General features: G+C 37.5%; 1 protein-coding gene across 6 annotated transcripts; it reads left to right on the top strand.

The window, feature by feature from the left end:
• Positions 1–28,536: 28,536 nt before the first annotated feature.
• On the top strand, positions 28,537–51,146 carry LOC131073104 (3-methyl-2-oxobutanoate hydroxymethyltransferase 1, mitochondrial). 6 transcript variants are annotated; one of them, XM_058009476.2, is made up of 8 exons: positions 28,686–28,840; positions 35,528–35,963; positions 36,073–36,218; positions 36,436–36,642; positions 36,744–36,890; positions 37,360–37,413; positions 37,584–37,838; positions 50,701–51,146. In XM_058009476.2, exons 2-7 carry the CDS (start codon positions 35,561–35,563, stop codon positions 37,812–37,814), a joined length of 1,188 nt encoding a protein of 395 aa, XP_057865459.1. In that variant the 5' UTR covers positions 28,686–28,840; positions 35,528–35,560; the 3' UTR covers positions 37,815–37,838; positions 50,701–51,146. The 6 variants fall into 6 exon arrangements, with proteins under 6 accessions (XP_057865461.1, XP_057865459.1, XP_059065402.1 ...); XM_059209419.1 differs by lacking the exon at positions 50,701–51,146 and adding an exon at positions 30,795–31,051 and having other exon boundaries at positions 37,584–38,099; XM_058009478.2 differs by lacking the exons at positions 28,686–28,840; positions 50,701–51,146 and adding an exon at positions 28,537–28,638 and having other exon boundaries at positions 37,584–38,099.
• Positions 51,147–72,089: the final 20,943 nt, after the last annotated feature.

The following is a 72,089-nucleotide window of genomic DNA, read 5'->3' as shown; positions in this document are numbered from 1 at the left end:
TTGTGACTCTCATCAATTTACATAAATTAAGAGGTTTATTTATAAAACCCTAATTTATTTTGATTAATTTGATTCAATCTAAATTTAAATATTCATCATGGCAATTAATGGATTTGATTTATTTGTCATTTCACATATGATTACATTGATTTTTACCTATATTTATTATAATCATGTGTCAGATAATGACTTCTTTCACTTCATGTTACTTCTTTTCATTAATATCACTTAGACATATTGCATTTTTTAGGATTTCCAAATTGCTTCCTTTTCACTAATTAGATCTCAAAGCTTACATCTATCATATATGTTGTGTTATGGTGACATTTTTGGGAAAATGATTTTCATACGTAAATCACTTCAAAGCTTTTGTAGATCCTAATCCTAGAGATGTTAATGGAAAACCTAACACTTGTACCTCTTTGAGGGTATCTAATGTGAATGAAGAAAGAGTTAATAGTCATATCAATTATCTCTCTAATGGAGAGCAAGCATTGAAGAGCAACATGGCCACATCTTCTTCTCGTACACATACCCTTGCGCAAGAGGGGTAAAATCAAAATAATGGTGTTTCCATCTCTCTAGATCCTCCTTATTCTCCTAGAGCCTATTTTAATCACCAAAAGATTTGTAGAGAATATTATTTAGTGCATTTCATTCATGACCTCTCTTGCCACATAACATTAAGAAATGATGAGGCCTTGGATGTGGTGCAGGAGCACCTAGTTGAGTACAACTCCCATTTTGGAGTATTTAATGCTTTCATGTTTGTAATGTCTTGTGTTAGGTTGATAATGTTCTTTTAGGTTTTTATGTGTCATTTTTAGTGGTTTTGATATTATTTTGGGCTCAAGAGATCAAGTTTTGCCTTTCAGGCTTTGAGTTGACAATTTTTGGCAAAAATGTGCAAAATTGCCAAAAAGGTCTTCTAATGCTTTCCAAAGCACTGAAACATGTTTGATAGTGTTTTTAGGTATATCAAAGTTTTTTAGACAAGTTGACAAGGTTGGATTGTCAAAAATGCCTCATTGAGCAAGAAAAGTTATCATTTGGCTTGAAAAGTTGTCAAAGTTGTCATTTTTGGGGGTTTTCTTGCAAAATGTAGTTGTGAAAGCCTCCTATCCATATAGGGCTTGATAACTAATTCGATGGACTATAAAAAAACCTCCCTTTTCCTTGAATAGGGTTGGTTATTGTACAAGCAAGAGCTTTTTAATAAAATCATGAAATTTGGCTTTTATGACTGGTTTTTCCTTCCTTTGTGAAACAGTTTGTACTGTAGCTCCATAGTTTGTACTGTACCTTTGGGAAGTGTGCATAACAGTTGTATAATTCTCTCTAGTTGATTGTTGTATTGGTTTCTCTTGTAAATTGGAGTGTACAAAATTATTTGCAATCTGTGTGCTCGCTGCCCTGTCAAGGGTTTGAAGTTCTAAAATGTCACCACTTGACTAATCCAAGTCTGGGATCCCACATAATGGATTTAGTCAAGTTGGAATTCATGTATATACTATACATATGCTCTATTTTATTCCAAGAGTGTGATTGGAAGAAGGACTTGAGTGAATACTAGGCAAGTATTGGTTATTTGGCTAGTAGCATGAACAAAAACTCAAGATTTGCACCCAAAAACAATTTGGAGTGAACAAATGAATGAGGCAGAGGTTTGGACATGTGACCAAGGATTTTTAGCATCATCTTGATGAATTAGAGTAGCTTTCTCCATTTAAGCGTTCTCATTTTGTAAACAAAACAGTGAGTTCACTGTTTTTGTGTATGTGTTTGGTAAAATGCTCATGGAATGCTTCAAAAGCATAATCCAAGCCTTGGAACTATGAAGGCTATGTAATAGGAAGGTTATTCAATGTTTTTCAGACCTCATTGAGGTCTATTTTCCAATTCAACTCTTCAAGTGCAGGTCCAAAGGAGTAATAGCTGCTGACTAGTAAAAGGGCAGCATTCCAGACTGTGACAGTGATAATTTTATTGTTTTCTCAATGGCTTGCCAAGTGTTTGGCATAATGCCAGTCAAACAAAGGTAGGGGAAGCTTCAATTTGATGTGGTAGAGGTATCCTAGTAGTGAGGGAGCTTGAAACAAGTTTGATGGAGAGTGTCTATGGTGGAAGCACCCAAACCCTCATGAAACCCTATGTTTAAGCCTAATTTAGTGGACAGTCATTAAACCAGGTTGAGGGAGTCCAAAACCTAAAAAGTATCTTTTTTTAGACCTAATCCACACTAACCAAATCAATTCCCATGGACAAGAAGCCCATCGGTGGGCAGTATGAGCAAAATTTGGCCAATTAGGCCTCCACAGGCTAGTAGCCTTTTGACTGCATAACACACAGTTTTCATAACCCGATTGCTAGGAGGTGTTTGGGGCTCATGAGACATTGTGTGGGAATTATAAAACAACAAACCAAATGACAAACAAGACCTTAGACAGTGCATTGCCTCAGTTGGAGTTTTTGACCCTTTGCTGGTGTTTTGAGTAAGCTAAGGGTTATGAGCCTAAGACTAAGTTTGATCATCAAACCTTGAACAAAAATTTGCTGCCCCTACATGTCCATGTTGGAGTCTCCTAATGCACTCTGAAACAGTGTGTTGAATGCCAAAAGAGCATGGTTTGAGAATGGGTGGAGTGAGCAATTGAAGTAAGTTGAGCATGGGTGTGAGCCATCATCAAAAAGGGAGGTTGTTAGTGAGGACTTGTTGAGAGACCTATCAAGTGTAACTAAACTTGTTATTGCAAACATCAGGAGCAGATACAAACAATACCTCTTGCTCCCTTCTATGGCCTTTTGACTCAAATTGGCCTTTTTGAGCACTTACCTAGCAATCTCCCTATCATAGTGGTATCAGAGCCAACAAAAGATTCAGGAGGAAAGGAACATTAGGGAAAACAAGGTGACTAATGCAGAGTTAGCCAAGAAGGTTGAGGACCAAGAAGAGGAAAATAGGGCACTCAGAGAAAGATTAGATCAACTAGCAATGAAACTAGCTGAAGTAGAAGTCAGAACTGAAGAAGTCCATGATAAGGTTGGAGATTAGGGTAAAATGATGGCAATAGAGGATGAGGTCCCCATGCCTGACCCTTTCATTGAGCAAGAACCATTCTTGAAAGCCTTGAGAGCTATGAGTGGTAAAACCTTAGAGGGGGTGGCTCTTTTCAGTGGGAAGATGGGTCCAGATGCTCTTATAGAGTGGATTGAAGGGCTAGAAAACCATTTTGAATGTGATGGAGTAACTAAAGCACAAAAGGTTAAGGTGGCAAAATCAAGGCTGAGAGGGGCAACCTTAACTTGGTGGAAGTTCATCCAAGAGGAAAGGGTGAAAGAAGGTAAGCAACCACTAGCCACCTGGAAAGCAATGGTAGCCAAAATCAAAGAAATCTACCTTCCTGAAGACTATGAAATACAACTTCATAGGAAAAGACAAAATTTGAGACAAAAAGACCTAGATGTCAGTAGCTACACTGAGGAGTTTCAAAAATTGTGCATGAGATCCAGAGTAGTAGAGGATGAGAGTATAAAAGTGGCAAGGTACTTGAATGGGTTAAGATGGAACATCCAGGAAGAGATGAGCTTGTTATGCCCACAAACAATACATAAGTGTTATCAATTAGCACTTAAGGTGGAAGAGAAAGGTAGGAGAAAGCAAGAACAAAACAACAGAGGCAAAGGTAGGGGAAGAGATGGAAGAAGCCATAGAGGCAGTTTTGGGGGAAGGAGAATAGATCAACGATCCCAGGGAGAGTCTAAACTTCTAGAGCAAAGTGGGGATTCTCAGAGCAAACCCAACTATAGGGGTAGGGGATCAAGCAACCCGAGTAGAGGTAGATCTAATGGACCAGGGAGAGGGTCCTACTTCTCAACCATAAAGTGTTGTAACTACCAAAAGTTGGGCCACCCTACCTATAGATGCCCAGAGAAGCCTAGTTCATCCTATGGTGGTGAAAAGAGGGTAAACTATGTTTAGGAAGATGGAGGTAATACCAGAACTTCAACATTGAACCACCTAGCTTCAGAAGATGGTGATAGTTTAATGATCAAGAGATTGTTAATGAAGAAGCCACATAGTAAAGAGGTCTCACAGAGAACAGAATTGTTCAGGATTAAGTGTAAAATCATGGGAAAGGTATGTAAGGTTGTCATAGACTTAGGGTCCATAGATAACATCATATCAAAGGAAGCAGTGAGTAAATTAAAACTACCTAGGATACAACACAAGGAGCCATACAAAGTCACATGGTTAAATAAGGGACAACATGTGTTAGTAAATGAGCAAGCCTGGGTAGATTTCCACATAGGTGGATATATAGATAGGATCCTATGTGACATCCTTCCTATGGATGCTTGCCACCTATTGTTGGGTAGACCATGGTAGTTTGACCGAAAAGCACACCATGATGGGGAAAGAAACTCCTACTCATTTCATAAAGATGGAGTAACCTATTAGATTCAATCCCTCATTGAAGAAGGAGAGAGCAACAACAAAGTACCTAACATCTTGTTAGTGAATGAGAAAGAGTTCATAAAAACACTAGAAGAAGGTGAAGGAGTGGGATTTGCACTCATAGTGAAACCCAAAGAAGAAAAGGTAGAAAATAAAGTTGAGATACCATATGAAGTGCAAAAAATCCTTGATAACTTCAAACAAATAATCAATGATGGTACACCTACAGCCTTACCACCTCCTAGTGCCATTAGCCATCAGATTGACTTCATACCTGGAGCCTCTTTGCCAAATAAGGCAACCTATAAGATGATCCCTAAACAAAATAAAGAGGTAGCAAGACAAACACAAGAGCTCTTAGACCAAGGGTTGATTAGGAAGAGCATTAGTCCTTGTGCAGTACCTAAAGTGTTGGCACCTAAGAAGGGTGGAACATGGAGACTTTGCACAGATTCCAGAGCCATAAACAAGATCACCATCAGATACAGATTTCCCATACCCAGGATAGAGGACTTGATGGATTGTTTGGGGGGTGCACAGTATTTCAGTAAGATTGACTTGAAGAGTGGTTACCATCAGATAAAAATCAAAGAGGGGGATGAATGGAAGACAACTTTCAAAACAAATGAGGGTCTCTATGAGTGGCTTATCATGCCATTTGGACACTCTAATGCTCCCAGCACATTCATGAGACTCATGAATGAAGTTTTACATGATTTTATTGGCAAGTTTGTTGTTGTGTATTTAGACGATATTCTTATTTTCAGTAAGACTAATGAAGAGCATTTGAAGCATTTACCTATTGTTTTGAGATGGTTATCTGATGAAGCTAACCATTAATCTAGAAAAATGGGATTTCTTGAAGGAATAATTGGTCTATCTTGGTTTTGTTGTATCAGGAGACAATCTAAAAATGGATCAAACTAAAGTTGCAGCAATAACCAGTTGGCCAACTCCTAAGATAGTCGGTGATGTCAGAAGCTTCCATGGTTTGGCACAATTTTACGAAAAGTTCATCAGGGGATTCAGTGAGATTTGTGCTCCAATGTTAAGACACCATCAAAGGGGGTGTAATGGTAAAATTTCAGTGGACAAGTGCAGCCAATAAGGGGTTTGAGTTATTGAAAACTAAAGTAGCTACTCAACCAGTGCTCATTTTACCTAGTTTTGATAAACTTTTTACTATTGAATGTGATGCTAGTAAAATTGCTATAGGAGCCGTTTTAAGTTAGGAAAATAGACCAGTTGCATTCTTTAGTGAGAAGTTGAATGATGCAAAGAAAAAGTACTCTTCCTATGATTTAGAGCTTTGTGAATTAGTACAAGCACTTAGGAAATGGAGACATTGTCTTCTTCCTAAAGAGTTTGTTGTATACATAGACAATCAGGCACTAAGTTTCTTGAACTCACAGGATAAACTGAATCATAGGCATGTTAAATGGGTAGAATACTTGAAAGCTTACACTTTTACTCTTAAGCATAAGAAGGGTCAGTTGAATAAAGTAGTAGATGCTTTGAGTAGAAGGTTGTTAACTATTCATGAGATTCAAGTTCAGAGCATTGGCATTGATAGTTTCAAAGACATGTATCCTACTGATGATGATTTTGTTGAAGCTTATAAAGTTTGTCAAGATTTTGAGAATAATTTCCATGGTGCATATGCTGATTTCACTTTGCAGGATGGTCTGTTATTCAGGGGTGGATAGTTGTGTGTTCCAAACGGTTCTATGAGAGAGAACCTCATTCAAGAGAAGCATAATGGGTGCTTAAGTGGACATTTCGGTCTCAACAAGACCTTAGAGTTGGTTCAAAGGTTCTATTATTGGCATAAGATGCAGAGAGACATCAGGAGGTATGTTGAGCAGTGCTTGGTATGTCAGAAAGCAAAAGGGAATTCCTCTAATGCTGGTTTATATCAGCCTCTTCCCATTCCACATAGGCCTTGGGATTGCATTAGTATGGATTTTGTGGTAGGATTACCTATAACTCAAGCAGAATTTGATAGCATCTTTGTAGTAGTTGACAGATTTAGCAAAATGGATCACTTTATTCCTTGTAAGACAACACATGATGCAAGTCATATTGCTTTTTTTTTTTCAAAGAAGTTGTTAGAAAAAATGGTTTGCCTACTAGCATTGTTTCAGATAGGGATGTTAAGTTTCTTGGTCATTTCTGGAAAACATTGTGGAAGAGATTGGGTACTAATCTCTCTTTTGGTTCAACTTATCATCCACAAACTGATGGCCAAACTAAAGTTTTGAATAGGTCTCTTGGAAACATGCTTAGGTGCTTGACAAAGGAATATGGGCAGAGTTGGGATCAGCTCATTCATCAAGCAAAATATGCCTACAATGACAGTGTTAACCAGTCTACAGGTAAAATCCCTTTTGAAATTGTTTATGGTATGCATCCAAGGGGTATAATGGAGTTGAGGGATATCACTAATTTGCAGCATAAGAGTGGAACAACAGATGACATGGCACAATCCATGAAGGAGGTTCATGAGCAAGTGAGGAAGGCTCTCCAAGATACCTCCCAAAAAGTCAAGGCAAGAGTGGATGATACAAAGTGAGATGTTCAGTTTTCCATAGGTGATTATGTGATGGTTCATTTGAACAAGGCAAGGTTACAAAAGGGAGTTCCAAGCAAACTTCAGATGAGGAGAATAGGCCCTTGTAAAATCTTGGCTAAGTATGGGTCTAATGCTTACAAAGTTGATTTGCCTACTGATGTTTCTTTGTCTCCCATTTTTAATGTTGCAGATCTGATTGCTTTCAAGGGGTAGCCACCTGAGGAGATTCAAAGAGTTTCAGATGTTGCAGAATCCCTTTCTAATCTATCTCTCCCTTCTCTTTCTTTTCCCCAAGCAGAACAGGTTCTAGACTCCGGGATTCTCAAAAAGACAAGGAATCACACACACATGGAGCATCTAATCAAATGGAAGGACAAGCCTATCTCAGAGGCCACATGGATACCTGAAGCTAACTTTTAGAAAGTTAGAATACCTTCTTCTTTGCTGCCTAAAGGAGTCACATGACTTCTTTATTTTTGGGGGAGTATGGTGCAGGAGCACTCAATTGAACTACCTTGGGACTTCGGAACCCCGAAGTCCCAAAGTCATCTTTTTTCGTCCATTCTGGACCCTCAGAGTTCCAAACCCCATTTTTTTAATCTACTTGGAACCCTGGAGCCCTGGAGTTCTGGACTTAGTTTTTTAAACCTATGCTAACCTTAGAATCCCAAAACCCCGAAGTTTCGAAGTCAGTTGTTTGTTTTAAAGGAAGTTATCCACCCCGAAACCTCGGAGTCTCGAGGTGGATGATGTTACTGATATTTTTGAGTATGCAATGAACTAATTTTTTATTCTTTCTTGCAGATCAGAGCATTTAGATGGACCCAACCTCCATCAAGAGAGGCAAGGAGTTGGACAAGCTTCCTATAACCATGAAATATCAGTATCAAGGGCAAGTCTATGTTTCAAAGTTGGATGACCAAATCAAATGGGTGACGGATACAAAGGTGGGGCATATCGAGTTAGAAGATATCAAAACACAATTGGACAGACCAAGGCCTGAGGCCCCTCTGAGGAGAATTAAGAGATCAGGTCTGGTGGAAGCAACCATTTTCCCGCAATCAGTCCAAGCCCCTGAATTTATCATGACTGTTGCACAATTCTACATTGCAAACACTAGAAAGTGCACACATGATCAAGGTAGAACTATGATTGATTTATCAGTGGATATGCTGGGATTTGTGTTTGACATCCCTATGAGGGATGAAGTACTCCTGACTACAGAGGAAGCTGTCGGAGTATGGAATAAGAATATTGCTTTAAACAAAAGACATATGAATGAGAATTGGTTGGAAGAGGAGAGGAAGACAGGGCTAAAGGCCACAAACATTTTGAGGGCAGATTTCAAGGAGCCACAATGAGACTTAATCATCATTCTGAGCAAGGACTTCGACAAGCCAGATTGTTGATACTTCCATCCTTCGATGTTCCATTTTATGACAACTATACTAATAGGGAAATAATAATTTGACTGGGCCCAAATTCTTTTTGACAACATACATAAGCAGATGAAGGAGGTGCATCAAATGAAGAAATTCTTCTTTACCTCCTATGTTATCTGGGTAGCTGCCCGAGCAAGCAAATTCTCGGGCTTGCAAATAGAGGGCCAGCTAGGCGATGAGGAAGGGCAAAAGAAGGTGTGGGAGTATTACTCACAACTCCATCTAAACAACACAAAGGCACATTTTAAAAGAATAAATGATGCCTTCCTTCCCCTATCATCATCAAACTCACAGGTGATACAGGTTATAGAATAAGCCCAAAAGCAATGGCAATTATCAGGGAATGGGCATGTTGGTTCATTCAGAACCAACACTCTACATATATCAGGGTTAGTGGATTCACAAGGAACCCTATGATGTTGTCGTGATACTGCAATGATCGCATTATATTGTTAGAATATGTCAGGCAGATGCTCAACCTTCAATCACTTTTGTCTTCAAAACACAAGGCGGGTATAGATTTTTCAGTTTCTATTGGTTACTTATCTTGTTCCAAGATTCAGGTAGCAAAGATAGCAAAGCAGGAACTTCAGGATTTAAATCTTAAAGAATTTAATTATGCAAGGGAGTACTATGATCCCTACGGAAAGCTAAAGCAAATAATGCCAAAGGCATATGATGGGCATAAGTCTAGATTGGAGGATTTTTAGGAAAACCTCCAAGATAGTTTTGAAGTTAGAGAAAAGAATTATTATAGGCTGTCAGTACCACAAATAAGAAATTTTGAAATAGAGACCAATCTCCCTAAAGAATTAAGGGATTATGGTGAATTATTAGATTTTGTATATAAGGAGAAAGAAACTGACAAGAAGTCTCTCTCTCCAATAAGGTGGTCGGCACATTAGGATATAGATATACACAAAGTAACTCAAACTGTTATAGATAGAAATAGGCAGTGGCTAAGTTTGAGGGTTAGGCCAAGCACTTCGAAAGGGAAGCAAAATGAATCGACTTCAAGTGTTCCCCATTCAAGGGGTTATAAGGATTATGCTCGTAAGACAAGGTTCGACACTCAAAAGAACACATCAACTGACCCAAATGAAACTGCCAAACCTGAAGAAAGTACTGAGGAATTATTGAAGAAATTAAAAGAAGAAATGAGGAGATCTGAACTTTTGAAAAAGGCTATAGATTTTGGAGTAAAAGAAGGGCTAGGAGTTGTCCCACTGGCAGAGGTACATCTTGTGAGGACGATAATTGGACAAATACCAAGAGAGGGAAATCAAGAGGAAGATCAAAAAGGGAAAGCAGATGAAAGTGCACAACCTCCTCCTCCTAATACGACAAGTGCATCTACTCAGCCTTTGTCTACCGCCACAACACAAGCTCCAATTTTGACGTTAGCTGCTACCACCCCTATGCCACTACCAACTGATATTTATGTTACAACAACAATGCCTCCCATGACACAGGTGTTAAGACCTACCATAGAAATAGTAAGTGTCCATAACATCGAATTAGATTCTGACCAAGAGGATGAGCAACCTATGGAACAATAGCCACTTGGAGGAGAGAAGGAATCAAAGGAGTCTGAAGATTCACAAGATGAAAGGTTGGTCTTAACTCCGCAGGGCCAAGAAGATTTACTGAAGGAGATAGCTGCCAAGCAAGGTATGGAGGAAATTGATAAAGATAGCAAGACATTTGAAGAAGAGATCAATCATAAGTTAGGAGAATTACATAAGCAACAACAGTTGAATGTTGATACTGCTCTCCAAGCTAGTGTGGCTCGTCAAATTGCTTCATCCCAAGACCCTGAGCATACAAAAGAAGAGGAGAAAGATGAATCAGAAGAGAAGTCAAACATACATGTACTGACCACTAACATCGTGCCCCATGAAGGTGAAAAAGATAAAGGTGTGCCGCAATGGTTAAACTTAACCTTCGAGAAAAAGAAAAGGAAAGTAGTGCTACCAAAAGTTACACTACAACAGGTAATCACAGAAGAACCAAGGAAAGGAAAGAAGGCCAAGACCATACATCATTTATCAAGAACAGGTTTTGGTGAGGTGATTGCAGATATAACAGTTCCTACACAAGCAGAAGGTCAGAGCTCTCCAAAGTACCAAGTATCACAGGTGAAACTGGGTAAGCAGACTAAGTGGGGAGAATTAGATACGTTGGAATTGGCTACTAGTGTCATCAGGGGCCGAATAGAAAAAGAACATACCTCCCATTTAGAGGTCAAGGCACAACTGGAACAATATAAGCAGCTATTGGTAGAGATGGGCAAGCCCTTGGATACTTGTGTAAGTGATAATTTACCTTCAACCTCATCACTCCCAGAGGGAGATATAAAAGCATTGGTTGAGGTAAGACAAGTGGCATCCACAACAAAGTCATGTGCACAAATAAATGCCTCTAAATTTAGACTAGTTTTGCTAAACACCATGAAGGAATATAGGAAGGCCATGCAAGTTGGAGGAGCATTAGCTTCTTGTTCTCAATAGTGGGAGCGAAAACTCAACACTTTTAGCAAGGGGTCTTGAATAAAGTTTTGAGTCTTGGGGAAGAAGAGATAATAAGGGAGGACCTCTTGGGTGGAGACAACTGTAAAAAATTGCAATCCTACATATACATTTTGGAGTTGAAGATAGAAATGCTTCAACAGTATGTGGGGGATATAACAAGTATTTGGTCTCCCCTCCTAGGGGTAGTGAAAAAGTATGAGAATTTTGTAGGACAGTTATAAGGAGTTTTTGGGCTTGGAATAACCAATGCAGGAGGTATGGAGGAAGATTAGGTACTCTGCCAGTGGGATGCATATGAGGCACAACATATTGCAGCTTTGGCTAAGTTTAGTATTGCATTAATGGACATGTATACATATTTGATAACCCAGTGTCAACAGGTTGCAGAGACAATAGAGGAGTTACAAAGTGAAAGAAAGAATGCAGAGGAAATTTTGAAAAAGTACAAGTTTAGAATCAAACATGTTACTGATCCTCCTACTGAAGTGATTGCATGTATCATCAGCAATTATAAAGCCTATAAAAAGAAGTGAAAGATAAACATATAGTTGCTAATGATAGCATGACTTTTAAAAGGAGTTTTTGCATGAGCACCCCACTGGGACTTCAACTGCACATCTAACTCACGCTTCAATTTTGAGAAAATTTTTACATGTCTACGAAAGCCTGGCTCATGCAGCACGGTCTTCGTAGTGCTCACCCAGTCTCTGTTTCATAATAGTTAACTGGAGTATAGAGGCAGAGACTTGCAAGTCAACTGCGACTCCTTGCTTTTGAGTTCTTAATTTAGATTAGGTTTATTTCCTATAAAGTAGGACAAGAAACTCTATAAATTGAGGAGTTTGATTCATTTGTAAGGGTCCACAAATTGATGATTTGAGGCCCACTTAGAGATTTTATATTATTTTTGTAGATTGTTATGAATTTGAGAAGTTTTTGTGATACATTCTTTGAAATTAATACAAGAATCAACTTATAGATTACCTGATCTATGCATATGTTCTATGAGTTTGTTCTTTGCAGTCTGGTAATGTCTATTGTTTGAAATCAACAACTTGTTTTGATCTTTTGTTTATTGCTTTATGAATCATATTGCACACGTAAGTGGTGTATGAGAATTACTGGGATAGATGATATTGTGGTGATATTCTTTCCATGAATCTATGAGGTTGCTGACTTGGCAGGTTTATTGGAGGTCCGTTATTAAATGTTGATTTGGATAATATTTGATGATTTTTGGATTGCAGGGTACTAATTAAGTAGTTCATTAAGTTGTTATTGAATTGGTTTCATTGTTATTTTCTTGTTTCCCTATATTTTGCAATTTATTTCCAGGAGAATCTTAAATCATAAAATACAAAAGAAGAAGAAGTTAAGCTATTAAAATTATTGGGATTTAGTTTCAACCAGTAGGCCCCTTAACAGGTACAACCGCATCAACCATTGAGTTTCCCATCACTGTCGAGACCCGAGTATAGAGACCTAGAAGTGATCAGTTCCCCAAAACTTATTGCTTTTTAGGAGAGGTAGTGAGTGTTCACATTGACTACCTGATTGTTGGCGAGTGCATCAAAACATACGTCAATAGGTACACATCACCAAAACTAGAGAAAAACTCTTACATGGGATGTCCTCAAAACTATAGAAAAACTCTTAAATGAGATGTTCCTGAAGTTGCACATTTGCCCATTGGCGTTTGCAAAAACAGTCGCCTCTTTGAATTTGAATTTACATTACATGTCTTAAACAGGTTGAAGCACACTCAAAACCAAAGGAAACAAACTCTTATATGGGGTTCTATACACTATAAACCAAACATCACTTGCACACACGCATGAGGATGAATGGAACTAGCGGAATAGGGCTAGACTATTCCTACTCTCCTCCCCAACATAGATCACCTAGATGCAAACATCTAGGGGTGAGGCGTCAATTTTTTCCTCTCTCATCATTCTTCTCATGGATCACCTAGAAGAACACATCTAGTGTGTATTCATGTTCTCTCTCTTCTTCTTCTCATGAACTCGTAGCTTTGCTATTTGATAGTTCATGAATGATATTTTCTTTTCTCTTTTATGTGGTCACTTGTGTTCGTGAGATGACATTTTTCAAGAATGACATTAGTTGTTTTGATATTTTGATATCGAGGTCCCTTCAACTAGTTGACTTGAGGTCTTGTTTTGGTCTTTAGCTTTTTTTGTGTCTTTTGTCTTTGCTTGCCTTTCTGTCTTTGTTTGTATTTTTGTGTTTGTCTTGTTTTTTTGTGTGCCCTTGTATATGTTTGAGTGAGTTAAGATCCTAAACTTGGGGGCTTGGTTCCTCGAAATTAGTGACATTTTTGTACTCCTTGTGATTTTTCTCTGCATTCCTCCTCTTCTTCATCTCTCTTTCTTCTACTTTATCGTGAGTATTTGCCTAATCTTATACTCCTACTAAAGTGGGGGCTAAATGTAGCATCCTAAAATTGTACCCTTTGCAATTTTGACCACATTTGGGGCCCTCACCTTAGTGTTCGCATCCTCATGCTTGATCAGGACCTAGTTATGCTTGTACCATGAAATACTAGCCTTTATATCACTTTCTACCTTGCTAGGACCCTTAACCCTGGTCCAAATATGGGGTAGGACCAAAGCATGGTGCCTTGGTCCTCACTGGGACCATGGAACCATGCCATGGTCCTCCCTAATTGGGCCCTAATTTAAACCCTTTGCTCTATCCAAATTTTGAGTGGGAAACCTTGCTTCATGTCAGCTTGTGTCAAAAAATTATTATGTTTGACAACAGGAAAGTATATAAGGAGGTCTTCCCCTCTCTTTTTAGGGACAAGACATTCATAACAAGATAAATATTGGGAGCACTACAATCAAGCAATCAAGAATTCAAGCATTGAAGTATTCATCATCAAGCATTCTAGAGGTCTTCAAGGTTTCGTATTCTTTATCTATCTATTGTGGAGCAACTTTACATCATTCCTATGCAAGCATGTGTGTGTGATTAGGGTTTTGTCATGTTCATACAGTTTCATACAATATATGCGATTACATTCAAGAAGAAAAACATCATTATCAATCGTTGCAGATCTGAGGTATACCTTAAATCCATAATTTATTTCAAGTATTTGCAATATTTCATTCAAGGTTAATTCCTAAATCAGGGTTTGACTTAGGCAAACCCCTATTTCCCCTTTTTTATGTGTGCAGGAAATAGGTACAAAGTTGCAATCTTCAAAATAAGCTTTATTTGCAGAGAGAAATCAACCCTTTTCGACGTGTAAAAAAGTAGGAGGACCAGGGCACCCACCAACATGATCTTGAAGTTTTTGGAGATTTTTCAAGGATTAGGTCCAAATCTACATATACTGTTCAAATCTAGGTGTGTGTGAAAATACCGCATCTGTAGCTCATTGTTTTCTCAGTTTTACCTTCATTTTTCAACATCTTACCTTAATTCAACATTTCAACTCACAAAAGAGGGTCAATAAATGCATGCACCCCTTAAATCCATTAATTATTCAGTCCTTATCACTCCTCATTTGAGATTGGATCTATTGGATTTCACCCTCTTTTGAATGTAATGGAAAAATAGTGGTTTTCATTTCTCTAATGGTGGAAACCCTAATTTTTCATCTTTACAACAACAAAAAACTAGTAGGTTATACATGTCAGGTAGTTTATATTGCCACGTGGACCTATAGAAAGGTCTAACAAGTTGGCATTTTTATTCTTCCTTAAATTTGAATTTAAGTCTTCTTTCTCTACATCCTCCTCTCCAACTCATTGTTATTCTAGCTATGCATCTTCTTATTTCTCATTTTTTAATTTTGAAATAAATAATTTTTTTTTTCTTTTTTCTTTTGATTGTAATTTAATAAAACTTAAATCTAATATTCTTAAAAATTACATCTCTAAAATATACCATTCTTGAGTGATGCAGGAGCACTGGAGTAGTTCAAACCGGCACCTTGGATTTGATCTCGGTATTGGCCTGGTATTGGTGTGCTCTTACCGGTTGGATTTGATCCCGATAAGACATCGATCCTGGTATTGGCCCGATATTGGTGTGCTCTTACCGGTTGGTTTTGCAGTGTATGGAACAAAGAGGAATCGGGTTGCGGGTGATTTCTGTAACTTGGGGATCTTTGAGCAATGTTGTTTTGGGCCTTGTCCGATGTTCCCGGAGGACCGCATGAATTTTTATGCATTTGAAGATGTTCTTGGTGATTTGGGATGACATGTTATCGTTTACACATTTCATCATGAACCGGTTCGTCTTTGGCCGACTTGATCAAGTTGTTATTTCTTGCAGATGGTATAAAGGGAAAGTTTAGAGATTCATTTTGTAGGACGGAGGTTGAAGAAATTAGAGACCAAGCAAAGATGTAATTTCCAGAGAGATTCTGGTCTGGGGGGACTAAAGTACGGAGGGACTGAAGTCCGGATTAGTGCAGGTTGTTATCAGAGGCTTATTTGTGGAGCAGAAGATCTGCGAATCTTAGATTTGTGTTGCATGGATTGTTTTGTAATCCTAGGTTGCAGTCCATCATGTGTAACAATTGAAGGTTTATGTAATTCTTTAAATGATTGTAATGACAGATTTATTTGTTATCGATTATATTGTGTGTTTCTTCTACCGGTTAGGGTTGCTTACTGGTTAGAACTTGTGTTCTATTATCAATTACCGATATCTTGCATAGTGTTTTGTTTTATGCTAGTATCTTGCATGGTGTTCTATGTTATGATCTTCTAGGTGGGGATGTCCTTCATTGGATCTCCCTACCTTGACTGCGTCAAGTGGTATCAGAGCCGGTTTGTGAACCTGTTGATCGAGGAAGACCTAGTTATGTACCAGTTGGTTGGAAAGGAAGTTGAGGCAACTTGTAGACTTGTTCAGATCGCTGAACGTGAGGCAGTGGAAGGCTTGCAAGCAAACTGTTGAACCTACATCTTGAGTTTGAGGCATTTAGTGGGTGGAGACTTGAACATATCGCTGAACCGAGGCAGGCTGCAGAGTGGACCAGTAGATCATCGAGGAGAGGCAACCAGAACCTGTAGTTAGACGACCAAACCCCTGAGGCAGTTGCAAGTACCTACTGACAAATTGCCAAACCGGATCAAGTGATGGGACTCACTTTTCAATCAACCCTGAGAGTCTGATGTAGGAGCACCATAGTAGTTCAAACCAACACCTTGGATTTGATCCCGATGAGACGTCGATCTTGGTATTGGCCCAGTATTGGTGTGCTCTTACTGGTTGGATTTGATCCCAGTGAGACATCGATCCCGGTATTGGCCCGGTATTGGTGTGTTGTTACCAGTTGGTTTTGCAGTGTATGGAACAAAGAGGAATCAGGTTGTGGGTGATTTTCGTAACTTGCAGATCGTTGAGTGATGTTGTTTTGGGCCTTGTCAGATGTTCCCGGAGGACCGCATGAATTTTTATGCATTTGAAGATGTTCTTGGTGATTTGGGCCGACATGTTATCGTTTGCATGTTTCATCATGAACCAGTTGGTCTTTGGCCGACTTGATCGAGTTGTTATTGCTTGTGGATAGTATAAAGGGAAAGTTTAGACATTCATTTTGTAGGACGAAGGTCAAAGAAAGTAGAGACCGAGCAAAGATGTAGTTTCCAGAGATATTCTGGTCTAGGGGGACTAAAGTCTAGAGGGACTGAAGTCTAAACCAGTGTAGAACAGTCAAGATTGTTATCGGAGGCTTATTTGTCGAGTAGAAGATTTGTGGATCTTAGATTTGTGTTGAATGGATTGTTTTGTAATCCCGGGCTGCGGTCCAGCATGTGTAGCCACTGAAGGCTTATGTAATTCTTTAAATGATTGTAATGATGGATTTATTTGTTACCGATTATATTATGTGTTGCTTCTACCAGTTTTGGTTGCTTACTGGTTAGACTTCGTGTTTTGTTACCGGTTATAGGTATCTTGCATAGTGTTTTATTTTATGCCGGTATCTTGCATGGTGTTTTGTGTTATGAGCTGCAAGGCAGGGATTTCCTTCATTGGATCTCCCTACCTTGACTGCGTCATTAAGGTTATGAGATTCAAAAGCTTAAAATCTTTAACATTATCACCATAACTAGTGAAAATATATTTTTAGCTTTAAAGTCCAACCTACACTATTTTTATTTAAGCATGCATATAAAAGCCTCATATATAAATACTATAATGCATGAGAGAATATTTCTTACCTAGATCCACACTTCATATAGTTTTCTATCAACCAAAGAAGATCATTATGATCTATTAATAGATAGTAGGAAGTGCTCATAGCCTTAGCAAAAAATACTAATCTAATTGAGCACTATTTAATATGCTTATAAATTTTTCCATTAATTGCATGTTCATCCTTGGTGATATTGAGAGTTGTTTTTGCCTTAAAATATTTTAATCCTCTATAACAATATTCCTTCCCCTCCATTATCCAACTTTCATTTTTTTTTTGTGAATCATTTGATTTATTTATTTTTAAATAGTTATTGGCAAACTTTTTAATGTGACTAGTGATGTTGGCACAACATGCCACCACAACCACCTTCACAATGCACGAGAGAAGCAACAAGGTTATCTCACCAATGCAAAATTACTATATTGAAATGCTAAAACATGTACACACATGCCATAATAATAGAAGAGTTGTGATGAGGTAGAGCCAAACTGATGTTTAACTACCAGCTACAAATTTTAAATATTATGCAACTAATATCTAATAAAGTATTATGTTGACTACCTAAATAAAAATCAAGCCTATATAAATGGGATAAAACTACATTCACTCCAATGCCCACCCTTCAGTGCAACTTGGGGAGTAGATTTTTATGCAATATGAGATTCAATATGTAAGATGAGTCCCGCCAACTAGGCCATGTTAGGTACCATGTACAATGCAAATGCAATGCAATTAAATCTCTCACAAGAGGGGAAAAGCAGAAAACCCAATGGGACAAAACTCCTCTCTAAAAGAGAGAATAAAAAAAACAAGATGATGAATGGAGGACTCAATGATAGCCCCCAAGGACTACATATATCATGCATATACAATCAATGATCCCCCCATAGGAAGGATTGAAGAAGACTACATAGCCCCCCATAATAAATAATTTCCTATAGAAATGGTGAGTGCTTGAAGACAAAAATATAGTCCAATGCCTACAAACAACTTTTATCCCCTTAGGTAGAACATAAACCAAGTAAAAATGCAAGAATGCTTCCCATTTCAGATAAGAATTGATAGGAAGCAAAATCCAAATGTGTGAAGATGATGTCTTTAAAATCTGCTCATGTATCACCAAGTCCTTGGATGATAAAGATGCCACGAACCAATTAGGTACATTCCCAATCATAATAGAAGGTGACAAACAAGGAACCAATGGAAAATGATTTTGGACAAGCTCTAAAGAAAAAGATGAAATGACAAAAATTGTGCCATGATTGTCATCAAATAGAAGAGATGAACCCTCAAATTGGTCTCCCAAATCTAAAATGCAAGAATCCATAAACAATGAGCCAATGTATGTCAAATAGGAATTCCAATCCTCAAGACAAATAAATACCTTTTTTAATGAACCATTGGTAATACTCAATAAATCACCAACAAAAGATGAATGCCTGATCTCGACTGGAGAAGTAGGAGTTGCAGGTGGAGTCTCTAGATCAACACAACTCTCAAGTGTTGCATCATATTCAAACTCCTCTAAGTTACAATCATCAAAAGGAATATTGTCAACATCATCAAGTGGAATGGGGCAATTTGAAGCAGGATCATCTAGGAATGGAGGAACATGAGGATCTCTAAAAGTCTCCCAAATAAGGATCCATGTTGTGTGTAGGAATTGAATGCCTTTAAACTTGGGGCATATGTCATGGATGAAGCTCTTACTAATACTACAACCAATCAAAACCATGATACAATCATTCTTATTTCCTCAAATTTATTGCTTCCATTTTGTCTTTGGCTCAAGAATGAGTCCATAAAGATAAGACAATAGATTAAGCCACCTACAATGTGTTATAATGCCTTTTGCCCATCACTCGTAATTGTCCTTAGTTAAAGTGATAACAAAGGGATGCATTGCATAAGCCATAATTACATCAATGATATAGTTTTCACATCACAAATTGAGATAAACAACATCAAATTATAAGTACAAAAGTTAAAAATCAGCATCAAACAAGAAAACTACTGAAAAATACTTGTAACATTGCGAAGTTGACAGAGACGGAGTTAGGTTTTTGTCAATATATGGTTTGTGAAAAATAGCCTTTGTTTGTAAAGGCACTTGTGAAGCACTAGGGGGCTTAACTCACAATAGTTGGTCACTCCATATGACCATGTCACATGTCATGGGAAAACATATTAGCCCAACTCCATATGACCATGTCAAATGTCATGGGAAAAATATAAGCCTGTGGGTTGAGAAAGTCATGATATCAAGTTTGTGGCAAGTGAATTTCACCACACAATCATCCACCATAGTCCTTAAGATTTGCGCCACTATAAGCTCACACATGAACTCGCACCATAGCACAAGTACACAATCAATATAGAGAGCAAAAAAATTGGTCCACAAACAATGTGAGACTAAAGTCCCAAATGCATGCCCAAATATTTGAATTTGAAGACCCACCTTCAATCTTTTCATGACAATATAAAACCCTAAATGCCATATATCTTCCAAAAATATATATATAATTCATTGCAATAAAAAAATTAACCAATTAAAACCACCATGTGCTTGGACAATGATGAACCAAACTCTATGCCAAAGTCTAATCTTAGGCTCTATGCCAATATTATTAACCTGCAAAACAAGACTAAGCATCCACACCAAAGAGGAGAAAATGTCGATCTTGGCCAAAGCAACTTCACATGCCAAATCTTCCTCCCCACATGAACTAGAAAAGAAGTAATGCCAAACAACACAATTTGATCTCAAAAGAAAATAACACCTCTAACCACAATATGTATGGGTCTGAGCAAAGAAGATTTGGTTTTGGCAATAAGAAATCAGGTCGAAGCAAAGTCACAAAGCTTTAAACATTAATAGGAGGTACAAAAGTGCCAAATAAATCAGCCACTGCAAATCAAACAAGCTTCCAGCCGAAGTGGAAATGACAAATAAAGTAAAGTTTGAACCCACAATTTTACAAAAGGAGCATCAACCTCTTTAATACCAAAATGACATGACCGACTACATGATACAAGCTCAGCTAAAAGTGAAAACCTTTGACCAATCAATATGCTGGTCAATCCACACAAAAATCGATACTCAAAATAATAAATTTGTTCAATCAATATAGCAAAGAAGGATGATGCATGTACAAGATTTCCAATGTATCGTTCAATAGCCAATTCCATGATTCATTGGAGAAAATTGGAGGTCGATATAAAACTAAGAACATAAATCTGGAGCAGATGGAGATGCATCAAATATAATGGCACATATATCACCAATATGGAACTCTTGGAACCTCAAAATTCACTGATTCACTAAGAAATGGGATATAGATTGATTGCTCTAATACCATGTTGGTGTAACTACTCAAGAACAACAATATGCAAATATAACCATCTTTACAATGCACAAGAGAAGCAACAAAGATATTTCACCAATGAGCCAAAAACTATATTAAGATGCTCAAACGTGTACAAAAACCCTGTATAAATAGTAGAGATGTGATGAAGTAGAGACAAACCGACATGTAACTACTCTACAAATATTAAATGCACTATGAAAATATTAAATACTACGCAATTAATTTATCTAATAAAGTATTATGTTGGCTATCTAAGTAAAACTTAAGCTTATGTAAATGGGATAAAACTATATTTAATCAAACATAAATTACCAATACTACCACCATATGTGCTTGTCATGGCACACATTAAGTTTTTTCAAGTAGTTGAGGCAAGACAGTACACCAATTAGGATAATTGGTACAATCTTTACTAACTTAGAGATTAAAGTTTCCTCTAGTGATTGAAGACATGATGACGACCATTATTTCCAAGGAAATGATGGGTGGTTCACATGAATTTTCCCATATTACCAGAGTGTTATGCACATTATGTAACTCCCTACAACAAGGATTTATTTTGTGAACATTTATAGTTGTTATATTACCTATAAGGATGCCCAATCTCAACACCATCATAAGAAAGGATCAACCATTGGACACAATTCTACTCCAACACACATCTTATTAGTGCACAAAATACACAACTTTCATGTGACTCATATGATAGATTGTCTCCTCAAGTTACATTGTGTGATGACAATCTATGTACACAAAGTATACACCTTGTCAGCATACCTATGTTTGGATCCAAAGATAGATTCAACATAACTTATAAATGACACACAAGACATAATTTCATAGATTTAATATGATAATATATTATATTTAAAAATAAGGCTTTTGGAAACTTATTTAGTGATTATTTAATGACATGTTTTAATCAAATAGGTAAAAAATGCAATACATTCTAACAAATATCTGCAAGGTCAATTAACATTTAATTTTACAATTTGGATGGACTAGGATATTTGAATCTCTTTTGAGCATGACACATTTTGTTGGTGTAATTAATTATTCATGTTGGATATTATTACACCTTACTTAAGTTTACTTAGGATAATGCATTTCATAGTAGTTTGGGTATGAGACACTTGGGTGTTTGTGCCACATTGGGATAGTGTGTGTAGGAGAATTTACACCTTTTATGGTGTGATCTTGTTATTACTTTATCATATCCACTTATTGTGGAGTGATAATTTCACCTTCGGTGGGTGATCCACCTCATGTGGAATATTATATTGTTTCTCCTACCTACCACACCTATTTCCTACCTACCCTTGTTTCTTATTGAGCCACATGTCATGTTTGTGTCCTCACATATCCATATAGCCTTGCCTATATATGCAGGCTCATCTTCATTGTATGCAACAACTATTGATCTATTGATGAGAATACAGTTTATTATTGTCCTATATTTTGTCTGTCTATTTTATACTTTTCATTAAGCTTTTGATCTTGGCAAAATCTCACATGGTATCAGAGCCATTAGAGCATCATTGATTTGTCTTTGAGAGGCATTATTGCAGCATTAAGAGGTAGATCTTTGTAGCAACATCTTTTGGAGGTGTCCTAGACCAGATCCGACCTCGCCATCTCATCTAGGAGGCTATTTCCATGAATTTTGACTATAAATTTGCTTATATTGGGTGAAAGTCAAATTCGGGGCTTGGAGGAAACATTTAGCCAATTTCGCTGTGCGGTATGTTTTTTTTCAAAAAGAAAATAAATTTTCTGCGAAATATTTTTTATTTTTAAATTCCAATTTCTTTTAAAAATATTTTGCAGTTTTTAAAAGACTTTTTCAGAAAATCAAAAAAAAATTTGTGGGGGGGTCTGTTGACCATCCCCCAACACCGTACTGCCTCCTCTAAATATTCCGCAAGTTTTTTCGAGGCCCAACGCCCGTACTACCTCTGACCATCGTGCCCGCTCACAACGGCCCGTTCTTTCTTCTCGGTGGCATCTCCCATGAAATCCCCACCGTAACACACCCCTACTCCACTGCCAACCTGCCCCGACCACCACACACTCCCGACCGCGTCCCGGCCGTCGGTGACCACTGCATCTCCCGTCGTTGACCAGAAAACCGGCTCCGACAACTGGCAACTCCTCCACCGGTCTCCCGCCGCCGCTGCTTTACGAGACCCTCGCCGACCGTCATAGCTTCACTCGCAGTTCTTTCTCGAATCGCTTCCGCTGTACTCCCACAATGTTGATAGCTCCGCCACTGACATTGACCTCTAGCTGCCGAACAACGACCTCGCCTGCCATGCGACCCCCGCCAACCACGCGATCTCTGCCACGTGGACCCTGAGCCACCACGTGACACCTATTTACTCGACGTACTCCTGCACACAGTCAACCACCACTCGGGTTCCACATCAGCAATACCATGTGCCACATCATCACCCATGTCAGCAACCATACAAGTGCCACATCGTCTTCCATATAAACATGTCAACATTTTCTGCCAATCAGATCTTGCCACGTCATCAAGTCCATACTGTATGGACGCCACGCAGGCAGGGAGGATAATTTTTGGCAACGGCCATACGACTGTCAAATTTAGGCTCACAAATTGTTGATGTCATCTTTTTTGAAAATTTATCAACCCCCTCCTGTTGAGCTTTTCAGTTTTGTAGTTCAACTTTGGAAGGCCATATCTTGCTCATCTTTGCTCCTTTTTTGGTGCAATTTTTTTTAAAATGGGATAATTTTTTGTGTACTTTCTCATTGTGGCATTATTTAATAATTTTAATGGACATATTTTTCATAAATCTTAGTTTTTGGTGACTGTACCTATCCAATCCCCGTTTCTGCAACTTTTGGGACTCCGTTTGGGCTCATACAAACTCCTTTTCAAGTGCTATTTTTTTTGAAAGTGCATAATTTTTCCTCTACTTTCATAATATGCTATCAGTTTGTAGTGATTTTGAGTAGAAATTGTACTTTCAGCATATGGTCTTTTTTGGCCAATTCGACACTTGTATTGCATAGATCTATCTTTCTGGTCTTTTGCATTGTAGTTCTTAGGCTATTGGGGCAGTTGTAAAACAAAATTAGAAGTCTACCTTTCCATTGTTTTCTAGTGGCCTATTGTACACGCACTACATATAAAGTGTCAAAATCATAATTTGGGGGGGGGGGGGGTACTTTGATTGAGTGAATTTGGGGGGGTGTCTCTTGTGCTTTTTTGCTCGTGTGTTCTTTCCTTTTTGCTGCTATGGGTTCTCCTAAGTTTCCTCTCTTAACTCCTCATAATTATGCTACTTGGAAAATTGATGCATGGAGTAAACTTATGGAAAAAGGACTAACTCATTACATTGATGGAACTATTGTTGCTCCCACTAATTCTAAGGTTGATCATGTTGCTCACTTGGATTGGCTCACTAAAAATATCATGGCAATTGGTACCTGAAGAAAGTATTTATCAAAGGATCTCATTTTTTATATTGAGAAATATACCTTAATTAAGGATTCTTCACAAAATTTTCAAGACTTGTATGGTCAAGTTGATGAGATTAGGGGATATCAAATTGATAGCGATCTCACCATGTTAGTTCCCAAGAACTTTGATAATATACAAGATTATGTCACTAAGGCAAAAGAGTTGAGGGCACAACTCAAAGAGTGTGACATTGATAAGAATGATACTCAATCGATCTTCAATTTGATGGGCAAGCTTCCACAAGAATATGCAGCATTTATTTCTAGTTTCCAAACCCATAGGATGACAATGGGTTCAAGCTACACAATGCCTGCATTTGATGCTTTCACCGAAATTTTGATGATGGAACAAACTAAGTTGATAAGCATGGGAATTCTTAAGACTTCTAAGTCTCAAGCATATGTGGCAACTCAAGGGAACAAAGGAAATCAAGGAAAGGACAACTCAAACAAGAAGAAATGGCAATCAAAGCCTAAGGACAAAGCATCACCTTCTCCACAACAAGGAGATTCATCCTCTTCCAAGAAGGACAATTCACCAAAGAGGGAGAGATCTACTTGTGCCTATTGTAAAAAGGTTGGTCATGAGGAGCGTCGTTGCCATTCTAAGAAGATTGATGAGCTCACACACATCTTCAAAAAGCACAACATTGATTTTCCTAATGCCTACAAGAAGGAGGATTCATCACCTTCCACTTCCTCACACTCAAAAGGGAAAGGGAAAGGATTCATGACATCTACAAGTGGGAAGAGTCACTCTTTTTGGAAAAGAAAAGAACAAGCTCTTTGTGCTACTACAAGTCATGATTTAGGGAGATGGCTTCTAGATTCAGGGGCTTCTCATCATATGGCATCTTCACAATCTATGTTTTCTACATTTGAGCCTTGCACCATGCCGCATATTTTGATGGGCAATCATACATACATGGATGTGATTGGGAAAGGACCTATTGCTATTGGGGATAACTCCTTCAATGATGTGTTGTGTGTACCCCATTTGACAAACAATCTCCTTTCCATCTATCAAATCACACATGGGGGGCAACTAAGAGAATTGTGGAGTTCACACCTGAGTCAGTATTCATTAGAGACTTGGAGACTAGAGCTATCATTGCGACTGTGGTGGTTGATCATGCATCTCGGTTATACTCCTTTTCAGATTTTGTTGATGAGGATGATTTTACATATGATGATTCTTCACATGATGATCACACTTCTTGTGATGATTTAGATTTTGAGGATAACTTTGGGTACTTGAACTTGGGGATTCTCACATGTGACCCCGTTCTTGAGCCTTGCATTACATCTCCTCCTATTGATATCACATCACCTATTGCACCTGATGATGCAGCTAGTGCGACAATTTTGCTTCTTGTGATTCAGTGCAACAAGATATTTCATGTCTTCCACCTTCAGTTTCATGGGATGAGTACTTGACAGACATTGCAGGTTTGTTTGTGGAGTCCTACATTGCAGATTTGGGGGACATCATTTATGATATTCATCTTCTCTTTGATGAAGATGATCCTTCTTCGATTGTTGTGAGAGAACACTCTGACCCTCTTGTTCGTTCTCTACATGATCATTCTTTCGAGGTTGACATGATTGTGGATACTTATGTACAACAGTTGGAGGAGGTCTCTTTATCCTTAGAGGAGACATGTGAGTCTTTGGGACATGTTCTACATTCATCTCCTCTAGATCTTGGAGTGCTTTTTTTAGTAGTGTGGACCAGTTTACCACCTTTGGAGGGGGTATCTTTCAACATCGACATGGGGACACTTGAGCAGTTTTTAGAGACTTCTTTCATCATGATTTTTTTTCCTACATCTTCCCTTCATGATTGGGGAGACTTCACAGATACATCTTTGGTTTTGTTTCTTCCTAAGGGAAGGAATGTTGTTCGACATTCATGGAGCAGTTTCTTCATTCATTCTCAAGCTTCTATCATTGGTGCAAATTCTACATTGAGGGGGGACTACCTAGCTTCTCTTCTTCTCTCATATGGGGGGGACTTTTTCCTCACATGGGGTTTTGTTCCTCACACACTTCAATGAGAGTTCTCTTGTATTGTTTTCATCTCTCTTTTGGGGGAGGGTTTTTTCCCATTGGGTTTTTCTCTCTTTCCCCTGTTTCTAAGAAATTTCATTGGATTGGTTTGCATGCATTTGTACATGGGTACCTAACATGGCCTAGTAGCTTGGACCCATCTTGCATTGCTTAGTTGCATTGTAGACTTAAGTGCATTCCCCTAAGTTGTACTTAAGGGGGGGTGTTGGTGTAATTAATTATTCATGTTGGATATTATTACACCTAAGTTTACTTATGATAATGCATTTCATAGTAGTTTGGGTATGAAACACTTGGGTGTTTGTGCCACATTGGGATAGTGTGTGTAGGATAATTTCCACCTTTTATGGTGTGATCTTGTTATTACTTTATCATATCCACTTATTGTGGAGTGATAATTCCACCTCATGTGGAATATTAAATTGTTTCTCCTACCTACCACACCTATTTCCTACCTACCCTTGTTTCTTATTGAGCCACATGTCATGTTTGTGTCCTCACATATCCATATAGCCTTGCCTATATATGTAGGCTCATCTTCATTGTATGCAACGACTATTGATCTATTGATGAGAATACAATTTATTCTTGTCCTATATTTTGTCTCTCAATTTTGTACTTTCCATTGAGCTCTTGATCTTGGCAAAATCTCACACATTTCAATCTTGACATAATATAATATTTTTGTCATAAATTTTACTTTGTAGCATAAGAAGCTGTCGTTGGATTGAGCTCTCCACATGGTCACCATTATGGGCTTCTAGATAATATAGTTCTTAATTTTGAAAGTTGAGATACTTCTCATTTTTTGTGTTAATAAAATTTGTTCTTTACACTCGTTAGGTGGTTTCTTTTATAATAAAATTGCAACTTGTACATTTTGAGAGAGCATAAAAATGAGATGCAAATAAATGTTCAATAAGAACATCCATATCAACTTTTTTTACACATTATCATCCCAAATTACATCATTTTATATAAATTTCTTAATAATTTCAATTTGTAATCAGGGTTGGGAATAAGAAATAGGGTGGGTGGGTGTCACTATCACTATATCCACTTACCTACCCACCCCGAGGGGGATTATGGTTCCCTAGGTGGGCAGGAAGCGATATTCCCCACAATGTCGTTAAGGATGATAGTTTGATTGAGGATTGGTCCCACAAGGGTGGGGGAATTATAGTTATTTAGGATACAACATTTCAAGGTTCAAGGGTGGATATGAATGATGGTATGATGCATTCACTTGTGCAAACAAACATCATATAATATTTTTGGCATATACAAATCAACTTATATATACGATTTTAAGAAAACGAAAAAATGATAGTTGATACAAAACAAGAAATACGAACCAACTAAAGATAAAAAATGCAAAAAGGATAGTTGATACATGAAAAATTTGACAAAAGAGGGCAGTATATAGATCAAGCTTCCACATATATAGAGAAAAAGAGGTGTATTACCTCGTAGAGATAAAGCAAGGGACAGATGGAGGAGGGGGCCTCAGTAGATGCCAAATTCCCATAGAAATGAAGTATGGTGAAAAACATGGAGGCCACATCTGAATTAATCTTGTAGCTATAAGATCAGGAGAGATTGGCCTCCTTGACACTTGCTTTATACTTAATTAAAATTATAATTAATATATCTATTTTTAAATATCTTTCGAGGATACATACATTTACATATGTATACATACACATATACACATATATGTATATAATATGATGTATATGTACATACAAGAAACATGTTCATGTGTATATATGTATATATATACATATAGACATACATACATGCATATATCTATGTGTATACACACACACACACATATATATATACATATATATATATATATATATATGTATATATGTATGTATACATATATATATATATATATAATTATTTTATTAGATATACATTTTCTATATATTCATACATATATCTATCTATATACATACATACCATACTTATATATATATATGTATATATATGTATATACACATATATATATATGTATATACACATATATATATGTATGAATATATAGAAAATGTATATCTAATAAAATAATTATATATCTTATATAAATTTATATAAAAGTGTAGATATCAATCTTGAATTATTTTTTATTTGTTTGAAGAATTTAATTTTTATTTGAAAATTATTTTATTGTTCTTTTATTTATAATTAAATTAAAATTTAATGAAGTAAATTTGAAAAAATAAATTCCACGTTTAAATTTTATGTTAAGTAATTCAATTGATTTTATATAATCAAAATTTAAAGTAATTTTAAAAAAGAGAGTTGATAAAATATGAAAAGAGAGAAAAAATTATAAACTTAAAAAACTAATAAATTGATGTACCGTCCCCAAATCCCAAATGTTTGACATGACATCTTACACATTAAAAATCTTCTATTCTATCATTTTAAACGTTTACAGTTAATGAAATTAGGTGGCGAAAATCACGTGACGTTGACAGACGTATGAAGATAGAGACAGGGTCTGCGACGGCTTGAATGGTAATTTTATATTATTAATTTTACAACCAAAAAAAGAAAACAGGCAAGTAAATCCTTATTAAAACATTCAATCATTAATCTGTCTGAAGATTTTTATTTTGTATTCAGAAATCATAAGCCTTCTATGATAATGTTAGATGCTAATGTTCAGGGCAATTATTAGATTAGTTGATCATCTCTCGCATTCCCATTTCAGATTAAGGTTAGTAACGCAGAACTTATAGTTAAATTTTTTTTGGGAGTTCTTACACCAATATTTGAATGTCTCTGTTCCTTTTATATTGTTTCTGTTATTTTGAATTTTTCTATTAATTTCTTAGAATAAATTTGAAACTAGTTGGTTTTGGTATTTGTTCACAAGTTGAAACTATTTGTTAATGAATTTGTAGTGCTTTTGGAGAAACTGTGCAGTAATTTTTTTAGGAGGGAAGTATCCCTACTTCTCACCATTTTGTATCAATCTCCCCCTGTAGTCTTCCCTGCGTACTCTGTGGAAACCCACTGGTAATGGCGTCCTGAGCTTTATTTATGTGTTACGAGATTATGCAATCTGGACAGTCTACTATTACGGAAGTTATTCTAGTGATGGATCGAGCACTGTGATTGAGATTCATTTATAGATGCTAAATTGACTTCACATTTTCTCTAAAAGCATTAGAAATTCATTAATATGGACTGTAAAAGTCTATTACTTCTAGTGATGGATTAAGCAGTGTGATTGCGAATGTATTTATAGATGCTAATTTGACTGCACATTTTCTCTAAAAGCATTAGAAATTCATTAATATGGACTGTAGAAACCTGGTACTCTTTAACAATATTTTAATGTTAGCTTATGTTCTGCATTGATTGCAGAGCCTTCTCTCCCCCACATTATGGTAGTCTCATGAAGATATGTGCTGGTTCTGTACCATTTAAGGGTTGAATATGATGGTGCAATCAGAGGCTTGGCCAAAGCTATAGAAAACAGAAAAATATTGATTCTTCTCAAGTGTTCGTCACATTTTTTGAGATCAGAAAATTATGTAACAGGGCCCCCTTTTCTCATTGTAGAACCCTTTTTCTGATTCCATTCTTATACCTTTATTTATCAGTAGTTTAAGAGTCACCTCATTCAGGGAGTAGAAAACTCTGGCCCTGTCTATAGAGGTGATACTATTGGCGTTTAGTTGTTTAATGTCCGGGCTCAAGTAGGTTCAATCACAGCGTTGTTAGGATTGCCAACTTCTGCCAACTAGAGTGTATGCCCTGTTAGAATTTTTCTTCACAGCTGAGCTTGCACTTAGGTATCCTAATAAACTTGGTCTAGCATTTAAGACCTGACCTCACCATCTCAAAATCAAATGAAAGAGTGGTATGACGTGTGTGAGCTCTTATGAGAAGCTTGGTTTTATCCCCCTTTTCTGCTGAAAGGGCATGGTGATTCGCAAGCAACTTAGTGCTTCTTGCTCGTCATTTCTAATTAGTAAATCAATTTTTTTTAACCACCTTAGAGTGTATATATACACTATTAACTTAAGGAGCCCTATTTGACCATGCAGCCAAGAGTGAGGAGTTTCTATCCTTTCCAAAGTCATTTTTTTCTTGCACTGGAGTTGATGCAGAAAACATGGGCTGCTCCAACATAGTGAGCAAGCCTATCAATGTCTGGACTCTGAAGCCAAACTCAAAGTAATTGCTACTTGGTTGGGCTTACTGCTAGACTTACTGTAACATCTGTTAACTTTTAAGCATATGCTATGATGACAGTCTTTCTCCTAAAATATGTTAATCTTTGTAACTTTCTTCTTCTTCTACACGGTCCATTCCACTAGAGCCTTTTGTAAAAACTAAGAAAGGTTATTTTTCTTGTTGCATATGCATGATCTTATCCAACTAGCATACACACTCATCCTTGTACATTTGTTCAATTCCTGCTAATTAATTTCCTCTAGACAATCACAACATTATTGAAAATGATAATGAATTAAGGCTAATTAATTTGCTGTTTGAAGCTACTAGACAGAGCTATAGAAGGCATTTCAGGTGGTGTATTTCACTTATCAACAGAGTTGAGAATACAATGGTATCATTAGCAAGTTGATAGCTTTAGAATCTTGTGCCACCTTCAATTGATGAGAGTCTAAATGCATTTCCTTTACTCTGTCATCAAGCAGGTTTAGCGGATTTTTGCCCATTATGCTGAAGAGGTAAGGGATGAGTGGGTTGCCTTGCCTTAGAGCTTTGGAGGGTTTGAACCATAATCCTGGATGACTATCAATGGAAATCCTGAAATGTGGTGTTGAATTGTAGCTACATACCCATTCAATGACCTTGTAATTGAGCTCACACATTTGCATGGTTTTGTGGATGAGGCTCCACCTATGTTTATCAAAGGCTTTTCAAAAGTCTAATTCGATGAAGACCCCTGAAGGTGTGTCATATTTTTGTATGTGGGACAAAAATGGACTAACTTTTGTTTATCATTTTTGTGAGATCTTTCAGCTTGCAAGTGCATACTTTTGCTATTGTTTTGTGGACCATGTTATAGAGAGTAAATGCCAATTCTGGGATTAAAACTAGCTTTGTGGCATTTTGCCGAGTGAGCTTTTACCTATCTTTTTAGATTATTCAACAACCCCAAGAATATCTACTTGAAATTTTTCAGGAGGTTTGGAAGAAGAGGGCAGAGAATCTATCTGGTTCAAGAGATTTATATTTTACCAAAGGAGAATAGTATTTTCCTTAACTTCTCACCTCCCATAGATGTGGTGATGGCATTGTCATCATTTTCCTCTACCACTTTTGATATATGGTTGATGTCTTCTTAGGCACTGATCCAAGCTTGAGTCTGAACATCCTATTAGAGGAGATTGTTTAAGTGTATAGATGCATGAGAGACAGCTTTTTTGGGTCTGTGATTGAGTGACCATCTAAATGCTTCAACTGATTTTGTCTATTTTGAAAGGCTCAGTTTGAATATCCTAGCCTTATCAATTAATCTTGAGATCTTTGATGTTGAAATAATGCTTCTTTTTGTCCATGACCAACAAGATCCCAAGTTAATCCTCGTTCCTCTTGCAAAAGTTCCTTGGTGATTTCCTGATCTTCCATTCTTTTCTGGATGAATCCCAAATTGACCAATGTTTTATTGCTAGCTTCAAAGATATTTTCAAATATTTTTATTTTGTTCCATTCAACAATTTTATATCTTGAATATTTCAGTTTTTGGTGAATCTGTACGTAGCATGATCTTGTAGTTTTGAAGCTTGGATTCACCATCCTTGGAATTTTCTTTCAGAGGGAGGCTGTTGGTCACATACTTACATACCTGAAATAACTTTGTGGTCCTTTTTTCTCGCAAATTGGAGTTTAGAGTGACTAAACAGTGGTTGGAGGGACTTGTGCATCAAACTGCACGTTGAACTGTGGTCTGGGGCATGATGTGATGATCTGATATGAGGATTCTGACCAGATAATCTGCCATAATACTTTATGTTTTTTTTCCCTATTTCTCTAGATTTAGAGTTTTGTGTATTCAAGATCAATTATCCCTGTTTATTATATGAGATCCCTTGAGCTATCTACAGTCCATGAATTGAATCTTTGTCTGCACTTTTCTTTATCAGGGTTCTTGATTGTGTTGTTCCTCATTAGAATAAGGTGTATCACATGCTTGAGAATCTTTCTTTTTAGCTTTTCTGTATAATTGATTCTTTCATTCTCTTTTTGGGAATATTGACATGCGTTAGACAGAATTGCAGATTTTGTTTATTAGAGATGGATAGATTGGCTAAACCTTGTACATATGAGTTGTGGGAAATTGAGACATACTTTTGTGGATTCCATAATACCGCTTGTTTGGTGTTTATTTTTTATTATTTCTAGTTGTTTATGTTGTTTGATAGATCTGGGGATTTCCATTTCTCTTCAATCACATGGATCTTGATTTTGGCTTGTCTTCTGTGAATTTGTGGCATCTTGTCTCTCTTGGTGCATACATATTCTTGCCAGATAGCCATGTTCATGGTAGATTCCAATTTTGAAAGGAGAGGTGTAATAAGATTTTTACTTGCCAGGGAGAGATTTATTAAGATTTATGTTCACACAAATCCAAGCCTAGTTTAACACTCCTAGATTTTTGGTCATCTTGGAACAGCATCTATATTTTCCAATTCCTCCTCTCTTTTTTTTCTTGGCAATAAAGGGATGTGAGTCCATATGGAGACTAAGTTGGGATGATCCTAGGTTATGTTGAATGCAGGATCCCAAGACTTCAGTAACAGACCAGATTTGCTTAAGAACCATGGACCTCCTTGGAAGAGTTTGTCCTTTGCTTGTTTTGAGATGAAGACCGCTATGAAGTAGCCTTTAGGCATCATCAGGGTTTCATCTATAACTATTGGCTTTTAGTTCTGTACAATCCAGGACTTTAGAGATCTGGATGCTGGGAAAGCCCTCATAAATTGAAAGATCGGGGTTCACTCATTTAGTATCCGTGGTCTTTGTTCAATTTCTTCAGGTTGAGGCAGAATTTTTTAAGTTTTCCAATTTTTTTTTTTTCTTGGTTTGAAAGTTTGGCCTGCTGATAGTTTTATTTGTGGTATTGCATGAATCCTCGTAGTTATTTACTGGATTTTCTTGCATTTGGTGCTGTTGCTTCTTGAAAGTCTGTTTACTACTGTGGGTGGCTGATCCACAGAGGAGGCCATACACTCCAGCAATTAGAGAGAATTTCAGTAGCACAAGCAGCTTATGGAAGCTTGAAGCCTCTGGTTTTATTGGCTTGAAGTGGCATAGTCAGCGAGGTATGGGACATCAAAGGACTTGGGGTTGTTGTCTAGAGCTACAATGGATGATAACTGCTCTTGTATTGCTGTTCAGTTTGACCATTTAGGCCTTGAAGGATTGCACATTAGTAAGCATTTTGGATAGATGGTTTGCACAGAATTCTTGTGCAGGCATAGTGCATATAAATTTTATACTCATATTTGCGCAGTTGCAATAGGTGGGCTAAGGATTAGTGGATTGTCATGGGAATTGACAAGAGCAAGTAGTGAATACTTAAAGATTACATCTATCGCTTGCACTTCCTTTGCTTTTTGAGTTAAAATCTAAGTAAAAATTATTATCACTAGAATTTAGTGCTACTTACTCAAGTTCTTAATTGTTTAGTGTTGTTCCTTTAGGTCCCCATATATGGACATTGTGCTAGTTGATAGCCATACACATTTAGGTCATATATTTTTTAGGTAGAGCAGCTTTAGTAAGTCTTAATGTGGGTTCTTACATTTGTGAGATTAGATTTGTGTCATGCCCATGTTTAGATCTATCTATGTTGTTATGGTTAACAAGGTGCTTAACATTGATGTTATAGTACCTCTTTTTCTTGTCACAACAACCACTCTTCATGCATCTGTCTTTATATATTCTTTTAAGCTAAAAGAGATTGATTTATACTTGAGTAGCTAGAGGGAATGAGTGAGTGGATCTAAGCAATTGATTAGGAGAATTGAGACCATAATTCTGATCTTTAGAGGCCCTCAAATCCTGCAAGGGGTTGAAGCTGCAGGAAAGAAGGGACTTCACTAAGAGGGAGTAGAGTCGAGCTAGTTACTGTGAAGGCTACTTGCTGACTGCTAAATGCTAGAGCAGGTGTTCATGTTATTAGGACTGTGTTGGTTGATTCATCTATTGGTGGCAGGTGTCATCTATGTAAGGGAAGTGGTCAATGTCCCCTCCCACTCCTTATTTTGAGGTGTTCCAATTCTACTCTGGTTGAGTTATGGAACATGGCTGGTTTTCAAAGCTTATCTGATAGTCATGGTGCATTACCTAAATGGATCAAGATAGAAAGGGTATGCTTATGTTACTTCATGATGGGAAGTTAAGTGTACATCATTTAGGTAGTTGGTAGGTGAGTACTCATAGAAGGGAAGCTACTAGTTTTTGTGTTAAGTGTTAAAGTTTCTAGTTGTGGCATTTACCTTGGCATGGATAGTTCTTAGGTACTTGCCGCTTGTGGACTCACCACAGCATGCCTGATCAGGACAGAATGAAACCTTTGGTTGCGTTACCACCTTTGAGTATACATTAATCTGATAGGGAAACTTTCTTCCCACATACAAAGAGGTGAGACTATTGGGCCTTTACCATTTGCAGGGCTGCGGTGATCCCTCCTATGATTTGGTGTAATCCTTCTTGTAAGTTGGTGTAATCCCTAGGTCATTAGGACCACTTGAAACAAACAGGTGTCTATTCACTCCCTAGAGATCATTTGTGTTTGTAGCAATCCAGTGCATCTCTTAGGTAGCCATCCTTAATTGGATGGGCTAATATCTGTATTATGTGTTTAAGTCTTGGGCCTTGAAAGTTTAAATAAAAGTCATACATAGGAGGTGCTTACCACGAGTGTTTGAATGCAAAAGTAAGGCTGGTGCAAAAATATATGTTGCTTTATCATGTCATTGATAAGAGAATATTGAAATAGAACCTTGACAAGAGCCTGTTGTTCTTTAAATGTGGTTTGCACTTCTTTTGTCTTTATTTTGGCTTTTGGATTTGCAGAATTCTCTAGAATAATTGTACTGTCAGCACCCTTCACAAGCCTATGTTTTTGCCATATCAGAAGAATGGCTTTTAAAATAGAGGAAATGAGGTTGGTCTTGATTCTTGAAACATGCTATCTTGGATTCTAATATCAGTGTTGAACTGGTTGATAAATAGATTTTCAGTGAAAAAAAATATCATAAGGTGGCTTTAATTTTGAGTTCTCATGATTCAAAACTCACGTGTAAACATGCATTGTTATATAGTAAAATAAATGGAAACCCTTTGTAACTAGATTGCTTTAGGTTTTACCTTGATTCTGGTATTTATAAATTGTTTATTTTAAGATTTTTTGTTTCAGGACAATTGCTTCCTTGCTTAGGTACTGCTTGAAATGTTCACAATGCTGCAAAGATCAAACTTCATGGCTGGCTGTTTTCACGAGTCATTACCACAGTCTCATGCCATACATTGTAGCCCTTCATTGCTGAAAGGGAAGATGATAACAGTTCATACAAGAGGAATACGTCATTTTTGTCAAAATCCATGCAAGTTTAAGGAGGATAGGGTTCCTTCTCTAAGGCTGTTGGATGTGCGCTGTATGTCCAACCTTCCAGAAAATACTATATATGGAGGACCTAAATCCCAATCTCCCTGGAAGAGGATAACTTTGAAGCATCTTTCTGAAAAATATGGGAAAGAGGAGCCAATTACAATGGTTACAGCTTATGATTATCCATCAGCAGTTCATGTTGATCAGGCAGGCATTGATATTTGTTTAGTAGGAGATTCAGCTGGTGAGAGTAGTTTATGATTAAAACATTCTATTCTTGAAGAAGTACTGTCTTATTTGGGCTTCATTTGACAAAACTTATTCAGATACCACTTTCTTTTCCATATTTGAAGGAATGGTGGTGCATGGGCATGACACAACTTTACCTGTTACCATAGAGGATATGCTACTACACTGTCAAGCGGTTGCCCGTGGGGCAAGGCGACCCCTTCTTGTTGGTGATTTGCCATTTGGAAGCTATGAAAAGAGCACAGAGCAGGTGTGTTGAAAATTGTATCCAGAATTATGGGGTTTATTTCTTTCAAATCTTGTGTTGGTGTGAATGAACTACACTCGATGAACTCAGAAAGTAATTTTTTGGATGTCTCTGCTGGATTCTCAGGTCATGCAATCATTTTCATTTGTATTGAGCTCATTAAAACTGCAATGTTTTCCCCGCCATTATTTGTAAGATATGTAATATGTGTGCTTGGCAGGCAGTGGGAACTGCAATCAAGATATTGAAGGAGGGTGGCATGGATGCAATAAAGCTTGAAGGAGGTGCATTGTCCAGGGTATCTGCAGCACAAGCTATAGTTGAGGCAGGCATTGCAGTGATGGGGCATGTGGGGCTTACCCCACAGGCAATAAGTGTTCTTGGTGGCTTTCGACCTCAGGGTAGAACTGCGGAAAGTGCAATAAAGGTCTGCTCACACAAATTTTAGCAGGAATAGTACTGAAAGTTGAGTTTTGGTTGCATCACTTAGTGAGTGGTGTATGCATGTATTGATCATACTCTGTGCAGGTTCTGGAAAGTGCGCTTGCTTTGCAGGATGCTGGCTGCTTCTCAATTGTACTAGAATGCATGCCATCCCCTGTGGCAGCTGCCGTGACTTCAGCTCTTCAAATTCCTACCATTGGAATTGGAGCGGGGCCATCTTGTAGCGGCCAGGTACCATACACTTAACTTCCAAAAGAAGATTCGTTGTGCTCTTGGTATAAGTTGATGTTAGTGCAGTTAAATGAAATAGCGAATTGCATGCTTGGTGATACAAAATTCTGAGATGTTGCTTCAAATAGAACATAGCTACATTTTACTGCAGAATAAAGCATGCAAATAATGGGAATACTCCTCTCTTTCTATCTGCTAAATGCCTAAGTAAAGGTTCAATGGCTCTTTTTTGTGGATATGTTAAAAAGTGCCATACCTTCTTTATCTCTATGAATAGATAAAATATTAAACTTCATTAATCTTGTCTTTATGCATTTTTAAAAAAGTGCATCTGATGCCTGAGGATAATCTAGAGAAGCTTAATTGTTTCTTTTTCTATCTCAAGTAAGCACTGGAGAAAATAAATAAATAAAATTTTCATTCCACCAAACCTTTCTCTTCTCATATCTGATGTTGGGTTCTAATTCAGGTCTTAGTATATCATGATTTGCTGGGAATGATGCAGCATCCACACCATGCCAAGGTACGAGCTGGACTGTTTGCTTTTTCTTCATTTTTTCTGTGAAAGTGTAATGCCATTTGTCCAGGCTTTCTTTTGTCTACTGTTGATAAGAGGAGACAGGAAAGGTTAGAAATAAATAGAGATTAATCTTTATTAAAAGTTCGTTTTGACAATTGCCATCTTCCTTCTAGGTTACGCCCAAGTTTTGTAAGCAATATGCAAAAATAGGAGATGCAATAAACAAAGCTCTTTCAGAGTATAGAGAGGAGGTTTCTTCGCGGTCATTTCCTTCTGAAATTCACACTCCTTACAGAATCGATCAATCTAACATGGATACATTTGTCAATGAACTTGAGAGAAGAGGGCTAAGCAAAGCAGCAAGTGCAGCTGTTGCCTCATGTGAGAAAGATGATAAAGCCTGAGGGCCATAAATCAAATTTTACTATGTGAGTATTTCAAATTAAAATTTCTACTTGAGTTCAATAAGAACAAAGCAGAATCAAAAATCACGAAACCCTTGTCACATTATTAGAGTCTTTAATTCTCTTACAGTTTGCAATGGTAGATAGAAACCAAGTAAACAATGCACTTGTAATAAAAGCACCTTCTTTTGTTCTTTAGAACATTTATTTTCTTCCCTTCTAATGTAATGCACATTTCACATTATTATCTATCTTTCAAAGAAATGAAATGAATTTTTTTAATAACGTCTATGTGATCAAATCTTTATGAAGTTTGTAAACCCTTATTGATGTGGGATTTCTAATGTGTATTTTGATATAAAATTTTGCATTTTGTCCAACCTTGCCTCCTCAACAAGGTGTTTAGATTGTTCACTCTCAAGTTGTCTTCATAATTGATATAGGTGTTGTAGGCCAAGCACTTCATAATGTAGTTTCATTCTATCTCCACCACACCCTTATTGCAAAATGACTTGTTCTCATTTCCAACTCCTCTTTAGGTATTGACCATTTGTTGATTTTACACCGAAGACTATGCAAGCTACTCCTTAATTGGGCCAATTATTTTCTGTAGTAAACTTCCTTCTAGCCAATTTGCTTTGATTCACATGCCAGTCCTAAATGTTTCTCTTACACACTTTTTATTTCCTCATTAATGTTTGGGCACTCCTACATATTGATGTCCCAGTTTATTTATCCACTTGTCATTTTGTTTCATCCTTGTGTTCTTTTTGCTTAGCTTTTCCTTGATAACTAGGTTGGGCTAGTGGTGATCCTCCATATTTTGAGACTTTTTAAGTACCTTAATGACCAAACCATCCTAGATGTTTCCAAAGGGAAAGCACTTGCTTCAACTGATAAATTTTTTTATGGAACATGTTGATTCCCAAGTTTTCATTCAAATACCAACAATGGGAAATTTCATGATCATGGGACTATGGTTCACAAAATAACCTCCAAATTTTATTGAAGTCGACTCTTCTTTTGGTTTTTTGGGTTCTGGGAAAAGAGAAGAAGAAAATTAGAAATAAAATTAATTAACTATCTAACTCTAAGGCGATGTGCTGAGAATTGATATGATATTCCAATCTTATTAAGCATAGCATTTCATAGTTTTAGACAACAATAACATAACCAACGACTTTCAAAAGTGCAGACCGCATGATTAAAAAATAATGATCAATATATTTATGTCGAGAATTACACAAGATAAATTTGTAACAGACAAGAACCAATGACTCCAAAAATTGTGAGCACAAAATGCTACAAACTGTTCACTGTTGAAAGGAGAACAAAATACATAAGGCCATACATGCACAAGGTAAATATTCAGATCCCCTCATGAGAAGCCCCTTCTCTAGCTCTCCGGAATCAAAGGTTACTATCTATTCCCTTTTACATCTATTACATACATATTTAAAACACAGGCAATCGAGCATCATGGTAGTGATCTTTAGCAGAGCAAAGGCTAACTAGATGTCTCCACTATAGTTGCATGTTAATCATGAACATGCAATGTCTATCCTTGTTAGGACCTATAGGCACACCCCTTTTAATTTTGCATGAATTGCGTGATGGTCAAAGAAAATGTTCGACCAATGATGTGACAGTTTCTTCTTGTCAAAAAATTTCTCCTTCCGAAGAAGTGCGCTATTGACATGCGGCTCTTTTCTTTTTCTCCTTTGACGCCACACTTATTGTTTGTCTTTAAAACCTTGGACCAATGACTAAACTTTTAGTACCTTCTTTTTGGTTCTTCAAAACCTTGCACCTGAATGACATGTGGATCAAATGATGTGATGCTTTCTTTTTAGAACTCACGTCATGATGCTACATGGTTTTGTCAACCAATGGCGCAACAGAAAGAGTCTGTCAACAATCTTTTGTATGAAGATGCATGCGGAAGTGACCCACGTCTCACCCCACTTTTAAAATATCACGAAAACACTTAGACAACAAAATGTGCTTCCCTTTCTTTAATCTTTGCTCGAAACAATAAATGGAGAACATTGTTCTATTGATGCCTCTATTAAAATCTCGAAACATTATTTCTATTGCATCAAATCAAAATGTAGAGTTCATCTCTATAGTTCTAATGCCTCTTAGAGGATCATTGCTTGGGGAGATGGAGCCCCAAAATGTCAAAACTGTACAACAATGCAAAGAAAAATCAACCTCAAAGCTTCTAAAGGGCGAGCTACAAGGATGCCCACTTTGCTTCAAATGGTTGTGACTTTTTCTTTAGAGTTTCATAAACTGTCTAAATCAATGATCTCCTTGAATGAGAAATTGTGTAGAGTTTGGATCATCTACCGCATTTGAAACTCCAATTGAGAGAATGGTTGAAGGACTGCCTCCACTTTTAAGGAATTCGGTTATTGGCTCAAACTCTGGAAAGAAGTCTAATCCTTTTGTTTGTTTGCCAACAATTTTCGTATTTGATCTTCAAACAATATTGTCTTGTTGTTGAGAAATGGTGAGGGGAGTCCTAATTGAACCAATTGTCCAATGTGTCCCTGTATCTCCTTAACGACCTGTTCCAAGGCATTCAAATGTGCCTTACATTTCAAAGTAGTCTTATTGTAGCTCAGGAACTCATTTACCTTCATGGCTGCCTATCGTCTATTCTCTACACCTGTTGCTTGGAGAGTTTCTTTTGAAGCATTATACAATTTTTGCACTAGCAATTGTGAATCAACAACCTTAGGTGCAACAAATGACAGGGTTTTCTCTACAATGGCACTCACTTCAATGCTCAAAGGCTATGAATCAGAAATAAACTTGAGCATAGGCTTCAAATGCGAAGCCACTTCTTTGATGCACTCCCAAAAGGAAACATATAGCTCTTGAACCATGGGGAGTATGATAGAGGCTTGCAAGTGTTGAGTTGATTCTTCTTTAAAATGTGTAATTTGTTGATCTCTAGCTTGGAGTTCATGTTGCAATCGTTGCTAGGAAGTCATAGAGTTGGAGAGACTCTTGTGAGCCTAAGTGATTTCTTTTGTTCTCTCTCAATCGACTCTTAACATTCATTATCTTTCTTCAAGGAGTCAATTAGGGCTTGACCATCAACCAACTCAGTTTGAAACCTGGTCCTTTGACTTTTCTCAACCCAAGACATTTCCTTGGAGGTCTGCCTTTAATCAGCCGAAATATGTCTTTGGTCCTATTTTCAGTTGTTAGCCTGTCACCGATGCCTTTGACTCATGCCAATTCCCGCTCTTTCTTCTGAAGCCTCTTTCTTTCTTTAATGAAATCAATGGTCACAGACTTTTGGGTCTCTTCCACAAGCTCAACCTTATCTTGGGGCGTAACCTCAACAAGATTGAGACCAACAACATGGATTTAGTAATCCTCTAACCTCATTTGCTCCTACAATTTGATGACAATCAAAGTCATATGTGCAATTGTTAGCGATCTATGTGATGGATCTTACATCAACTACATATGGGGCGTGGTGGGAGACTTGCCTTCTTTCCTTCTCTTCTTCTCAAGATGAGCCTGGCAAGCTCTCTTGGTGGTCTCAATCTGCTAGTGATAGTTAGCTGGGAGCAAAATGACTCCTCCAACAAAAGGAAAGCCTTGTGGTAAACCTAATGTAATTGGTTACCTGCTATTGGGATGTAGTAGATTTAGTACCAACGACCAATGTTGGTTGCAACATTAAAGTGGATGGTGAGAAAGGAGGGAGATTGAGAGTGGGGCGAACAACTACACAGTGAGTAGGAAGAGAAAGTAGGTGGAGGGGATGTAAGATGAGTGGAAGAAAAGGGATGGAGTGATGGCGTTGGAGAAAGAATACAAGTAGGGATAGTAGATTGTGCAATAGGAAGAGGGGAAGAGATACTTACGCATCCTCCTATTGGCAAGACTTGTGCGAATTGAATTGTCATGGACACTTCTTCCTCATCCGAAGCTTACAATTGTAACCTTCTTCTCTTTCTTTTCGGCTCTATGAAAGAAATTGCGATAACTATTTCCACACCCTCCACCACTAATATTTTTTCAACCTATGAGAAGAAGGTTGCTCTCTCTGTTGTGCCACAAAGTACAATGGGGGTGGCCAATTTTATGGCTAAGAAATCTCAAGAACCCCTTCAGTCTCTCTCTCTCTCTCTCTCTCTCTTGAAACTTCGTGCTCTTCTTCGGTCTCCTAAAGCTCCTTAGCTCTCCCTTCTACTTGATCACCAGCCTCAAGGGAGAACCAAGTGATTTGTGTACCAAATCCCATAACTCCTCCCATGTCTCATCAATGGCAACATCTTCAAAATTTAGCTCCGGTTGACCAATTTCCTGCCTATATTTCCAATAGGCTTCAATCTTATTAATAGTCCACTAATTTTACGACATGATGTTGAAGACTTGGAGTCATTAACCTTGAGGGATCATACTTTCTAACTGGGTTGTAGAATGCCTCCCATGAGTGAATAAGCTATGCTAGGATTTGTGTCAACTCCATCTGGCAAATTGTCGCAATCATTGGGCCTCGAAGAATGGCCTAGTCTCATACACAAATACAGTTACAAGATTAACGCTAGCCATATTTCCATCATGATCATAGTTCCATTGATCATTAACTAGGTCTAAACCTAGCTTGACTAGCTTCAACAAAAGAAAGTGTTTAATTGACCTCTTCACAATTGTGATACCTCCTTTGGAAAGAAAGAGGGAGGTCATAAATTGCCTTTTTTTTTGGGCCTACTCCAAACTCCGAATCGATAAGATCCAACTGACGACCCAACTCTATGGTAAGTACACAGTCCGTCAAGAACTTTGGTAGCCTAAAGGGCTCCCTTTTGAAACCATGGACGCAAATCATAATGAAATGAGCTCTGAAAAACCAGTCACAAGGAAGCTTGGAGTTCATCATCCAACCCTTTTGTCTATCACTTTTTTTGAAAGTGATCTCCTCTGGGCATAAATCAATTAGCACTGAGGTAAAGATTTTTTTAGAAAACTCATAGTAGTCAAAAGTGACTAGGAGCAAGTGGTCCCATGTTAATATTGGGATGAGCCTTTGTGGATCAACAGAGTCATCCACCATAGCCAAATGCATGTAGGGCTGGGAAAACTAAGAATTCCGATATAACATCGAATGTAATAGGAAAGGTTGATATCTGAAGATTTTCTTATGACCAAAGCTAGACAGCTGGTGGTGCATCCTGTCTGCGAGGACTTTTGCAAAATCCATTTTGTAAGCCTGTTGGCGTGTGATCGTCTTTAGCCAAAAAATTGTTGCCAATTCAAAATCCTGCTCATCTACATCATGATCTAACCCAAAAATAAAATTCAACCTTGAGGAGGCATCCTGCACATCCTATGTAAAGCTAGAAGCAGCGATGGGTAAAAGGAGCCAACATTGTGTTGGCAAGGTCAAGTCAAAGCTTTGAATCTAAGAACTTGGGTTGATATTTCCTGGACTGCCACAATTGCTGCAATTTAGCATAAGAACGAATATCAGCAATTGGGTTGTGTTGTATCTGCAACATCTCTCTTGCTAGCTTTGCATCGATCACCACTTGAATGTCTCCTTGGTATAGTACTATTGCTAGGGTTATACTGGTGTACACACATGTGTACAAGCTCGGGGCAGGGATGGACCATATGCACCATATATTGGGCTAATGTCGAGCTCAACCTAAACCCAAAGAATTCAAGTTCTCTAGCCTTAGCTTTATTTATCATTGTGGTGCGAGCTCCTCTCAAATTTTTGGGATTCTTAGACAAATTGGGATCAAAGACATAATCTGCAGAGCTGAGCACTAAGGTCAAATATGTGCAATGGCCTTTCTTTAAAACCTTAACATTTGGAACCTATGGCATAGGTTGAGCAGGGGCTGAAGTGTAAGACCTATTATGCTTCAATTATGGTGGAAGCTCATACATCTTCCTAGCTGAAAAGGTCCTTTGTCTTCGTGGGTGCTTCCTGCCAGAAGTGGACTCTAGAGTATCCATGATATCTTTTGTCAAATACTTTCAAGATTGTAATGCTCTTTGATTGAAACCAAGAATTATGCTCAACTCACAAGATGCCCTTCTCTAGTGCTCTGCAATTCCTTATTCTGCATTCAAATAATTTTTTCTCAATACCAATGATGTTTATAAAGAGTTGTCCACTCATGTGAATTTATGTTTTAGACCTTGGCTTCTGTGCTCGACTTGACATGCATGCTTAGGGAGCCATTTTGATGAAGATTTGGTAGATTTATTATGGAGATCATGCCACTAACCCGACCTCAACATTAATTCCCATCATGATAGGTTGTTAAACAATCTTCACCCTTACTAAGATTAAAAAAGGGTGCCTTAAGCAGAGACACTTGGCAAATCCTTAGATTTATTTACCTACCTTGTGCCATTGGCAATTATTTAGAAGAAAGTTGGAAAACACACTGCAAAAAAGTAAACTATGTACAGACAAACCTTTGACATTAATTAAAAGGTTTTAGAAAGATCCCATTAACTGGATGTCAAGAATTTCCCCTTTTTTTGTTTGCCAACTCATAAGCATTATGCTACTTGCAACTGACAATCTGGAAGGGACCCCTCCACAATGATTCGAATTTGGCATGTTGTCCAGAATTTGTGGCTCTTTCTGTTGAGACATGGACCAGCTAGGACTCGAACCTAGGACCTTCCATACGTTGCTGGAGTGCTCTACCACTGAGCTACTGGCCCCTCTTGGACCAGTCCATCGTCGGTCTGGGTGTGGCTTATTTCCAACACCAACACCCCCCCTTAAGCCACACCTCTCCTGTGCTTGGGTCTCCTAGCCTGGACCTGGCTTTGATACCATGTTGAGACATGGACCAGCTAGGACTCGAACCTAGGACCTTCCATACGCTGTTGGAGTGCTCTACCACTGAGCTACTGGCCCCTCTTGGACCAGTCCATCGTCAGTCCGGGTGTGGCTTATTTCCAACACCAACACTTTCTTCCCATTTTATCACCTTCTTTGAAATCCATGTTTGAGGTCTTACTGTTGAACCATCTTTTCACTATTTGTTGGTGGTTATTTGTTGTGTCATGTGCTTGCTCTCTCCTCTCTTGAAGATTTAATAGCTGGACCAGTCAAATTTGCATTGCCTCGATTTCTTTGATTTTAGACTCTTTTATCAACTGAAGGGCTGAAATTTCTATGGAGATCGACATTGTAGTGCTCTTCCCATACAACAATTCATAAGGGGATGTGTTGATGTGTATTTTGTACACGACCAAACACAGAATAAAATACCCAGAGGTATCTTATCCTCTCTTGAGTAAAGTCTCCGAATGCTGAAGATATCGCAAAAAGGATCAATCGGAAGGACTTCAAGGTTCTGCTTTGTAGGATCTCTACGTGTGGATAAGCTCTCTGTGGTATGATGTGATTTTGCTGGAATCACAAGGGGACTTACACTTGATGACTAAACGTTTGATTTGCTTTGAATATTGCTGGAACATAGGATTTCACTAGCCTAGATTTTGAAAAAAAAGAAAAAGGATGAGGGCAAGGAAAGGATTTAATTCGGACACTAAGAATGTAGGAGCAATGAATAATCTTTGATGAAATTCTAACTAAGTCTTGTTTTGACATCCTAGGATCATCTCCACAAGGTTAGTGTGATCTTCGGAGGAAAACTTTATGATGTTCAGATCATCGCTACAGGCATAGACACCATCAGGCTGATGCATATCAGTGAAGAAGCGACAATTGAAGTTAAGCTTAAACTGAATGATTCCAGTTGACTACACAAGGCAAGTCTGCAATCAACAAACTGCTAGTAGTATGGATATACGAATTTCACCATCAATCAAACACATTTCTTCCACTCATCTAATAACATGAAATCAAATCTGAGAAGTATAAAGACCATGCAAATTGTTGAATCGACCCATAGATTTCACCATTTCTTCAATGAAGTTTACAAGTCTTTTACAACAACATCTTGGCAACAATCCTTGCCTTCTCTTTCTATTCTACTCTAATTGCCATTCTATCAACTGACTATTCACTATTAGCTAACTATTCACCTTCTAACTATTGACTAACTATTAGCCTTTACAAATGAGGAGCCAGGGCTTATATAGCGCCCTCAATACAATTTGATGGCTCAGATCAATTTGAGATCAATGGCCGAGATTTTACAATGAAAACCCTAATTAGGGTTTGTTACAACAAACTCAATTTTGGCCAATTAAATAATTGCATTATTTGGACACATGTCTTCTTTGGAATATTCGACCAATGGAGAATCGGGGTAGGTACATCGAAGTTTGTGCCATCTCCCATGAGTCAGGTACATTGAATCTGGACACGCTGAGGTGGACCAATCCGACTGGAGGAGTGATGACTAGGATGCCACCTTGTCTGACACTTGTAACTTGGTAGATATTCAATTTGATGTTGCTGAGAAGCTAGCTTTAATTAACTCTTCTGAAACTGTCTGTTTCTTCAATGAACCTTTGCTTTAACTTCCTTTGTCTTCGATGTGCAGGATGGATGGTGTACCTTTCCTTCGAATGCTAGACTGGAAGAGGTTGTCCTTGATGATGCTGGACCGGAGAAGGCCGTCCTTGATGATGCTGGGCTGGAGAAGGTCGTCCTTGTCTTGCCCTGGTCCCCTTTTAACTGCAAGACAAAGAAAAAGATGATTAAGGACACATAATAAATTCATTTCAATATAGCATTTTATACCTTAAATCATCAACAAGAAGACATCAAAATTAAGTTTGTTCAAGAGTCTTTCCAGGGATAGGCCCTATAAGAATTTCGCCCTGGACCCTCTGGAAGGGTCAGGAGCGAATTTTGTACTTTTGGACAAATTTCATCATGTCTCTATTCCAAAATACCTTCCAAGGCAAGCATACACTAGTCTTTTCTCCACCAAGGCCTGGGAATCCATTTCTTGATCGTCATTGTGAGCAATTTAGGTGATATTGGGAATTTCGCTCTGGACCCTTTGGAAGGGTCAGGTGCGAATTTTTTGTTTGTAGCTCACTTCTCCATCATTTCAACTTCAAATCACTTCACAAGGCAAGGAAACACTACTCTTCTTTCATCCAACTCCAGTTTGACTTAATTTTGCAAGGAGAAAAAGGTGATTGAAGAATTTTCGCCCTGGACCCTTTGGAAGGGTCAGGAGCGAATTTCTTCCTTTAGCCCAAAATCATCATTTCTGGAGACAACAATCAACTCAAGGGCAATCTCAAGGGCATCTTTCACCTTGGCCTAGGCATGGTTTAGCATAAATTTGAAAGGAATATGCAAATTTTAGGATTTTCGCTCTGGACCCTTTGGAAGGGTTAGGAGCGAAAATCTTGTTTTAGGGTTATTTCCCCATCCTTTCAACTTCAAATCACCTCCAAGACTTAGAACACCTTGCCTCACTCCTCTCTAGGCCATAAAAATCAAAATTTTACCTTGCCTTGCAAAGAAAATAGGTGGAATTGGGATTTTCGCTCTGGACCCTTTGGAAGGGCCAGGAGCGAAAATCACTTTTTGGCTCAATTTCTTCAAGTTTGATAATCATTGCTAAGTCAAAGTCATTCCTGAGGACCCCTCCCATCAAAACTCACCCTAGTCAGCACTTGGCTTGGCACAAAATTGGGAAAAAAGGTGATTTAGAGAAAATTTGCTTTGGACCCTTTGGAAGGGTCAGGAGCAAAAATCACTTTTTAGGCTTATTCCTCCATCATTTCAAGTTGCATTCACCTCAAAAGGCTAGAGAACACTTCTTCTCTCACGTCCAACCCAAGTTTGACTTGATTTTGCAAGGGAAAATAGTTGTTTGAAGAATTTTTGCCCTGGACCCTTTGGAAGGGTCAGGAGTGATTTTCATCATTTGGCTTAATTCCTTCAAACTTGATAATTATTGACCATTCAAGGACATGCCTAAAGACACCCTCTAATCTTGACCCACACTAGATTTGGCATAAATTTGAGGGAAAAGATAGGTTTTGAGAAAATTCGCTCTGGACCCTTTGGAAGGGTCAGGAGCGAAAATCTCATTCTTGACCAAAAATCATCATTCTTTCAACTTGAAACTTCATTGCAAGGTAAAATCTCATCTCTCTTCGCCCTAGGAACAAGGTTTTAAGCCTAAGAAAGGCCAAAAAGTAGGCTTGTAAGGAATTTCGCCCTGGACCCTTTGGAAGGGTCAGGAGCGAAAATTCCTTTCTTGGCTAAAACCCTCATTCCTCAATGCTATCAAACACTCTTAAAGGCAAGATCATGTCCATTTTCCCTTTCAACATGCTTTGGACATCACAATTTGGTCAAATAGGGAAGGAAATGAGGTCTAGGAGGATTTTCGCTCTGGACCCTTTGGAAGGGTCAGGAGCGAAAATCTCATTCTTGGCTTGATTCTCCATTTCTTCAACTCCAATCCACTCTAGAAGACAACTAGACATCATTCTTCACCCAAGGGATAAGGTCTTAAGCCAAAACAAGGTCAAAAGAATAGGCTTGCAAGGAATTTTGCTTTGGACCCTTTGGAAGGGTCAGGAGCGAAATTCACCTTCTTGGCTAGAATCCTTCATTTCTCCAATTCAAAACAACCTCAAGAGGCAAAGACATGCTATCTCACTTCCATCCATGCCATAAAAAACCAAGGACTAAACCTCCTTCAATGGAAAAATATGTATTTTTAGGAATTTCGCTCTGGACCCTTTGGAAGGGTTAGGTGCGAAATTCATCTTTTGGTCCAAAATCCTTTACATTTCAATGTTTTCAAATATTTCCAAAGGCCACAAGATGTCCATCCTTCCCTTCAAGATGCCTTGCAAATCAAAATTTGGTCAAACTAGGGAGGAAATGAGCTTTAAGAGGATTTTCGCTCTGGACCCTTTGGAAGGGTCAGGAGCGAAAATCTCATTCTAGGCTTGATCACTCACTTTTCCAACTTCAAACCATCTCAAGAAGCAAACTTAGATCATTTTCCACCTAAGGGACAAGGTTTCAAGCTCAAACAAGGTGGCAAATGAAGTTTATGATGAATTTCGCTTTGGACCCTTTGGAAGGGTTAGGAGAGAAATTCTCTTTTAGGCTAAAATCTTGCTCTTCAAAATCATCCAACTCCATCTCAAGGCAAGAACATACCAATTCATTCCCCAACATGCCCTAGAAACCAACTCTTAGTCAAAATTTGAAAGGAAATGAGAGGTACAAAGATTTTCACTCTGGACCCTTTGGAAGGGTCAGGAGCGAAAATCACTTTTTGGGTTGGATCCTTGACTTTTCCTATTTTCATCCTCTTTGGGAGGCAAACATAGATCCTTCCTCATGCATCTTCACCTTGGTCTTGACTCTTGCTAAAGGAAAAATGAGTGTTTTCAAGAATTTCGCTTTGGGCCCTCTGGAAGGGTCAGGAGCAAAATTTATCTTTTGGGCTAAAATCCTTCATCTTTCAATCTTGACAAGGCTAGAACATTCAAAAATACCTTCAAACATGCCTTAGGAACTAGAAATTTGGCCTTGATAAGTGAGAATTTGAGGTCTTCAAGGATTTTCGCTCTGGACCCTTTGGAAGGTTTAGGAGTGAAATCCCTATTCTTGGCCAAGATCCTGACTTCATTTTCACATTTCTTCATTCAAACAAGCGTTTTTACCTTCATTCAAGCCTGGGAATGCGTTAGTTCTAGGTTTTGGTCAAAGTAGAATGTCTTATGGAGAATTTCGCTTTGGACCCTTTGGAAGGGTCAGGAGCGAAATTTGACATTTTGGACTCTCCGTCAGGATCATTTTATGGAATATAACATTTATGATTTAAGTATAAGAAAGAAATACTTTAAGTTATATTCCATATATACTTCCAAGATGTTTGAGAGTGGTTTCGGACCTCCAGGAGTTATATTGCAAAATCTAGTTTTTGGAGGATTCTTCAGTTTTCCAGACTTAGTCAAATTTCAGGATCAGGACATTCTAGACAGCCAAATTTCAGGGCATTTGAAGATCAGGATGACATTCCAGACTTCATCATTCACCAACTTGACCTAGCTCGGACCTTCAAGAATGATACCCACTCACAAAGCAAGACACAATTAGCAACAAGAGCAAAACCAGGCCCTAAGGAAGACTCTCAAAGAAACCCTAACCTAGAGCACCTGCTGACTCCCCTAGCTCAAGCAAAGCCTACCATCCTATTGATCCCCTGGCGACACTCAAAATGCAAAGGCTAACAGACAAACCCTAAACACCTAGAAAGCAAAACCCCACAAGGCAAAAAGCAGGGGTCCCCATTTGCAATTGGGTGATGTGTGAATACGTCACAACAGGATGTTTTGATAATTTTCTTCAAAGTGATGCAGTCTGCCCACAAGGCTGTCGTCAAGTGTTTGTGCCATTCTCTTTGACGATTGGCCTCCACCCTTTGTCACGTCTCGTCTTTTTGGCTTAATTAAATTAATGAAATAAACTTGATTTTGATATTAATTAGTTACCCTTGATTAATTTGAAATGGTTAAATATATTAGAAATAGTGTAGCATATAAAACACAAATGAAAAAATGATGATCAAATTATGATATTATTATGTTTTTCCCTACCATGTACATATTTCAGTTATGATTTTGAGAACTAACCTATTGATGTGCGAATGAGTGTGATTCAGTGTAGATATGAGTTTAAGGTGAGAACATGATTGGGGAGAGAAGTCTAACCATTTAGTAAAAAATGGACAAAATAGATACCTATTGCACACACCACGTAGTTTCATGCAGAGATTGCATTTGAATGACATGATGGATGTTTTTTGAATGATTTGATAATGCATACACATAATTGTTATTATATTATTGCAATTAATTTGGAAATGAAGATAAAGCTGCATACCTTGTATTCACACATGTATGTATGTTTTGATAACAGGTACATGTTGATTTTCTGTGGAAATGAAATTTTTCGTCTTTTATTTCCATCAAATGCTTAAGTTCATATACGCTCATGCTCAAAAAATGGATATTTGATACCAAGTGTATAATGTATTCTCCTTATATATATATGAATATACGTACATACGTAGGCATATATATGTATATACATGACTGTACTGTTATACACATAAGAATGTGTATAGTGGTATAGGCACATATTTACACGTACTATTAGAAGTGAAATGTTTTATTTATATTTTGCTAAGCCTCAGACCAACCTTGGAGGCTGATATGTTTTGGGAATAAAGCTCATGTTGTAACATAAGTAATATGCATTCGAACCAAATGTTAATGCACCGAAATGTAGTGCTTTCAAGCCTTTATGTGGCATTGACCATAGCAATGATGACTTAAATCATTATGTTTCTTTGTTTTGGGCGACACCTTTTAGCAACTATGACTATTACTGCTATCATATTAAACCGTTTCCGGAAGGAATATCAACAAGCCAATAGGCTCAAGTTGTCGTCTTAAAAGTTAACAAAAAAAACAACAACAAATGAATAGAGGGAAGATTAATACGGTATTATTTTGAATTATCATATTCTATCACTCAACAAAACACATGCCAAGTGGCATTTACCAGTTGCAACTATTCAAAACGGGCTATTCTTAGAAGGCACCATTATGCATATAGGAAGTCGTTTCATTTACTAAGGTAGCCTGATTACTTTTTGAAAAAAAAAACATGGCATTACCAAGCTGAACCCTTCCATAGAATAGGAAAATATTAGGTCGATACCATGTCGTGATCTGAGCATAGTGTATGGGAATAATCACTTATTCAGTGAGGATAATTAGATAGGAATAGCTTGCCAGAGTGTGGAGAAGGACAATACGGTTCGAGGGAAGCTATCTCTGGAGGACATCACTCAATTCTCACTGGGTTTTCATCAATTCCTGCCCAAATTTCTATGTAGGGATTGTTTTTTTTTAATCTTTTGAAATATAGTTGTAGAACAATGGTTTTATGATAATATTCAAATTTTCATCTCAGTTATATAAGAATGAACAATGCAGATTATGTGCCAATATATACATGTTTCAACCATATATATTTTAGCATACATCGTGCATTCTTTGAAGCTGTACAAACTAAATGCAAGAAACGTATGTTAGAGCAAATTTTAAAAAGTAGGAAACTCAAATGCAATTTTTTACTGCTCATTATAAACTGAAAATATAAGTGTTTGGAAAGAACAAGCTATAACTAGAAGCTTTCTTATTTCTTGTGAATCTCAAACTATAGATGTTAGTTGGCTAAATTAAAACTCTATTTTATCTTCATTGTATTTTGAAAGGGAATAGGAAATCGTTATTACCGTTAAATACAAACAGAAAACCAGAAAGATTAAGCTTATTAGACAACTTCATTTCAAGTATTTTTTACTGCAATTAAATCCAATTGTTTTTGTGATTGTTATTATTACTAAAATTACTTGTTTTTATTAAGAACGTATGCACATGTATAAGTATGTATATTAAATATATACATACATGTGTCATACCTTCTTAAATGCAATATTATTCTTTGAAATGAAATGTGTATTATATCTTATCATGCACTTGAACAACCATGTAGTGAAATATATCATTATCTTGCATATAAATATCCTTGTAGTGAAATACATTATTATTTTTCTCTGTCATAAATAACCATAACATTATATTGCATATAAAGAGCCATGTAGTGAAATATATCATTAATTTGCGTACTCATAACAGCCATGTAGTGAAATTTGTTATTATCATGCATACTCATAACATGATTTCATCAATGAAAAGATGCAATGACATGATGAAAGAATGGATAAATTACATTTGTTGGCATGTGTGTTTGTCTGCATTATGTGTATGTTAAGCTATGTCTTTGGGAAGGGGTGTTGAATATGGGTAAATAGAGAAGGATGATCCTCTTTTAAGGAAAATCTATGATTTGAAAAATTCTTTGACCAAAGCTTTGTTCATTGAAATTGATAAATTGCCTAGCAAATTTCTTAATATGTTTCTTTGCCATATCTTGATAATAGGACATTGCATTATCATATATTAGACATGCATGTAGATGCATTATCATATATTAGACATGCATGTAGATGTATCAAGGTGCACCAAGGTTTCCGTCCTGCCATTGTTTCTAGGTAGCTAGGCTTTTCATGCAGGGTTGGTGGTTTTTTCGTGTCACAAAGAACTCCTAAGAAGCATAATTGCTTTGTAGTTGGGTAGAAAAGTGTTTGGGCCATGTTCTCGTCCTCGGCTTGCAAATGGCCATGTGGTTGATGGTGAGCAAGGACAATTGTTTACACCTGTATTTATTATAAATTGCATTTCTTTTTTGTATTGATATTCTCATGGTATGAGAGCCATCATTGTAATCATGTAATTCCAATATGTATATCATATGTGTATGTGCTTTTACCTAGATTAAGCACTCGAACTCTAAATAATATTTCATTATTTATTAATTTATGGAGTTAATGCTCAAATTATTAGTTTGATGACGGGTTAAATGAGTAATTAATTTAATTTGCGAGATATTAAGCTTAGGGACCTTACATTTTGGTATCAAAGTAGTTAGTTAAACTCTAGGGCCTATGACCAGTATGCTAAAGTGTGATCTATGGCATACGTCCACCTAGCCAACCATGGTAAACACAAGGAATGGTGGGTCCGGTAGTGGTCAAACCAATGAGCAAAACAAGAGGTTGGACCAAATCCTTAGCATCTTGATCTAACTAAAGGCTAGGATGCATAACTTGGAGAAAGAAACAAAGAGAAAGTAAGGTCTGAATGACGAACGCAACCAAGATGGAAGTATGATCTACATCTCACTATTTGTCTTTCTAACTATTGATATTTTTTCAAAAGGGCAATCAATCAATGGGGAAACAACAATTGACAAATCAAGAATATCAAGTAAGATAACAACACCTAGGATAGAGCCGAAGGGAATAAAAATGGGAGTAATAAGAAGGCTAATTACTATAATAACAACCACAACATAAAGGACAATATTCAAAGGACCCAAGGCACCTTGTGATGGATGTTGTGTGTGGCAGAGAGCACTATGGTAATGTTTGTCCTCAACGTTCAACAAGATGGAAGCAAGCAGGTCGCAACACCAAATTCATGCAATTGTAGATAATGCTAGGTTGACTTTTAAGATGCACGGATACACTTCACCAGTAAGCTCTATGACCATCATGTTTATATTCTAATTGAAGATGGGGCTACCAAATGTTTTGTTGATCCAAACATAGTTTCCAAATTACCAATTAGACTAGGATATACATCTAACCCATGGATTGTAGAATATGGAAATTAGGCAAAAAGGAGGGTAGGCACATGTCTATCTTGTAGTGAAAAGGACCATCCAAATTTTTGAACGAAAGTCAAACTTTATGTAATGCCCCTAGGTTCTTATGATGTGATTTCAAGGATCAACTAGTTGACCAAGCACAAATCCATTGTGAATTGTGAAGATAAGGTTGTAAAGTGTTTGGATAATTTGGAAATTGTGTAGAGATCCATGGCTCCCAGAGACCCCTTGAGCTTAGGAGGATTTGACTATGCAACTTAAGAAGGCCGCAAGGAAGGATTCAATCTATGTAGTCCAAGTTAAATGATATTGGTAACATGAAACCATATCATGATGACTACCCTATCCTAAAGGAGTTCCAGGATGTGTTTCTAATTGAATTGACTGAGTTACCATCCAAGAGGCAGTTTGACTTCTTTATCAAATTGCGACTAGGGATTGAGCCTCAATCCAAAGCTCCCTAAAAGATGGTCACTACAAAATTGTATGAGTTGAAGGCATAATTGCACGAGTTCTTCATTAGGCCTAGTTTGTCTTTGTGGGGTGCACTAGTTCTATTCCTCAAAAACAAAGATGGGACTTTACGCCTATGCATTGACTATAAAATGTTGAAAAAGACAATGGTCAAGAACGAGTACCCACTTTTGAAGATTGATGAGCTCTTTGACCAAATGAAAGGAGCCATGATTTTCTCTAAGATAGACCTTAGATCCAACTATCACTAGTTGTTGATTAAGGAGGACATTCCAAAAACAACTTTTTGAACTTGATATGGACACTCATAATTTATTGTGGTACCATTCAAGTTGACCAATGCTCCAATTGTTTCATGAATTTGATGAATAATGTTTTTCGAGATTGTTTGGATGATTTTGTTTTGATATTTGTAGATGACATCTTGGTCTGCTCCAAATCAATAGAGTGTGATAGATATTTAGGGATAGTTTTGCAACGCTTAAGGGAGCATAAACTCTTTGGTAAGCTATCCTAGTGTACCTTTTACCAAAGCAAGGTGCAATATCTTGGCCATGTTATTTTAGCAGATTGAATTTCAGTACATCCAGATAAGATCAAGGGAATTGTAGAGTGGTTGACACTGCATAATGTATGTGAGGTTTAAATTTTCATAGGGCTCACATGTTATTATTGGAAGTTTGTGGTAAAGTTTTTTAGGATTTTTGCACTGATCACCTCACTTCAAAAGAAAGGAAAAAAAATTGAGCGGACAGAGAAGTGAGAGCAAATTTTTTAGATATTGAAGGATGTTATCCCCAATTTTGATGTTTGGAAAAAATTGAGGTAACGACACAAATTTTTGGCCTATTTGTGGTTCAACTTCTCTATGCATGTTTTTTGAGATGACTTTGTCATCTCGCCTGCGATCTGTTAGACAACTCAGATAACTGATGGACAACTGAGAGGGGGGGGTGAATCAATTGTCAACAAATTATAGAACTTTAATCATTAAAACCTTATTACCGGAATATATAAACCAAATATCGGAATAGCAGATATAACAGTTAAGCACAAATATAAACCACAACATTTACCAACCATCCACAAAAGATAACACCAAGATTTCTATGTGGAAAACCCGGTAAAGGGAAAAACCACGGTGGGAAGCCTACCCATGGTCAGATAATACTTCTGCAGTAAGTATGTGATTGCAAAAGGAGGGGCATGCACATGCAGGAAGGCCAACAACCTAGAGCACATTGCTCATCACAAAAGGAGCCTCACCGACTACAAAATAAATCCAGACTACAATCCGGAAAGAAGAGTGAACTAGAAGAATAACATCTCCTATGCCTGAGTACAGTTCCGGTTAAGCTCAATATTGGAGGTCTTAAGCTTCTTTCATCAACCCAATTTGATCACCTATGATCGACCAAAACCTCTACATATGATTACAACCACATTTGCACACAGATAATCCTATATCCCAAAAACCCATGATCTACAAAGAGATCTTACATCATAGTTATACCAACCCGGGACCTAAACAATTAGGTCGGCCACCTAAAAGATAATGCAATAAATTCATAACATGAACCCGCAATCCAATGATCAACCAAGTCGGCCTAAGACCGAAACAACATAATCCAATCAATAGATCCAACCGAAATGCATCAGGATCATCCACCAACACGTTAAATAAACCTGTCCATAACCTAGCATAATAAGATAGCATTAGGTCTGGTCCAAAATGCAACACCACTGATCAACAGGAACATGAACAAGATAATTAACAACATCCTGAAAGCCATCTAGAAGCCGCACCAATACCACTTATCAAGTGCATCAAAAGATCTTCAACAAATTTCTCCTGGTAAAACCCTTATCGGTGACCAAAATGCTTACCAAAACAAATGATACCTCTCGAGTCATCATGATACACATCTGAATAGCATGAATGACGGATCCAAACCAATTCCACAAATCGAAGCATATCGGATCAATATCATAATCCAACCGCTCTACTGGAACCTACCAGAAATCGGTAAACAACCAAAACAGTCGGTGTTGCCATCAATGACAAAACATCAATACAACACATAATCAATTCCTCCAATTGCTAACAATCATCACTTAGTTTTTCCCTTTGTCCTAGAATTCTAGGTGTCAATTGGGTCTATAAATCCAATTTACACCAATTTTGAATTCTACATGGAAATTAGGTTCATAGACCTGATTTACACCTCTTTTATGTTAAATTAACTTTTTGCACTAGGTGCAAATTGGGTTTGTAAACCTGAAATGCACCTTGCCCATGACAAGTGCAAATCGGGTTTACAAACTCGACTTGCACCTATCTATGGCATTAGAGTTTTTTATTAATGCTTCTTGTTATAGTTTGAATAGGATTTTTATTGCTTTAAAACTATATCCTTCCTCTACGAAATCATTTGGTTTCCCTTTTTGAGCTAAGGCGACGTTGTGGAGCTCATGTCCTTCACCTTTCAATTTGCAGTTTTCTTCATTATTGATAAATTTTTCTTTTCTTTCATATCGTGTTTTGATTTTGGTTTTTCTCTTATCATATACCATTTATTTCATTTGATAGGGTTTTGAAAACCCTCGTTCTTTTTTCGTTTATTGCTTTTGGATTTCTTTTGATCCTTTCCCTATGCTTTTCACCAATGAATGGTGTATTCGAGTTGATGAACCCGAATCACACCATTGTAAGGTGGTATTTGGCTTCATCAACCCGAATACTCACTTTGTTCTTCTCCACATTTTTTACAACATTTTGTTTGAACATCCTCTGCCTCGTGGTGGTACTCGAGTCTATCGATCCAAACAACACCACATTCATGGTGTTGCTTGGGTCGGTGAACCCGAGCGGCACCAAAACCAAATGCATCGCTTTTCACATCAATTTTTGGTGGAGGTCGGAGTTATGGACCCACACTCTACTTTGCCCTTGTTTGTATGCATAGTGTAAGTCGGGCCCATAGACCTGACCTACATTGTGGCTCCTATGCATGGTGTAAGGTGTGTTTACGGGCTTGACTTACACCATCTTAAGATTTTGATGCTTAGTAACACCAATGTTAGGTGTAGGGCGAACTTGTAAGCCTGCCCTACATCTTTCTGAGTTTTGTATTCCCTTAGTGTAAGGCAAGTTTACAAATCCACCTTGCACATTGATTATCCATTTTTGGTGTATGGTGGACCTATAGGTTTGTCCTACACCAATTTTCACCATGCACTTTGTAAGTGCATTTCGGACATATAGATCTAACCTACACCAATGACAAGCTCTTCCCAAGGTGCAGTTTGGGTCCATAGGTCTGAACTACATCAAGTGTTTTTACCAAGTGTAGTTCGGGCCTATGAATTCGAACTACACCTTTGAACCACAATTTGCCTAAAGTGTAATTCAGACCTATGAACCCGAATTACACCAATTGCACACACGTAAATACGGATCATAGGCCCAATTTACACTTGAATTTCCATGATGCAATGAGGGTTTTTGAAACCCTAATGGTACCAAATGCAACTCATTCAGGAGCATGTTCAGTGCAAAATGATCAAAACAATTGATGTTTTCTCTTCTCTAGTACTGATTATTTCTCCATGTTACAATGTTATTATTGTACAGATGACAGAGCCATCTCTGAGCAAGAAAGCCATGAAATTCAAAAAGCAAGATCCACATCCAATCTCCTCGCCTTAGTTTCATCAAATATTGATCACATAAGAGACACTGAGATAGGTCATGTTGACCTAGCCGAGTTTCTCAAGAGAGTGGAGAAGCCACCATCATACTATGGGATGGAGTCCATCATCAACAATGACATTCATCTAGTTTTGGCTTTCCCCATGTCTCCTCAGGATCCTGAATTTGTCATGGTCATTGCAAGTCATTTTGATCCTGTCAGTAAGAGTGTGAAGGACACCAATGGCAAGAAGTTGATTAGACTGGATGAAGATTTCTTTGACACTTGCTTCAACTGTCCTAACATTGAGAAGTACTCAGATATCACTATGCAGTTGGCTCAAGCCTACTATGACAGGAACTTTGATAAATATAGGAAGAATGTGAATTATAATGGGTTGAAGACCCTAAGGCCTACAATTGCCAAGTGGCCAAAGACATTTCCCAGAAGTGACCTTATTGAAGAGGTCAATAATTTGGTAACTCTCTTGAGTAGGGTGAAAGGGCTTCCCACTTCCAACACCTATTATGAATGGATGTATCAATATTTCCATGTCATTAGGCAAAACAAGGAGAAGATATTCTGGGGTGAACAAATAAGTGATGCCATATGTGGATAGCTCACCAAGGTGTCGACTACTCTCAAGTTCTACATGACATCATATCTAGTGTATGCGGTAGCCTCCATGAGGCATTTCCCAGGACTATCTACATCAAGAGACAGGAGACAAGTTAATGTATATGACTACTACTCCCAGTTGGTAATGAAGAACAATTTCAATCATTTCCGAAGAGTGAATGATGCGTTCTTTGAATGTCACACATGCATGTTGAACAAGGACTTGTACAAAAAAAGAGTGTCAGATCATGCTTAGGAAGTTGTGAATGAATATGGGTGTATGTTTTTGCAATTCCCTACTTTCACCTATCTAAGGGTCGGTTGCTTAAATGCTAAACCTTTCATGGTCCCTAGGTATCCATCAATTTTATTTATTTTGATGGAATTGGCTCGTCAGATGGTGATGGTACATGAAGCGCAATTAGGTTCCCACAAAATAGGTTTGAAATTCTCTCTAACTATTGGTAGGTATTCTATCAACTCAATCTTCAAAGCAAGGGTGATGGAGGAGGAGATGAGAAGAGTAACTATGAGATTCTTCAAGACAAGAAGATATTTTGACTACCAAGGAATGAGGAACAAATTGAAGAAGACACATGTTCACGTTCATCGCATTGACGACATTTGGATTGATTGCAAGACGAAGCATGATAATAAAAAGCTTGATTATTGTCAGCTCATAGTGGACCAAATTTGGGAATTGATCTTGCTAACATCTTGGATGATCTTGAGGAAGATGGTAATGTTCTTGACCTTACCTATGTTGAAAAGAAGTTTCATCAACTCCCTTGCCTCTCATACAATGGTCACAAAACGAGTCAACTTCTATTAGGGATGAATTTCAGAGTATTCTTGTGAATACCAATGTATGGATTTCTAGCAAGGGAATTCAGTTGAAGCCCTTCTCTACTGGCTCTAATGATGATACAGCTAGACCGGTTAGTAGAAGATACAAAATTAGAGAAAAGAACAAATCAGATCCTTCTACTCCTCAAAAGGCTCCGAAGTTGAAATTTATAGTTGAGGCAAACAAAGGAAAAACCCAAGGAGAGTCATCTGATGCAAATGTTTAGGAGACAAAGGAGTCTGAAATACAAGATGAACAATTGGATGATGAACATCCTAATCAAGAGCCCATTGATGTTGATCAACTTCAACATGAGTAGGAGGATAATGAAGAGAATGAAGAGCATGATGAGTATGATGAAGAAGGACTACCACAATCAGATAAGTCCCATAAGTCCCTACCCCAAGTATCTCTCTCTTTTTATACTATGGTGCATGCTACTGTTTCTACCACTGAGTCAAGACCCTTTGGCTCTATTGTCACATGTATCGCTCCTAGCACAATTGTACATGTTTCTTCCACTAGTGCTGGTGATTCTGCCTTGGATACCTCGCATGACAATGTTGAGAATGTTTTCTCTACTTTCCCAAATTTGTCTGAAGTGTCAGCTACCATGTTGGATGACTTTGATAAGTTCATGACATAGACAAGTCCTAGACCCAATGAGTCATCTTTAGAAAATCCTCCTATTGTTGTGCCACAACATCACCTATTGTGACTATTGCTCAAGAGAAAATAGATCCTTCTCAAGCCCTATTCACAGGTGTTGATGATGATTCCTCTTTGCCACCGTGGTTATTCTCAAATGCCCCTAAGAGGAAGAAACAAGTTGTTTCCTCAGATGATTTTGATTTCAATCAACACATTCCCATCAAGCTGAAAACCACCAAGAAAATTACGACCATGTATCAAGGGTGACAGTGGATAAAGCTAGAAACACGTATGTAGAGATTGCCATTCCTCCTAATAAAGATATTGATCAAATTCAAGAATTAGATTATGTCATCAACATGGTTGAATTGTTTAAACAAACTCATGATTCAGCCTTAGGAGATGTTCAAATATCTCTAGATGCTCTTGTTGTTAGATATGATGAAGATAAGATAAAGAAGGATAAGCTCAAAGCACAAGTTGAGCAGCTCACCACTATGCTAATCAAGGTGACTCAGTCTTCGAAGGCCATTGAACCAGTGACCTCATCGCTGGATGAACAGGTTGTGAAGAAAGTTGAGCAAGCAGCTTCACAAAGAAGAGCAGTGGGTGAGTGTATTGATAGGATGCTTAGCCAAGGCACACGACTCCTAGGTCTAGCAGTTACCTTAGTCAACAATATTGATGTCGTGAAAACTAAGGTGGATAACACCATAGAACTCTTCTCCCAAGAGTTAGAAGCACAGGAAAAGGATTTTGATGCATGGTTGAAAATTGAAGATTTCTACCTAGATAATCTTGAGCAAAATGGTGTCATTCCTTCTCGATCTATGTATGTTGAGCAACAAGAGGCACTTGAACATCAAATGAACATCCTAGAGCAGCTTATCAAGGATATGAGGAAAGCCCAAAAGGAATGCATGGACAAGAAGGGAAATTGTTGACAATATATCAAAAATTCCTTGTACTTTCCTTGATGAAAATCATAAAGTAGTAGATGTTGATGTGATCATCAAGGAATTCAATTTATTGTTGATTGCTAAGATTGGGAGAGAGGATTTTTCTTTGTCCTCTATTGATAAATTGGTTTATCTATAGTTCATTCTGGATTTTCTGGATTCACAGTTTCTAAATAAACATGAGAAATGTTGTGTTGATTTAGGAGATTCTATCACATGAGTCAAGGTCATCACCAGCCATACCCAAGGATCCAATGAAGCTCATATGAAGATTGTTCTAAAAAAATGTGAAGACTTCTAGAAACAAGATTAACATGAAGAAAATGACACTAGTCAATTTCATAATTTTTCAGTGGCATTTTGTATTTCCAATCGACACATTAAGTGATATTTTGTATATGCTCTAGTGCACATGTAGGACTACACGTGTTCTAAGTCAAATAGGTCTCTACTTTTGAGTTGGTCCCAAATTAGTTGTTACTTTTCCTATTTTTGAGCATCATCCCTCTTCTATATATATGAGGGATTTCATTGTAATAAGGATCTTTTTTCATCATTATTTTAAGCAAACAAAACTCTACCAAAGTGAAAAGTAAAGTGAGACTTTGTGTTCATATTGTGAATTTACAAGCTTTATCAAAGGGAAGACAAGTTTGTCTTTTAGACTTTGTGTTGGAATCAATCTTGTGTATGATATGAATGTTCTTATGTCATTTATGTTGTATGTTCTTGAAAAGATCTAAGTTGTGCATTGTTATTGCTTTATAATATTGAAGAGTAATTTGGGTTTATATAAGGAGACTTTGTGTTACTTTGAGAATTTGAGAATAGGAAATTGGTGTGGATAATAGTGTGAAGTCTTTGAGTTTTTACTTATTATCTATACATGTTTGTATTAAGGGGATGATAAGATAAAGTCTTTGTGCTTTATTGAGTTATCTTGTTAGAGTAGAAAATCTTTTGATATATTTGAAAGTATTTGAGCTAGCAATATATTGATATTTGGGTTACATTGGTTGATAGGACTTAAAGTATTTGAAAGAAACTTTGAGTTCTTTTGCATACAAAAAGACCCATCCCTAAGTTCATTTTCAGAAAGGGAAGTAACAAAGGACTTTTCTCCTTCACAGACACTTTGTTTCCTATTTAGTATAGATTTTGGTATCACTGTAAATTTAAGTTATTTTATTGAGAAAAGGAGAAATATTTTCTAAATGGAGAATTAGATAAAAACTTGTTCTGAAAGAAGAGAATTAAGTTGTTGTATCATCCTGGATTAGTATTAAGTTGGCAAGTAGATTTAGAATAGGTAGTAATTGCAGTAGAAAGGGGGATTCTTCCCTTATAATTAGGAGAGATTTTATTTTGCCTTTTGAGAAGTATTATCTCGCGTACTATCGTGAAACTCATATTTTGTAAACCTTCACCAATTTACAAAATTTTCACCCAACAAAGGAGAAGCTAATTTTGGCATCGATTCGGACTATACTTGATCCTAATGGGAATTTTATAGTGATAACGAATGCATCAGGATAAGGTGTAGGAGGAGTATTTTTGCAAGAGGAATAGGTGGTTGCCCGAGTCTAGGAAGTTGAAGCAACATGAGCATAATTATGGACCAAATGTTCTAGAATTGGAAGTCGTAGTACATGCACTCAGATGTGAAGGCATTATCTTTTGGGTAAACCCTTTGAGTTGAGGACATATCACCTTGGACTCAAGTACATCTTCAACTAGCCCAATCTCAATGCTCACTAGAGGAGGTGGCTAGAGTTTTGTAGTGAATATGGTTTTGGGATTGAGTACTTCAAGGGGAAGGAGAATAGGGTAGCTAATGCCCTTAGCAGGAGAAGACACCTAGCAACCATGACAATTACCAAGTCAAATTTTGGACAAGTGCTACAAAATCTTTGGGATGATGAGCAGTATTCCAAAATGAAGCAAGCTTTAGAGCATGATCCCACTAGTTAGCGATTTGATGGGTATGCTTTCGAGGCAGATGGAATCTTGAGATATCAGGACATGACATGTATATTCCAAACATGGGGGATTTGAGGAAATTGATCTTAGAGGAGATCCATATGTACCATATCCAGGGCATCTCAGTGTAATTAAGATGGTAGAAAACTTGAGATCCTTATATTTTTGGCCAAGACTTGAGAGATGTGACTGAATATTTGGCTCAATGCTTGGAGGGCTAGTGAGTCAAGGTTGAGCATGTACATCCAACATGACTTTTATAACAACATGACATGCCTAAGTATAAGTGGCAAGTGATTAGCATGAACTTTATTCATCGGTTACCAATGTCCAAAAATAGGCATGACATCATCTTAGGAGTAGTAGATAAGTTGACCAAGGTGGTGCATTTCATTCCAAGGAATCTTAGGGATGGCTCGTTGGCTATAGCTAAAATTTTTGTGTAGGAGATCTTTTGTCTTCATGGAGTTCCTGAGACTATCATATTGGATCGGGATACTTGCTTTACATCAAGGTTCTAGACTGCATTGAATGCAACTTTGGGCACAAGAATGAATTTGAGTTTAAAGCATATCACCCTTAGATAGATGGACAGATAAAAAAAAGTGAATTAAGTAGTTGAAAACCTCTTGAGGATGTGTTGTATGGACCAACAATATAAGTGGGAGTAGTATCTTACCTTGGAGGATTTTTCTCATAATAATTCCTACCACACATCCTTGGGAATAACACTTTTCAAAGCTCTTTATGGACATAAGTACTGTTGAAATGTGGCGATTGATCAGCAAAGTACTGTACACTTAGCACGTATCCTCGTTGGGGTCCAAGGCCGGGTCGGGCCTCGGGCAGGGGTTCGGAGGCAGTAGCCCCCGAGAAAAGCGAGGGTTCGGGGGCGGGAGCCCCCGAGAAATTTTTTTTTTGCCATTTTTCGTTGATGAAAACCAACATTGTAATAAAACCCTAAAAATGCCGACTTTGTTTGTTGCCCTAAAAACACATGTTATAAGCGGCTGGGATGCTTAAGGCATTGTAAGGTTGATGTACTGTTTTTGCTAGATAATAAGAAAGATTTGACAACTGTGTATGGTGGACGTAACCCATTCTGGGTGAACCACGTTAAATCTCTGTGTTATCTGTGTCCTGTTTTATTTCTTTATCTTTTGTATTTAAATCTGCATATAATTGTTAGTTCATATTTGCTTCGGAATTGCTTGAAACCCTAACAATTGGTATCAGAGCGAGGTTTTCTGTAAATTGCCAGGACTTTCAGATTTGAGTGGGAGCAATGGAGGATTCCAAATTCAAGGTCGAAAAGTTTAAAGGCCAGAATTATCAGTTATGGAAAATGCAGATGGAGGATTACCTGTATCAAAAGGATTTGTGGCGGCCATTGGAAGGAAAGGCAAAGAAAGCGACCACAATGTCAGATGAAGAGTGAGACATTTTAGATAGAAAGGCACTGGGATCCATTCGATTGTGCCTTGCACCATCTGTAGCATTCAATATAATAGAAGCAAAAACGACTGTAGATTTGATGGCGACATTGGTTAAGTTGTATGAGAAACCCTCGGCTTCGAATAAGGTATTTCTTATGAAGTGTCTGTTTAATTTGAAAATGAGTGAGGGAGGATATGTAGTGGAGCACTTAAATGAATTTAATACGATTACCAGTCAATTGTCTTCGGTAAAAATTACTTTTGCAGAAGAGGTTAGGGCTCTCTTGATTTTATGTTCTTTGCCAGAAAGCTGGAATAGCTTGGTTATGGCTGTAAGTAACTCTGTCTCTGGTAAAAATACTTTGGCATTTGATGATATTGTTGGTGTTATCCTAAGCGAGGATATGCGAAAGAAAAGCACAGGTGAGACTCTAACATCATCTGGTAGTGTTTTGAATGTGGAGAACAGAGGAAGATCAAAGGAAAGAGGAAAAGGCCCTGGGAATGAGAAGTCACGAGGGAAGTCAAAGAAATGACACTCTCAATCTAGAGGAAAGAAAGATTGCTGGTACTGCGGAAAGCCTGGTCATCTAAAGAAAGACTGTTGGTCTCAGAAAAACAAAGAAGGAGACAAAAATGAAAATGACAGTAAGGAAGTTAATATTGCAAGTAATACTTTACAAGATGCTTTAATCTTATGTTTGGATAATGTTAATGATTCCTGGGTAATAGATTTTGGGGCTTCATTTCATGCTACACCCCATATAAAATATTTTCTAGATTATGTTCAAGGTGATTTTGGACAGGTATATTTGGGTGATGATGAGCCCTGTCAAATTGTTGGAAAAGGAAAGATAAAGATCAAGTTGCAGAATGAAAATGACTGGTTTCTGCAAGAGGTAAGACATGTTCCTAATTTAAGAAAATTTTTAATTTCTGCAGGGCAACTAGGTAGTGAAGGTTGCATAGTTACCCTCTCAGACAGTATGTGGAAGGTTGCTAAAGGATCATTAGTAATAGCTAAAGGTGCGAAGGTAGGCACATTATATCTGTGTATAGGTAACACTTACTCTACCCTAGCTGCTACAGATAAAGTTACTGCAGGGACAACAACAATAAATGTTGCAAGAACAGATTCGATAATGTGGCACCATAGGCTTGGGCACATGAGTGAGAAAGGAATGAAAACCCTTCACTCCAAAAATCTATTGCTAGGACTAAAGAAGATTGATTTAGAGTTCTGTGAAAATTGTGTTTATGGTAAACAGAAAAGAGTCAGATTTCTCAAGGTTGGGAAAGAGAAGAAGAGTGAGAAGTTAGAGCTTGTACATTCAGATGTATGGGAACCGACTCAGGTATCATCTATTGGTGGCTCTTGTTATTATGTTATTTTTATTGATGACTCAACCAGAAAAACATGGGTATATTTCCTAAAACAAAAATCAGATGTTTTTGAAACTTTTAAGAAATGGAAAGCTTTGGTTGAGAATGAGACATGAAAAAAGTTGAAGTGTCTCAGATCGGATAATGGAGGTGAGTATTGCAGCAAAGCATTTGAAGATTATTGCTCCTTAAATAGGATTTGAAAGCAGAAGACAGTTCCAGGAACTCCACGGGAAAATGGTGTGTCAGAGAGAATGAATAGGACTATCATGGAACGCGCGAGGAGCATGAGATTGCATGCTGGATTGCCCTTACATTTTTGGGCAGATGTTGTACATACTGCTGTCTATTTGATAAATAGAGGACCTTCAACCCCTTTGGATGGTAGTATTCTAGAGGAGGCATGGACTGGTAAAAAGGTAAATTATTCTTTTCTAAAAACTTTTCGTTGCGAAGCTTTTGTCCATGTTGATAAAGAAAACAGAACCAAGCTTGATGCTAAATCTTAGAAATGTACCTTCATTGGATATGAGATAGATGAATATGGCTATCGGTTATGGGATTTTGAAAATGAGAAAATAATTATAAGTAGAGATGTTATATTCAATGAGAAGGTTATGTATAAAGAACAAATGCAGGAAAAGAAGCATGAACATGACAAATAAGAATATGTGGTGTTGGATGAGATTTCTGAAAATGAAATGCCTTAGGTACCTGATGTTCAGCAACAATAGATTGTCCCACAAACTCCTGTAAGTGTTAGATGTTCTACAAGGACAAGTAGACCCCCTGAAAGATTTTCTCCTTCTTTGTATTCTATTTTATTAACGGATTCTAGTGAACCAGAAGAATATGAAGAAGCAATGTAGGTAGATGCCAAACAACAGTGGGAGCTAGGCATGAAAGAGGAGATGGACTCCTTGATGAAAAATAAGACTTGGGATTTAGTCTCTTTACCTGCAGAAAAAAGAGTCTTGCCTAACAAATGGGTTTATCGGCTAAAGGAGGAGGAAGGAGGTCAAAAAAGATATAAGGCCAGACTTGTGATAAAAGGTTTTGCACAGAAAAAGGGTATAGATTATGATGAAATATTTTCTCCAGTTGTAAAAATAACTTCAATTAGAATTGTACTTAGTCTTGTGGCTGCAGATGATTTACATCTTGAACAATTAGATGTCAAAATAGATTTTCTCCATGAAGATTTGGAGGAGGAAATTTACATGTTGCAACCATAGGGATATGAGGTCAAAGGTAAGGAGAACTTGGTGTGCAGGTTGAAGAAAAGTCTGTATGGCCTAAAGCAAGCACCCCGACAATGGTATTTAAAATTTGATACTTTCATGGCTGAACACGGTTATCATAGATGTCATTCTGATCATTGTGTATATTTTAAGAGATTTGATAATGGCAGTTATATTTTCATGTTGCTTTATGTTGATGACATGCTTGTTGCTGGTTCTAACATGCAACATATAAATGATCTTAAACAGAAATTAGCCAGGTCATTTGCTATGAAGGATTTGGGTGCAGCTAAGCAAATTCTCGGTATGAGGATTACACGGGACAGGAAAAATAGAACCTTGAATTTGTCCCAAAGTGAGTATATAAAGAAGGTGTTGAAAAGATTTAACATGCAGGATGCAAAAGCAGTTAGTACACCTTTGGCTAGTCATTTCAAATTGACTAAGGAGATGTGCCCAAAGGCACATGAAGAGGTTAATAAAATGTCTAACATCTCGTATTCATCAGCTGTTGGTAGTCTGATGTATGCAATGGTATGCACAAGGCCAGATATTGCACATGCAGTGGGAGTTGTGAGCAGATTTATGAGTAATCCGGGTATGGAACATTGGAATGCTGTGAAATGGATTCTTCGGTATTTGAAAGGAACTACTATGAAGGCATTATGTTTCAAAGGATCTAATGTTGCTCTGAGTGGATTTGTTGATTCTGATCTGGCAGGTGATATTGATTCACGAAGGAGTACTACAGGGTATGTTTTTACTATAGGGGGAACTGCAGTCAGTTTGATTTCTAGGCTCCAAAAGGTTGTTGCACTTTCAACCACTGAAGCTAAGTATGTTGCTGTTATAGAAGCTAGCAAGGAGATGATTTGGTTGCAATGTTTTCTGGAGGAATTGGGTCAGACACAAGAGGATAGCCCATTGTATACTGATAGCCAGAGTGCCATTCATCTTGCGAAGAACTCTGCTTTTCATTCAAGGACAAAGCACATTCAGCTCAGGTACCACTTCATTCGGACTGTTTTGGAGGAGGGTCAGTTACGGCTTGAGAAGATTCACACAAGTGAGAATCCTGCCGATATGTTCACGAAGGCAGTTCCATAGGAGAAGCTGATTTCTTCATCAGTTTATGTTGGTCTTCTTGATTGATAATTGTGGAATTTATACTAGTTGAGTCCTAGTGTTTTATCTAGCGGATGCTGCATGTACAGTGGTGTTGTGTAGTATCAGTCTCCAAGTGGGAGATTGTTGAAATGTGGCGACTGATCAACAAAGTACTGTACACTCAGCACGTATCCTTGCCGAGGTCCGGGGCTAGGTCGGGCCCCGGGTAGGAGTTCGGGGGCAGGAGCCCCTGAGAAATTTTTTTTTTGTTATTTTTCGTTGATGAAAATCGACATTGTAATAAAACCCTAAAAAGGCCGACTTTGTTTGTTGCTCTAAAAACGCATGTTATAAGCGGTTGGGATGCTTAAGGCATTGTAAGGTTGATGTACTGTTTTTGTTGGATAATAAGAAAGATTGGATGACTGTGTATGGTGGATGTAACCCATTCTGGGTGAACCACGTTAAATCTATGTGTTATCTGTGTTCTGTTTTATTTCTTTATCTTTTGTATTTAAATCTGCATATAATTGTTAGTTCATATTTGCTTCGGATCTGCTTGAAACCCTAACAAGTACCTTACACCCATTAGTTGGGATAGAGTGAAGGACAAAATTGTGATAGGCTCTAATATGCTAAGAGAAATGGATGACCCAATGAGAGTTCTTTAGGAAACATTGAAGCAGGCAGTTGATAGACCGAAGAGTTATGCAAATAAGAATAGAACCTTTAGACAAATTTTAGTAGGAGACAAGGTCTTTTTGAGAGTCAAGTCACACAAGATTTCTATAACATTTGGCAAATCATCCAAGCTTGTACCCATATTTGTGGGTTTGTTTGATGTGTTGGAAGTGATCAAACTTGTTGCTAAATGTTATGAAATGGGAAACACTCAAAGCCATTGGATTTTGTAACCACTTTGTATTCGATATATGAATTGGATTAACATATTTATGGATTTCATTGTGATGCTTCCACTATTAGGAGGTAAATATGTCATTTTGGGTGTGGTAGATCACTCAACCTTGAATATGCCAATTTTTGTACATTACCTCAACTTTATTGCTACTATGGTCTCTCAACACTTCTTGGATTACATCTTCAAAATCCATTAGATGTCTTACTCTATATTTTACTAGCACATTTTGGCAAAGGTTGTTAAAGTTGTGGGGCACTACCTTGAAATTAAGTCAACTTATTATCCTCAAACTAATGGTCAAATTGAGATTGCCAATAAATATCTTGATACTTGTAGTATTTTGTGTTTGAGAAATAGGGACAATGGGACCAATGTGGTTGAGTGGTGGTATAATACCACTTATCATAGTGGTTTCAAAATGACCCCATATGAGGCCTTCTATGGTATTCCACCATTGCCTTGTGTGCTTATGTTTTATGTTCTTCCAAGGTTGCAACAATTGATAGAACTTTGGCAACATGTGAGGACACCTAGATTGATTCATTAAGGCCAATATAATAGTACCCTAAAATTAGATGAGAAAATTGATGAAGCAAGGTGAGACAACACATATCTTTGACATTAGTAGATTGCATTTTTTATGTTTCCAATCCTAGAAGAAACTTTCATTAGTAGTCAAACAAAGTCATAAGTTGGGTCCCAATTTTTTTTGGTCCTTATCAAGTGTACCAATGGATTGGTGAAATAGAAAAAAATTTGGAAGTCCCATGTTCTAAGGTTTGCTTAATTTTTCATTTCTTGTCTCAACACCGATTAGAATTGTTGTTCAAATTCCATAGAGCTACCTACCTTAGACGAAGGATACACACTTTTAGAACTTGAATTTATATTGGATCTAAACACATCAATCACTTTCACGAGAATTAGTTGAGGAGTTCTTAGTCTACTGGAAGAGGTTGAAGTGTGAAGATGACACATTGTAACGTTCCAACATTCTCTCTAAGTGACCTTATCTAAAGCTTGAAGGATAAATCTTTTCAAACAGGGACAAAATATTTTTGATTAGGGAAAAACAGGTTTTGAAGGGATCCAAAACCCTTTACAACCAAAAAAAGATAGGAATTGGAATCCTCAACCAGAAAGTTGTCCGAATAAAAGGAACAGGAAAGCACCAGACAACCATGGGTAAAAAGGACACCTTTAACTAAAAACAACAAAGTTGCAAAAAGAACAATCTGTAGCCAACCAAAAACCATCCCCTACCCAAGAACCATCAAGGTTTACATTTAGAATTTCTCTTATGGGATCGAAGAGTCATATGGAAAGAAGGCTTAAAGGACTTAGCTTTTTTGCCTTTAACAGAAATACATCCCTCTTCCACCTGCCTTTAACAGGGACAAAATGTTATGAACCACATTCTACTATATTTTGGTTAGTAATAGTGAAGAACATTCTTTCTATGTGGCTCGTGCATAATATTGAATAAAGGTGGATGCATATGTTTTATAAGTCATCCCATTGGTTAGAATATATTAATTATCCCACATGCATGGGATGGTAGGAGTTGTCTCTGGTAAGGCTCTAATATTGTAATGACTTCCTAAATGGAAGTTATCTTAGACATTTGTAGTTGGAGTCTATCGCCTATTGAGAAGCCCTCTTGAAGTGGTGCTATGAATATAATAAAAGCATTCTATTTCTCTCATTTTTTTGCATGTTACTATGCGTTTGAGTTTATTTTTTCTTGTGGATTCATTATATAAGTTTATTCATTCTTTTCATTTTCTTTATATTTTTGTTGATCCACATGGGGACTTTGTGAAGAGATAAGTCTTCTTTCTTTGATGTCAAACTTACTATTCGATACCTTGAACATTTGTGTACTAGATTGTATGGTAGGAGGTAAAGGAAAATGAGGAGAAAGGACGAATTTTGATGTTCAATCCCTTTAGGAGTTTCCTTTATCTAGGGTGGTCTTAGCAAATAATTTTTTTTTCAAAGGGGAGGGTTCATGAATTCCATATGTTTTTGAAGTTGAAAAAGTTCAATGCACTTAGGATTTATGTTCAAGAATACTTCATTACCAAGCCAATGGTCTTCATTGTGTAATAGAAATGGTATTTAGCACATGTTATAACTAATTTTGGACATTGGATTGACATGAGAAAAATAATAGCTTGAGAATGTGTACTATATAAAGTGCACCTAGCTCTCATTATCATATCTTTGGTACATATTCTTTGTAAATTTGTAATGTTGACATGCTCAAGTTAGTATATAATACCTAACCTAGTGTAGATGTGATCTCAAAAGCAATTGTCCCTTTTGAACTTATACCCCATTTCTTTGGCCTTAGATGGTGTTATATGAGGAGTTCTACCAAGGAATGGAGTAAGGAGGTGAGTTTATAGAAAAAATAGTAAGCAATTAGCAAACATGAGGATTGGAAGTGTACATAAGCTAGTATTTAGTATTGAGCTTTTCCTATGTCCATAAGAAGTTATTTAATCTAGAGAGTATGAGTATTGTGAGATCATGAGAAGTAGATGAAAATTAGTATACTGTCGTTTTTTAGTACGTGCTAAGAGTTTGTAAGGTATAAGTGTTCTAGAAACACATAATGTTGAATGTGAGAAAAACTCAACAATAAGTAATATTGTGTACATATGATCAAGATTTTGAAAGTTTGTAGGTTGCC

This window comes from Cryptomeria japonica, chromosome 7 (assembly GCF_030272615.1).
Source record: "Cryptomeria japonica chromosome 7, Sugi_1.0, whole genome shotgun sequence".
NCBI lineage: Eukaryota > Viridiplantae > Streptophyta > Pinopsida > Cupressales > Cupressaceae > Cryptomeria > Cryptomeria japonica.
This window is presented reverse-complemented; position numbering and strand designations above follow the sequence as displayed.

Excerpts from the sequence above, each read along its gene's own strand:
- LOC131073104 (XM_058009476.2), top strand. The coding sequence starts at position 35,561 with ATGTTCACAATGCTGCAAAGATCAAACTTCATGGCTGGCTGTTTTCAC. Across the intron at positions 36,643-36,743 it reads CTGCGGAAAGTGCAATAAAG|GTTCTGGAAAGTGCGCTTGC; the intron begins GTCTGCTCACAC and ends TACTCTGTGCAG. Across the intron at positions 36,891-37,359 it reads GGCCATCTTGTAGCGGCCAG|GTCTTAGTATATCATGATTT; the intron begins GTACCATACACT and ends GTTCTAATTCAG.